This window comes from Apium graveolens, chromosome 10, assembly GCF_009905375.1.
Source record: "Apium graveolens cultivar Ventura chromosome 10, ASM990537v1, whole genome shotgun sequence".
Taxonomy (NCBI): Eukaryota; Viridiplantae; Streptophyta; class Magnoliopsida; order Apiales; family Apiaceae; genus Apium; species Apium graveolens.
In genome coordinates this window covers 151,406,056-151,478,144 of record NC_133656.1, presented here as the reverse complement: position 1 = coordinate 151,478,144, position 72,089 = coordinate 151,406,056, and the positions used below count along the sequence as shown (strand labels likewise).

The window sequence follows — 72,089 nt, the reverse complement described above, 5'->3', positions numbered from 1 at the left end:
CAGATGCAGAATCAATTACTTGTCTTTTCATCAAAGCAAGTCAAGATGAAAGTTGGCTATGGCACCAGAAGCTGTCCCATTTGAATTTCAAGACAATGAATGATCTAGTCAAAAAGGACTTAGTTAGAGGAATGCCTCTAGTGGAATTCTCAAGGGATGGACTGTGTGATGCTTGTCAGAAAGGAAAGCAAAAGAGAGCATCATTCAGTAAGAAGCTTGAATCAGCAATTGATGAACCATTACAACTGTTACACATGGATCTTTTTGGACCAGTCAATGTATTATCAATTTCAAGGAAAAGATATTGCCTAGTGATTGAAGATGATTTCTCAAAGTTTTCATGGACCTATATTCTTGGATCAAAGGATGAAGCTAGTGATATCATTATCAATCATATCAAGCAAGCAACAACCATCCAGATTTCAAAGTAAGGAATATCAGGAGTGACAATGGAACTAAGTTCAGGAATGCTACCATGAGGTTGTTCTGTGAAGAAAATGGGATCATGCATGAGTTCTCAGCTCCAAGGACTCCACACAAAATGGTGTGGTGGAAAGGAAGAACATATCACTAATTGAAGCTGCAAGAACAATGCTTGAAGAGTCAAAACTCCCAACATACTTTTGGGCTGAGGCTGTTAACTGTGCATGTTACACTCAGAATGTTTCTCTAATCAATCAGGCAAAAGGCATGACTCCCTATCAATTGTTCAAGAGAAGAAAACCAACCTTAAACTTCTTTCATGTCTTTGGTTGCAAATGCTACATTCTAAGGAACCAACCTGATCACAAAGGAAAGTTTGATGCAAAGGCTGATGAAGGGATTTTTGTTGGTTATTCTGCTAGAAAATCATATAGGGTCTACAATCTAAGAATCAACATTGTTATGGAATCTGTGCATGTTGTGTTTGATGATACAAAGATTGATGGACTAAGAGATGAGGGACATCATGAAGGACTCAAATTTGACAACATTGAGATATATTGTGATGATAGTGAAGATGAGAATGATGAAGAAGACACTTCAAAAAGGATTCAAAATCTGCCTTTGGATAATGCACAAAATGCTGCATCGGTTGAAAGTCATAATGCAACATCCGTTGAAAGACAAAGTGCATCATCCGTTAAAGTACATAATGGAGCATCCGTTGATCACAGCTCATCAACGGATAATCAATTTACATCATCAGTTGATAAAACTCCCAGTTCCTTTAAAGGACCAATAACTCAGGGGGAGTTTCAACCAACCAACACTTTATCTCACATCATGACAATACTGAGGCAATCTCATCTAGAGCTAATCTACCACCTCAAAGGAAATGGACCAAGAATCATCCTTTTGAATTGATCATTGGTGATGCAACATCTAAGGTGCAAACTAGAAGGGCTACTCAAGATGAATGTCTATAGAGTAGTTTTCTATCACAGGAGGAACCTAATAGAGTGGAAGAAGCTCTATTGGATCCAGATTGGATTTTAGCAATGCAAGAGGAGCTAAACCAATTTGAGAGGAACAAAGTATGGAAGCTGGTACCCAAGCCAAAGAACAATAGTTCTATTGACACAAAATGGGTATTCAGAAACAAGATGGATGAAAATGGCATTGTCATAAGGAATAAAGCTAGACTGGTTGCCAAAGGCTACTCTCAACAAGAGGGAATAGATTTTGATGAGACATTTGCTCCTGTTGCAAGACTTGAAGCCATCAGAATTTTTCTAGCCTATGCAGCCCATGCCAATTTCAAAGTCTATGGCAATCTCATCTAGAGCTAATCTACCACCTCAAAGGAAATGGACCAAGAATCATCCTTTTGAACTGATCATTGGTGATGCAACATCTAAGGTGCAAACTAGAAGGGCTACTCAAGATGAATGTCTATAGAGTAGTTTTCTATCACAGGAGGAACCTAATAGAGTGGAAGAAGCTCTATTGGATCCAGATTGGATTTTAGCAATGCAAGAGGAGCTAAACCAATTTGAGAGGAACAAAGTATGGAAGCTGGTACCCAAGCCAAAGAATAAGAGTTCTATTGACATAAAATGGGTATTCAGAAACAAGATGGATGAAAATGGCATTGTCATAAGGAATAAAGCTAGACTGGTTGCCAAGGGCTACTCTCAACAAGAGGGAATAGATTTTGATGAGACATTTGCTCCTGTTGCAAGACTTGAAGCCATCAGAATTTTTCTAGCCTATGCAGCCCATGCCAATTTCAAAGTCTATCAAATGGATGTCAAGAGTGCATTTCTGAATGGAGAATTGGAGGAAGAAGTTTATGTGAGTCAACCTCCAGGGTTTGAAGATCCAAATTTTCCAGACCATGTGTATTATTTGTTGAAAGCACTCTATGGACTAAAGCAAGCACCTAGAGCCTGGTATGAGACTTTGTCAAAATTTCTCCTAGATAATCACTTCACAAGAGGTACTGTTGACAAAACTCTTTTCTTTAGAAATGTTAATGGCTCTACAATACTTGTTCAAATTTATGTAGATGATATTATATTTGGTTCTACAGATGATAAACTTTGTAAAAAGTTTGCTAAGTTAATGCAAAGTAAATATGAAATGAGCATGATGGGAGAGCTAACTTATTTTCTTGGTTTACAAGTTAAACAAGTTAGTGGTGGAATTTTCATTAGTCAAACGAAATATATTTATGATCTTTTAAAGAAGTTTAACTTAATGGAATGTTCATCTACAAAAACTCCCATGGCCACTGCCACTAAGCTTGAATTAAACAAGGCTGAAAAGTCTATGGACATTACAAGCTATAGAGGCATGGTTGGTTCACTTCTATATTTAACTGCCAGTAGACCTGATATAATGTTTTCTACATGTTTTTGTGCTAGATTTCAAGCTGATCCTAAAGAATCTCACTTAGTTGCTATTAAAAGAATTTTTAGATATCTCAAAAGTACTCCAAATCTAGGAATTTGGTACCCTAGAGAGTCTGGTTTTGATCTAATTGGCTACTCAGATGTAGATTTTGCAGGTTGCAAAATAGACAGGAAAAGTACAACTGGTACCTGTCAATTTCTAGGGAATAAGCTTTCATTATGGTTCAGTAAGAAGCAAAATTCTGTTTCTACATCAACAGCTGAGGCTGAGTACATTGCTGCTGGTAGTTGCTGTGCACAGATATTATGGATGAGGAATCAACTATTTGACTATGGGCTAAATGTTAACAAAATTCCAATATTCTGTGAAAATACAAGTGCCATTGCCATTACTGAAAATCCAGTGCAGCATTCAAGGACCAAGCACATTGACATCAAGTACCACTTCGTAAGGGACCATGTGATGAATGGTATAGTGGAACTTCATATTGTTCCAAGTGAAAAACAAATTGCAGGCATATTTACCAAGCTACTTGATGAATCAACATTCACAAGATTAGTAAGTGAGCTAGGTATGCTTAATTATTCCTATATTCATGTTCTAATTGTAATTTATCTTGTAGCCTGAAATAAATTTGTTGCAAGAACAAAGTTGGCTTTAAGTAAAGTTTATTCTATAAATGGATATTCCTTATCCGTTGAAAGCCAAAGTTGTTCAATCAACGGATATCCATTATCCGTTGAAAGACAAATACATTTCTAGTAATTTTATCCTTCAACGGATAAAACTGTATTAATCTTCAACGGATAACTATTTACCTCATCCGTTGAAGTGTCACATCGGTCATTTTGAGTGAGTCACAGCCGTTGATTCTATTTACTTAACCGTTGATACATATATATAGACACAGTTGTATGTATTTGTATTAAAGGCAGTTTTTAGAATACATACAGTTTTTCTTTTATTCTCAAACGGCTGTAATCCACTTAAAAATATTGTTTAATCATTCTCTTTATGTTTTAATTTGAGAAAGTATAAAAGCCCCTTTGAATTCTTATTTTCACTTTACGCTTTCTTGCAATTTTCAAAAGCTTTTACTCTCTTTCTCTCCCAAAACTCTCAACCTTTCTCTACAACTTCTACTCACAATAATGGCACCAGTAGTAAAGATAATGTCCCAATCTGGGTTTGTCTATGAGAAAAACAATTTCGTAGCTTTGGTGGAAAAGAATGAAGCCCACTCAGATTATCACAAGATGATGGACTTCATCAAAAAATGCAAACTGAGCTATGCAATGCTGGAAGCCCCAATGATTTACTGTGAGGTAGTTGAGGAAATGTGGACAACTGCAGAGTTCAACCCCACTGATATGACCATCTCTTTCTCTCTCAAAGGTAAGGATTACTGTATTAACTGTGATGATATACAGTCCTGTTTTAAATTACCTAAAAACAATGCCATGACACTACACACTGATAATGATGTATCTAGCATGTTAAATTCCATAGGCTATTCCCTTGATTCTACTAGTTTAGGCAGTATTAAGAGAAAAGGCCTTAGGAAAGAATGGAATTTTCTTAGTGATGCCTTTATCAAGGTTTTCTCTGGGAAAATTAGTAATTTTGATGCAATAACTTCATCTCTTGTTAATATGCTCTATATGCTGGTTTCTGATAGGTACTTTAATTTTAGCAATTATGTTATGCTAGAATTGGGTACTAGGTTAGGTAACAAGGCTAATAGACCTCATAACATCTACTATGCTAGATTCTTTATGTTATTGGCTAACCATGTTGCTGAAGGTTTGGTCATAAATAATGAGAATAATAAACTCAAATGTTGGGCACAAGAGAAGAGAGTCATTGCAGACCTTTTAAGAATTAACCTCAACAGTCAGGTGCCATTGGTATACTTACCAATCATAGATGCACCTCAGGTAAGTGAGGTAAATACTTCTTCAACTCCTACTACTTTCAACCCCATCATTTCTTTGCCTTCAAGTGTGGCCATGAGATCTGTGTCAATGCCCCAACAGATTCCTACCAAGGCCACCAAACCTAAAGTTTCAAAATCCAAGTCAAAGAAAGCCACCTATGTTGTCTCTCAAAAGACAACAGTTGTAACACCTACCATAAACTTTGAGGGGAGTGAACAGGGTGTTAGTGGTGAGGGGAGGGGTGAACATCAAGAAAACCCCCAGAATAAGGTAGGAGAGGTGAGTGGTACCCAAGCTAGCCAAGCCACAGTTTCTCAAAAGACTGTGGTGGTTGAAAAGGATTCAAACTCATCCCTAGTTGCATCCTCCCAAAAGGGTGCAGCTATTGAAAATAGTCCCCAACCAGGGACACAGAACAAAAGAGGAAGGGACACTGAAGCCACACACTCACCTGTAAAAGCCTTCACAAGAAGAAAGAAGGTCAAAACCCTAGTTTCCACACAGGGTGCACACACTGCACAGATACAACCACCTGTATCTATGCCTTCTGAAATTCAGCTTGATGTGACTCCAATAAATGTGGAGTCACAGCCCCATTCTCTCAAAATTGACACACACCAATAACCAAATTCTCCATCAACATCTCTGGATGTGGACATGATATTCACATCAATTCCTGATTCTCACTCTTTACAACTCAGGGAGGAGCCCCACTCAAATACTAGTGATCATCATCTTTTAGATGATTTGTTGGATCATCAGCCAATTCTTTCAGACTTAGTTGAAGAATCTGTGTCACCTAAATTAAAATCAATCCACACAGATTCAACAATTATGTCACTTTCAATTTCTACTTCTTTTCCTTCTTCAACGGATATTCCTCATCCGTTGACAAGTGGTTGTTCTTCAATGGATAAGCTTAACAGCAATTATCCGTTGATACCTTCAGTTTCAACTTCAACGGATATTCCTTATCCGTTGATGGTCTCTACACAAACAACTGAATTAATTCCAAGTGTAGAAGACATGGTTACTGTACAATCACTTCTAGGATTGAGGGAAGGGAGTAAAAACTTGAGTGAGAGGCTAGGTTGCTCACAGGCAAAAGGAGAGCTTGAGAGTCTAAATATGCATGCTAATTCTTCCAGTATGGCAAAAGAAAGTGAGAGGAGTAGCACCTTAGTAGGTGAACGTGAGGGTGTGAGGAGTGTGAGCCAGGGGGACCCCCTGATCCAAGAAAAGAGAGAAATTGAGAGAAAAGCAGGTACATGAGGTATAAGGGTGGATCCAGCCATTGCTAGTGAGTCAATGATTGTGGATGATGCTGAAAAGGAAAGATAATTTCAGCAACATTACAAAGCTGTAATTGATAACATTTTCTTGGATGCTGACACTTTTACTCATCCTGTGTCAGCCTATCAACTGTTGGCTATTTAGGGCAATGAGGAGGCAAAAAAGACTTTAAAACTAGTACATACTTCAGAATCTCTACAAAGGGATAAAGCTGTTGTCAATATGATGCCTTCTACAGCTGGTGAGCCATTTGAAGAATTTGAAGTAAATTCTAATGATGATGACTCTGATTCTTTTGATGGAAGCATGAACTTAGGGGGAGATGAAGGCCCAAGTTCTATTCCATAATTACCTGAATGGGTATTGACAAAGGAGTCTACACCAGGGCATTTCAATGTATCCTTAGTCAAACAAGTCATGTCTATCCAAAAGGCCATTCAGGAAACTTCAAATGCTGGTACCAAGGCTATTCTTCAAGACCACCTAGATTCTCTACATCTCATGAAGCTACAACAATTAAGACAGAATCTAAGTGTGGATGAACTCAAAAAGGATATAACTGACTTGAAGTCCTAAAATTCTGAGAAGCTGGATTCAATCATGCCCTTTGGTACCATGCATGAACTATTACTGAGACTGAGAAGAGAATCAGATGCTGAAAAGAAGATGGAAAAATTGGAGGAAAGAGTTCAAGCTATTGAAAACTCGGTGGTCACCATTCTTCACAATCAACAGTCTCAGACTAGTCTTCTAATGCAACTGGCTAAAGCACAGGGCTTGACCCCTCTCCTTGATGATAACAAAAAGGGGGAGAATAAAAGGGAAGGGGAAGGGGAGCCATCTACACATATACAAATATCAAAAGTGCTAGTTCCAGCCATCACTACTTCTCCAACACTTCAAATCAAAGGAAAGCTTGATGGAATTGATCTAATCTAGCTAGCAGCAGCTGAGATGAAGGTGAAAGAGCAAAGGAGAAAAATTTATGAAAGGATGTACTGGAAACATCATAAAAAGCACAAAGAGACCAAGGATGTAGTGGAAAGAATGAATATGGCTATCATCTATAGAGAGGGAAAAAGCATCTGTGTGATGTAAGGACATCCCAAATTCTCAATAGCCAAGAGGGAAGAGACCAAGAGGCTAAAGGAAGAAGCTAAAAAGCTGAAGGCTGACAAAAGAGCACAAGGAAAGCTTGAAAAACAGCTAAAGTCAAGTCAAATTGAAGAAAATAAGGAGATTGAATACAAGACTGAAGGAGACAAGACTGAAAGCATAAATGTGGATATGAGGAATATGGTTGGTAAGATTGTGGAGGAAAGAAGTGAGGAAAGAAAGGAATGGCAGAAAGGGAACAAAAAGAAGACCAAGGCAAAAAGAAAGAGTGAAGATGACACTGAGGAAACCTAATCAAAATCTAAACCACTATCCTCTATTCCAGAACCTGTTGGGCTGATCCCAGTATAAATATTCATGGTGAAACAATCATCCCCAAAGAGGAACCTATTGATTGGGACACCATCAAACTACCTACCTTCCTAACTACTTCTCCACCACCAAAGAAACTGAACAGAAAATCCAAATCAACACCTCCTCTAACCTCAAGTAAATCCACTCAGCAACATAAACCTAAGCCTAAGACACAAGCTTCAAAGGATGGTTATGTTCACATTTGTGACATAAAAGAACATACAGATATTGAACTCTTCTTGGATGAGCTGGAGGAAGTAAGGGGAATAAATGCCTATAGACAGCTACCAGAAAGGCTAGTGTTCAAATATAAAGGAAATGTGGAAAGGACTTGGCCTCTTCAAAGAATTCTAAGTGAGGGCTATTCTATCTTGATTAGAGTCTACTCAGCTATCAAAAGGGATACTGGCTTAACCAGGACTGCCAAAACTGAGATTCTCAACAAGATTGTCAGCATAAGGAAGAATTGGTGGGAGTCAAATTCCTTACCTAGAACATTACTCATCCCTGAGCATGGAATCACAATTCATAAATCACCTCATTGGTTGATGCAGTTTAGAGACAATTAAGGAGTCAGAAGATTTTTCAGACTTGAAGACCAGCTTAAAATTGCCAGTAATGAAACTCTCAAGGACATTCAATCTAAGTTGGATATCAGTGAAGAAGATGAAGCTGAATTCTACAGACAACTCCAACTCCAAGTAGAGGAAAATGACAGGAGGCTAGGGAAGAAAACAAGGGAACAAAGGAAAAGAAAATGATTTGCTCAGACTAAAGGAGCACCCTTGGAAACACTGTAAATCTTCAATTCTATCTCAGTATATACACTTTTGCAGCACTTTTGAATTTCTACTTGATTTCAACTCATATATTTGTTAAGTGTTTTGTTATCATCAAGTTAACCCTGAATTAATGCCTACAATTCTAGTAGACATGGGGGAGATTGTTAGGAATATTTGTATTAGTTTGATGATAAGTTAAACAAAACACTTAAGTAAAAATCTAGTGTTTGTAGCCTCAACGGATAAGACCACTTTGGCTATCCGTTGATGGAGTAGCTTTACTTGGAAATAAGTTTAGTAATGTAGCACATTTCAGTCTCTGCATTTAAGTTATAATTTTTAGAAGTTGTGGGAAATTATAAGTCATGTTGACTACTAGTGGATATGCAAATAGGAGGGCTAATTGTAAATATTTCATGCCTTGTAATTTTGTATAAATCAAGTTGTATCAACTGATAGATTAAAGGCCTTCAACGGATGAGAAACAAAGCTTCAACAGATGTCTCTAAAGCTTCAACGGATAACATCCATCAACGGATGAGTGCATCAACGGATAAAGCTTCAACTGTTAAAGCACCAACAGATGTCACTAAAGCATCAACGGATAAAGCCATCAATGGAAGAAAGCTTCAACGGATGCTCAGTTCCATAGCAGTTGATTGTGATAATTCATAAGCTGATAGAGGCACATAGGTTGACAGAGACAATTGGAATGTGGTAGCCTCTTGGAGGAATCAAGAAAAAGAAGCATTTCCATTCTGGTGCAAACAAGGAAGTATTCAAAGATTCACAGATTATCTTAGATTGCATTGGATAGAGAAATGAAGAAGAAACATATGAAGAACTATTTTATAATTGTATTTTATCTTTGTCTTCACTTGTAAACTTGGTGATATATAAACCAAGTTGTAGCTAGTAATTAGGTGTGAATTTTCCAGAGTTGTTTAGAAAAACATAAAGAGAAAATCATCTAGTTTGTACTAGGAAGCAGCTGTGATCAATTCTTTGTATCACAGATTTTCTGAAATACACATCTCTGGTGGAACAAAAAATTCACCAGAAAAGTTTTTAAAGCCTTTGTGTTCTTTAAATTTGTGTCTTGAATATACATCTATCTGCACCTGCTCAAAGCAATTCACACACATCTGTTCATCATACACTTAGCTTTTGAAACTGCTCAAAACTTGAAAAAGTTTTGAAATTTACATTCAACCCCCTTCTGTAAATCTCATTGTTAGTTCCTTGGGAATAACAACCCTTCTGGGTTTGAACCCTCCTAAGTCCTCTACTTCGATGGCTACCGGACATAGATGGAATATTTCACCTTGAATCTTTATCCGTTGGGTGTAACCACACTCCATAGACGACGACAAGTCAAAGGCTATGGTGCCAATCTACGGCTTTGAGATGTTAATGGTCATGTCTCGATCCTGTTCATCGAATGTTTCGAGGAATAACCCTTTCCTCTAATTGCGACCACACAATTACATTCGCTTAGCTGGGCATCTCCAGAGATGTACTATTATCATCTCGTCAAATGACTTGACCTCATTCAGAGTTTAAATAACTCTTGTTAACTAGCAGTTCAAGTACCTCTTAAGGTTTATAGGGGATAGACTCAGATACATAAGTATCTAAATGTATATGGTAGAGGTACTACCAATTCATCCTTACAACTTGTTATCACCACAATGAATACACTTCGAGGGATCTCCTCTCAGGTGTATTGGGTTCCCGCTATTGATGAATTATGATGGGTTACCAGTCCCATCCCCAACCTCGACTTAAGGACTATAGCATGCTCAAGCCCTTTAGTCAGCGGATCAACTATATCATCCTGAGTTCCTATGAACTCTATAGCAATAATCCTATCAGAAACAAGACCCTTATAGACTTTAGTCTAACTTGGATGTGTCTCTTTGTTTTAGCATTATACTTTACACTTCTGACTTTGTCGATAATTGTACGGCTATCATAATGAACAGAAATGGCAGGAAGCGGCTTGCTTACTACATGTAACATACTTATGAGTCCATGTAACCATTCAGCCTCCGTCCCCGTGGCATCAAGTGCACACAACTCAGCCTCAAAAGTAGACCGAATAATCAAAGTCTGTCTAGAAGACTTCCAGGACACTGCTCCACCCGCAAGGGTAAACACATATCCAGTCACTCCATTGGAACCAGATTTCTTAGCTATCCAACTTGCATCACTGTACCCCTCGAGTACCCCCGAAAATCTCCGGTAATGCAAGCCAAGGGAAATAGTTCCCTTCAGATATCTAAGAACTCTATCCAGTGCCTCCAATGAGTCTTGTTTGGACAGCTTGTATATCTAGCCAACTTAGACACAGAATAAAAAATATCTGGCCTAGCCACATTAGCAAGATATTGCAAACTCCCAATAATCTGAGAAACCTTAACTAAGACACAGGAACTCCTGAACTATTCTTGATTAAGGCAACTTTTGAATCATATGGTGTACTAGTGATTCTATAATTTGAATAACCGTACTTCTCAAGTATAGATTTCTCTATATAATGAGACTGTGACAAAGTTATTCCATCAGTTGACTGAGTCAACTTGATCCCAAGAATCACACTAGCCTCACCCATATCCTTCATCTCAAAGTGCCTCCTCAAGAAACTCTTTGTCTCGTTAATAATCTCAATATTGGTTCCAAACAACAAGATATCATCAACATACAAGCACACGATCACACAATCATTACCTCTAACCTTATAGTAGACACACTTGTCACTTTCATTAACTAAAAACTCGAAGTCTAAAACAGTTTCATCAAACTTTTTATGCCAGTCTATAGGTGCTTGTTTAAGGCCATAGATGGACTTGACTAGTCTGCATATTTTCCTCTCATTACCAGCAACAACAAATCCCTCAGGTTGATCCATATAAATCTCTTCTTCAATCTCACCATGAAGAAAAGCCGTCTTTACATCCATTTGATGGATAATAAGACCATGTACAGAAGCCAATGCAATAAGCATTCTGATTGTTGTCATTCGGGCAACTGGAGAATATGTATAAAAAATAATCGATGCCTTCCCTTTGCCTAAAGCCCTTAGCAACTAGCCTAGCCTTGTACTTATCTATTGAGCCATCAGGGTTTAGCTTCCTCTTGAAGATCCATTTACATACAATAGTAGAACACCCACGAGGGAGATCAACTAACTCCCATATTCCGTTTGAAACAATTGAGTCAATTTCACTCTTTACAGCACCTTTCCAATGCCTTGACTCTGAAGAATCCATGGCTTGACGGAAAGTTAAAGGCTCATCCTCGACATTGTAAGTGATAAAGTCACTTCCAAAGTCCTTGACTACCTTTGCACGCTTACTCCTTCTAGGTTCCTCTACTTCGTTAGGAGTAGAGCTACTACCAGGATCCACCCCCACATTTGTCATCTTTTCCACATGATCAGGAATAGAAATCGATGTGTGAGTGAGATCATCCTCAGAACTACCCAAAGGTATACCAGTCTTCATTGGGAATACTTGCTCAAAGAAAGTTGCATCACGAAACTCAACTATCGTATTCGCCACAATACCATCTATGTCAGATTTTAATACTAAAAATCTCATAGCAGTTGTGGTTTTAAGATAGCCCAGAAAGACACAAGCAACAGTTTTCGGACCCAGTTTCTTTCTCTTGTGTTCAGGGACAAGCACCTTAGCAAGGCACCCCCACACACGAAGATAACTCAAACTTGTCCTACGCTTTCTTCATAATTCATATGGTGTCTTTTCCATATGTTTCAGAGGGACTCTATTCAGAATATGGCAAGCCGTAATCAGAGCCTCTCCCCGCATGTACATAGGCAACCCAGAATTAAATAGCATACTGTTAATCATGTCTTTAAAAGTTCTGTTCTTTCGTTCTGCCACCCCATCAGACTCAGGTGTGTATGGTGGAATAACCTCATGAACTATACCATTGCTTGCGCAAAATTCATTAAACAAGGTACTCGTATACTCACCACCTCTATCAGACCTCAAACATTTAAGTACTTTGCCAGTTTGTGTTTCAGCTTCATTTTTTATATATAATGAATTTATCTAGTGCTTCATCCTTATGTTTAAGCAAATGAACATAACAATATCTACTACAATCATCTATAAAGGTAATGAAATATCTACAGTGATCCTTAGTCAACACACCACCAAATTCACATATGTCTGAGTGCACTAAATCTAACAAGTCCGAATCCCTAACAACATTATGAAAAGGTTTCCTTGTTTGTTTAGCAGTTACACACACTTGACACTTAGATTTCTTATCAATGGCGTACTTTGGAATCAACTCTAAATTCATCATACTAGAAAAATATAGACAGATTAGAGAACAATCGGTTCTGTGCTTCTGTGCTTGTATTACAGAGAAGAATAATTCTCATATATTCATTGCATATTCTTTACAATGTATATATATAGTGTATATTACAGCGACATCCTATACAACCCTAAAATATATATATGGTAAGTATTACCAACAATATCATTATAATTATACAATATATTCTAGAGGATATTTAGGGAGGATTTTCAGGGATTCTGACACTCCCCCTCAAGGTGGCGCGTATATATCATATATGCCCAGCTTGACAAGAGAATCCGCAAAATCTGAATTGGACAAGGCTTTGGTTAACATGTCCGCAAGTTGCCCTTTCGTACTAACATATGGTACCTCAACTTCATTGTTCTCCAGCTTCTCATATATGAAGTTCCTATCAATTTTCACATGCTTTGTTCTATCATGTTGGACAGGGTTTTTAGCAATTTTAATCACTGACTGATTATCACAAAACAATTGCATAGGACTTTGTGATGAGAAACCTAGCTCCCCCATAAGTCTTTTCAACCACAGCAACTCACAAATACCTTTTACCATTGCTCGATACTCAGCCTCAGCACTGGATAACGAAACCACCTTCTGTTTCTTACTTTTCCAAGTTACAAGATTTCCTCCAACAAATGTAAGGTAGCCAGAAGTTAATTTTCTATCTTCTTTTTCAGCCCATGAAGAATCCGAGTAACCAAGAATATCTGTATTACCATGTTTTAAAAATAACAGGCCCTTTCCTGGTGCTGACTTCAAGTACCTCAGAATTCTCACAACTGCATCCATGTGTTGTTTACCCGGATTATGCATGAATCTATTAACCACGCTTACAGCATATGCAATATCTGGTCTAGTATGTGACAAATAAATCAGTCGACCTACTAGCCTTTGATACCTTCCCTTATTTGCTGGAATTTGGTCATTGCACTCTTCTAGCCCATGGTTCTGTTCTATTGGAGACTTAATTGGCTCACAATTAAGCATACATGTATCTCTTAGTAAGTCCAAAACATATTTACGTTGTGACAAAAAAATTCCTTGATCGGAATGATTAACCTCAATACCTAAAAAATATTATAGGTTCCCCAAATCCTTCATGTTGAATTCTTGGGAGAGATAGCCCTTTAATTTGTCCATCTCTGTAAGATCGTTCCCTGTCACTATCATGTCATCCACATATATAATAAGAGCTGTAATTTTATCACCTATCTTCTTCAAGAACAGAGTATGATCGGCATTACTATGTTTATACCCATATTTTCTCATAACAGAGCGAAATTTACCAAACTATTCCCTTGAAGATTTCTTTAAGCCATATATTGTTTTCTTCAATCTACAAACCAACAGAACAGAACTATTAGGTACACAATATCCTGGTGGTAGTGACATGTACACTTCCTCCTTTAAGTCTCCGTGAAGAAAAGCATTTTTGACATCATATTGTTGTATATGCCAATCACGATTTGCAGCTAGAGATAATAAAACTCGTATGGTATTAATTTTTGCAACAGGAGCGAAAGTCTCCTCGTAATCAACACCATAGGTCTGAGTAAATCCTCGAGCAATAAGTCTTGCCTTCCTCCTATTGATTGAACCATATGGATTCTGTTTGATGGTGAACATCCACTTGCAATCAACAGTTTTCTTTCCTTCTGGCAATGGAACTAGTTCCCATGTCTCGTTCTCCTGTAATGTTGTCATTTCTTCTTTCATAGCTTCTGCCCATTTCACGTCTGACAATGCTTCACCGACTTTACTTGGAACATGAATTACAGAAATATTATTAGCAAAGGCTTTTGATGATTCTGCTAATCTGTGAGTAGATACATAGTGTGCAATTGGATATTTGGCTCTGTTAACTGGTTCTGGTGAAAATCTCTCTGCTGGTACTCCGCGGTTACTCCTTGGTGGCAAACGATATCTATCGCAATTAGCATGCTCAGAAATATCGTTAGTTTTAATATTCAAATTTGTATTTACCTCTGGATAATCAGCTGGGGGAGAGTTAGGCGTGGGTACTATGGATGAGAGAGAGAGTTGTTCAACATTATCATGAGAGTCTTCATCACTGGTGTAAGAGATAGTCTGACCATGTTCTACTGGAACAGTGTCTGGAACAACTAGTTCACTTCCACAAACACTGTTTTCTGGAACTTCCTCCGAAACACTTTCTGAGACACTATCTGGAACAAAGCTGTCTGGTAATAACTCCATCCAATTCACCTCTTCAACATGGTGACTCCCTCCCGGAAGAGATGAATTTGATACTGATGAGTTGTAAAACATCTTTTGTTAAGAAAAAGTAATATCCATAAGAACATAAATTTTCCGTATCGGAGGATGATAACATCGATATCCCTTTTTGAACGGTTGATAACCCACAAAAACACATTTCAAAGCACATGGGTCAAGTTTGCTGCGTAAATATTTCTGTAAATTCACAAAAGCAACGCATCCAAACACACGGGGAGGAATAGTAAGAGAAGATGGAATGTCGACAAAAAAAAGCAAGTTTATCCAATGGTGTTTGAAACTGCAGAACACGTGTTGGAACACGAATGAGAAGGTGAACAGCAGTGGTAATGGCTTCTTCCCACCATTGTGGTTTCATGTTGGCACCAATTAAACTTGCACGTGTAATTTCAAGTAATTGCCTATTTTTTCTTTCAGCCACACCATTTTGCTGTGGGGTGTCAACACAAGTAGTTTTATGAAGAATTTCATGTTCTTTAAAATAACCTTTCAAAAACTTGTTTACAAACTCTCCACCTTTATCAGAATGTAGAACTTGTAAATTACCAGAAAATTGTGTCTTGATCATTTTATGAAAATTTTGAAAAAGCCCTGCTACTTCACTTTTTTGTTTCATCAAGTAAAGCCAAGTCATACGAGTACAATCATCAACAAATATGACAAACCAACGAAAACCTGAAGTAGTTGTAGTGGGAGATGGTCCCCAAACATCTGAATGAACCAATGAAAAAGGCGTACTCTTTTTATTAGGACTAAGTGGATAAGAAATATGATGGCTCTTTGCCAAAATACATGTTTGACAATGAAAGTCTGAAGGTGTACATTCAGAAAATAAAGATGGAAACAAATACGCTAGATAGCCAAATGAGACATGACCCAAACGTCGATGCCACAACCAAATTTGATCCTTTTTATTTGAAGAAATAGAACCTTTTGCAGACATGGCGAGGCTTGTACATACATCGTCAACATAGTATAAACCCTCTCTCTTAGTACCACACCCAATTATCTCCCCGTTGTTGATATCCTGGAGAAGACAAAAATTTGGATATATTAATACTAAACATTTTTATTGTGAAGTAACTTGTGCTACAGAAAGTAAGTTGTTAGAGAGATTAGGAATCAGCAAAGTGTGTTCTAAAGATAGAGATTGAGTTAAATCAACTCTTTCAGCTCCAGTTACAGGATATGAAACCCCGTTTGCATTGACAATAGTGGAATAATTAGGCAAACAATGATCACGTAAGAGAGACGAATCAAAAGTTATATGATTCGTAGCACCGGAGTCAAGAATCCAACCATTATCCCTTGCCAAATTAGTAGCAATTAATGCCTTACCTTGGTTACCTGACTCTTGAACAAGAGCTGAACCAAGTATAGAGTGAGGAGTGGAACCAACTACGGAATCAGGAGTTGGTACCGGATTTTCCACTGGCTGAGGAGATGATGCACACAAAGCCACTTTCCCCTTGCCTCTGGACCTCAACCTTTCTTTATGTTCATTCCACCAGTCTGGGTATCCATTCTTCTTGAAACACGACTCGATGAGATGTTTGTTACTGCCACAATAAGAACACTTTCCAAGCACTGCCATTGTAGAATTTTGTTGAGAAAGAGGAGACTGAGCATATCTTTTAGCTACCATAGCAACCTTAGATACATCTCCCTGACTCAGCATTGTATTACGACGCTGCTCTTTCCGTCGTAGTGTTGAGAACACAACTTCAGTGCTAGGAAGAGGATCAGTGCGTAGGATTTCTCCTCGAATAGAATCATATATGTCATCCAGACCTGTAAGAAATACATAAACACGCTCTTCCTCAATTTCATTCAATCGTACCTTAATAACCTTCGCTTGAGTAAACGTGATGGGTTTACGATGATCAAGTTCCTGCCAAAGAAACTTCAGATCTGAATAGTACGTTACAATTGGTCTCCCCCTTGCTTTGTGGACATTGCCTTTTGAGATAAATCATAGATGATTGATTTATCAGCACCTTCAAAAAATGTGTGACTTGTAGCATCCCAGACCGCCTTTGAAGTGGGTAGACGTATGAATAACATCATGATATCAGTTTCCATAGAATTGATAAGCCATCCTTTTACGATAGCATTGTCCATGACCCATTTATCATAGGTTATATCACCAACATCGAGTTGCTTATTAGCACCAGTAATAAATCATTTTTTACCTCTCCCAACAATAAACATAGTAACAAACTGAGACCAAACATCATAGTTAGAACCTCCTTTCGATTTGATTCCGCCAGGAATTGACATCGGTTCCGAAGGCATCATCACGTTCATTGTTGGAACATTCACCGAGGAGACAATAGGTCCACCTGTTGAGGATTCAAGATAGGAGTCTGTACTTGTATTCACCATGATGGTTTACAACGATATGTAAAGAGAACCTTGCTCTGATACCAACTAGAAAAATATAGACAGATTAGAGAATAATCGGTTCTGTGCTTCTGTCCTTGTATTACAGAGAAGAATAATTCTCATATATTCATTGCGTATTCTTTACAATATATATATATAGTGTATATTACAGCGACATCCTATACAACCCTAAAATATATATATGGTAAGTATTACCAACAATATCATTATAATTATACAATATATTCTAGAGGATATTTAGGGAGGATTTTCAGGGATTCTGACAATCATATTCTTTAGAGCACCAAAATTTAAATGACCAAGTCGTAAGTGTGACGACCTCAATCTCGGGGTTAGGAAATGAGGACTCACACACCTCTAATCTACTAATTAAATATGCATAAACCCCGATTAACTACTAACAGGATCAACATGATAAAGTATGAGACAAGATTACAACTACCAATCACCGAATATAACTTACAAACCCAAAATATTATTAAATAATCAGTATCGATTCCGGCTGGGAACCGACAGATAACCCATTGTATCTTTAAACACCTCTTACTAGGCGCGAGCTCACTCATAACCTGTACTACCTGCTCTGGCAACTGGAAGCCCTCAACACAGTAGGGACCACCAGGTACGCTCTTACGAGCAGTGCGCCTAAGCCTGACCATCTTCTTGCTTAACTGCCATGGTTAGATTAAGACAAAACAATGAGTATAAAACTCAGCAAGTAACTAAATAGCAGTTCTATAATAACGATTCTCAATATGCTTTGAACAAACTAGGGCATTCTATTTTAGCTAAACTAGGTGGCAGATTTCCGTATATTCATTTTTTTTTGTTTTCTTTGAGATAAGGAAAGGCATTTGAAGAATAACTGGCCTTTCAAGAAACAAGGCTCGAAACAGGATGAAAGCCGACATTCAACACAAATCATTATAGGATCAAAATAGATCTTTCGGTAGAGGAAAGCAACAGTATTTCAAGATATAGAATCATTCATATGATCAACAATTTCAGGAATCAGGGTTCTGAGCTCTAAGCTCCACAATAACATAATCAACTCTTTTCAAAACAGTATAAACCATTTTCATTTCCAAAAATCAATTTACTAAATAAAAGTTTCAGTTCCTTTTCTTAAATAATCATTTAGAACCCTTGATTGGATCACTTATCTTTCCATTTCATTATATACGGGTGATCAGCCCGTATCGACCTCCATTCCGGTCTTTAAGGTACCATTCGGCATAATTTCAGCCTTAAATTGGACTAGTCCCACTAGCCTCTTACCATGAGTGGACTAGTCCCACTAGCCTCTTACGTCTCAATCCAATCCATCAGGAATTCATTTGGAAAACCTTGAGTTGGAAAACAATAGGTTTTCTAAAATTCATTTTATCATTACCAAGCCTTTGAAATCATTCGGACTCTTTCAAGTCGAAACTCATTCTTAATTCAGATTTTTAAAGAAACAAAGTTCAGGGAGTGAATCAAAGATACGCAAGGAACAATTCTCAAGAATTCTGTATCAAGGTTAATAAGGTACTAAATTTGAAGGATCAGAAATAACTTAGGGATCATTAGGGCGATCAAGAGAAACAGGGTATCATTAAACAGAGTTAACCAAGATAATTAAAGGTTCAATATGATCATGGCATTATAGGAAACTTGAACAGAAAGGCAGATTATCAACGGGTGAGATCAATAGGATTATCAATAACAGGTTATCAAGGACAAAGGGTACTTCAAATCAATATCAGGGTTTCATAAAGTAAGGGTTTCATACTTTAACAGTTCAATACTCTACATGGTATGAACAACATTTCCTTTATAATCATTTACACAAGTAATCAGAGTTACTTGCCTGAAATTGCTTTCCTGAGGGTTGAACTACTGCCACCTAATATACTTTTCCCTTTCCTAGCCCGAATGCCCTCACGCTCCGAATCTACAATAAAACCAGAAATCTTAATTAGATTTCCAACTCTCGTTCCCGGAACGATCACTCTATACGATAACTCGATTATATTTTTGACTCGAACTATACGAGTATAGCTTATACAAATAAGCACACAGCACATAGCACATAGCACAATTCTTTCTCGTAGTTTTTATATCCTTATATACCTAGCAATCAAAGCGTACTCGCTTGACCTAGGCTATTTCTCAAATCACACTAACACTACTCTTTTACGAGTACTAGACACATTTTCAACCAAACATTTACGTGCATACTATCACTTTTATCAATCGACTTAATTCCCTTTTCTTTTATTCCTTAATTCGAATCAAAACATCAAGCAAAATCAAAGATTTTCACCTATAACACTCAATCATTCTTTCAATTACCAAAATCAAGTTTTGACCTTTATTTCTTATGGCCTATTCGGCCTTATTTCAAATACCCACCATAAAATCAATCAAATACTCACTTTAATTCACATAAACACGTATCTCAATTAACAACCTTTAAAGAACCACTCTCCTTTCTTTTAATCATAGAAATCCGAACCATAATTATACATATACAATCAAATTTCTCAAAATTACACCATACAACTTTAGTTCTAACATGATTCCACATTTAAACTAGCACCATTTTCTTGATCAACAACCATTCGAACCAAAACATACATACATGCTCACATGCAATTCAATGTTAACTTAGCACAATATCAAACACTTTATCTTTATCACGTAAGCCAACTAAGTTCCTTATCACAATTGATTTTTATCTAAATTACAACATACATCCATTTATTCATCAAATTAATCTATTTTAACTCAATTTCATTCGGCAATAACTCAAATTCACATCCCAAGGACAAATCATTGACATGCACATCTTGATCCTTTTTAAAACTAACATGCAATCACTTTTAGTCCATTTATACTTAGTGTTTACCAAGATTATCCAACAAAATCAATTTCCTTTCTTATTAACACAAAAATTCGAACCTAAACTTAGCATGCAACAATATTTTCAGTCCATTTTAATCTAATAACAATCCCTCATCATTTTAAACAAGTTAATTCAAATCAAACAACCTTAAAGATTAAAACCATTCGGCCTTTTTCAAAAACAATCATGCAACTTGATATTCTTAATTCTTGAATCACAAATCCACCTATATTTCAACATCAAATCAATGACTCATGCATTTCAATATAATCAACTTGATTTCCTTAAAATAGTAAGGGCCATTCGGTAATCAAAACACCACATGCAAACATAAATAAGTGATCTTAAGGTTCTAGAGCTCAGTTTTTAACATCCTAGCTCACCACCGGTTCACCGGAGTTCATCACCGGTGGCGGTGGCTTCACGGTGGTGCCCTCATTCGAGGGTGTCCAACCACGAAACCCCCGATTTCTCAAAAGAAATGCATCAACACCACATGCAAACTGATTTCAGCACAATAATCATAGGATACGAACTAATCAAGCAAGCCCTCGGTTCTTGGCTCAAAACCGAACCCAAAAACACACACACACTTCGGCATGCAAGCACCAATACACACATGCACACACTTCTACCTACACATAAGTGTTTATCAAGAAGAATTAGGGATGATTGATAAGTTTGATCAAGGAAAAAGGAGGTATACCGAGAGAAATTGAAGAGAGAGCCGAGAGAGAGTTGTTCGAGTGAGAGAGAGAGAGTGAAAGAAAAAGAGGAGAGAAAAGAGTGAGTGCACGGAAAAGAAAGAAGAAAATGGGGAGGAAGGAGTAATTTATACTCCACCAACATAAGGGCAAAATGGTAATCTAATAACTCCCTTTTTAATTTGCATTTTGTTTCTCTTTTTACTCAAATGTAACAAAATTCAAAATAAAAATATTTCTCTCTCGGAAAGTCGAGAATTATTGAAAATGACAATTTTAACACGTAGGTCTCGAAATTAGCTTTTCATCCATTACTCATAATAAGAATTTGAGCGGGCGGTTGATTTTATATGAATTTCGCAATCTCGCTTTAATAAATACCTTTTCCACATAAAATCAATTTAAAAATGCAAAGACCCACAATTAAATTCACTTATCATTTTTAAAAAGTCTCTAAGACCTCTACGAAGATAACAGAACGAATCCCATGTTTTTATCCATCTCAGATGATTTTATAAAAATGCACGAAGGTTAAATAAACCCTTATGTAAATCACATAATTCCTTTAAAATTCACAGAAATTAACACAGAACATATAATCATGCACACAGTCAAGCAATCACACACATATAGTCACATAACGACTCAGGTCTGATCATAGAATCTATCCCTCTTTAATCTTTATTCCCTTTTTACGCGTACCGGGTCATGTTCAGCCTGACGGCCCGACGCTCAGCGTTTCGATTACGCTTCTCATTACCTTTTCCAATCAACACGTCTCTTAAGACGAAATACTTCATTCATTCACTTCACCTATAATTCATATTTTATATTATTTAATTTCCATATTAGGACGGGTTCCGTTCTACCTGACGGCCCGAAACCACAGCTTGACTCCTAAGCTGACTCTTTAAATTGGAACATTTTTATCCACGCTCCTTAACTCTAGTATACAGATAAGACAAATAATCACCACTTAATCACATAATCTCATCACATAACACATACTTTACTTTCTTAATTACGACGCAAAATTCTCGGTCGTTACAATCTACCCTCCTTAAAAGGATTCTGTCCCCAGAATCTAATCTAAGCAAATAGATGGGGATACTTTTCTTTCATTTCGCTTTCTAATTTCCAGGTCGATTCCTCGACTAGTGGATTTCTCCACAACACTCTAACTAGAGGTACAACTTTATTTCTAAGCGTCCTTTCTTTTCGATCCAAAATTCGCACTGGTTGTTCCACATAGGACAAATCTGGTTGGATTTCTACTGGTTCCAACTCGATCACATGGCTCGCATCAGCATTATACTTCTTCAGGAGAGATACATGAAATACATTGTGCAGATGTTGCATTTGCGGCGGTAGCGCTAATTCATACGCCACTTTCCCAACTTGTCGCAATACTTCAAATGGTCCAATGTACCTTGGACTTAGCTTTCCTTTCTTTCCAAATCGAGTTAAACCTTTCCAAGGAGATATCTTCAACAAGACCTTGTCTCCAGTTTTGAATTGCACATCTTTCCGCTCTTGATTCGCGTACTTTGCTTGTCGGTCTTGAGCTGCAATTAGTCTCTTTCGTATTATTTCAACTTTTTCCTTCATTTGCTGCACTAGCTCGGGGCCAATTAACTTGCGCTCACCAACTTCGTCCCAATAAGTTGGGGATCTACACTTTCTTCCATACAACGCTTCATAAGGCGGCATGCCAATACTTGCATGATAACTGTTGTTGTAGGAAAACTCAACTAAGGGCAAATGATCGTCCCAATTTCCTTTGAAATCTATTGCGCAGGTTCGCAACATATCCTCAATTGTTTGAATTGTCCTTTTACTTTGTCCGTCTGTCTGCGGATGATATGCCGTACTCATTTTCGATTTCGTTCCCAAATGATCGTGGAATTGTCGCCAAAATCTCGAATTAAACCTTGGATCTCTATCAGACACGATAGATACAGGAACTTCGTGACGCGTCACGATTTCATCCAGATACATTTTGACCAGCTTCTCTAATGAAAACCTTTCGTTTATCGGCAAGAAATGTGCTGACTTTGTCAGTCGATCAATTACCACCCAAATCGCATCATGATTAGACTTGGTTTTAGGTAATCCTACCACGAAATCCATTGCGATATGTTCCCATTTCCATTCAGGTATGTCCAATGGCTGAAGCAATCCACTTGGCCTTTGATGTTCCGCTTTAACTCTTTGGCACGTGTAATATTTGCTTATCCATTCTGCAATTTCCTTTTTCATGTTTGGCCACCAAAAATTTCCTTTCAAATCCTGGTACATCTTCGTACTTCCAGGGTGAATTGAAAATCTCGAGTTATGCGCTTCTTGCAAAATCTTGTGCTTTAGTTCCACAACATCAGGTATCCAAATACGTGAGTTAACATGGTATATCCCTTTTCCATCCTTTTGAGCTTTAATTTCTTCTCCCGTTAACTTATTCCTTTCGCGATTCATCACTTGCTCTTGACAGCATCTAATCTTTTCCAAAATTTCAGGTTGAAACAGCATTGCATAAATGGCTTCACCTCCACATTCTGGAGTCTGCACCACTATTTCCATCTTTTCAAAGTCCTTGATTAATTCTTCTGATGACGTTAACATATTCAACTTTTCCTTTCGACTTAAAGCATCGGCTACCACATTTGCCTTTCCAGGATGATAGTTTATCGCGCAATCATAATCTTTGATCAATTCCAACCACCTTCTTTGTCGTATATTCAGTTCTTTCTGAGTAAAGATATACTTTAAGCTCTTATGGTCCGTATAAATCTCGCACTTTTCCCCGTACAAATAATGCCTCCAAATCTTAAGGGCAAACACTATTGCTGCCAATTCCAAATCGTGCGTTGGATACTTTTGCTCGTGCGGTTTGAGTTGCCTTGACGCGTATGCTATCACCTTCCCGTGTTGCATTAACACGCATCCAAGTCCTTTATAGGAAGCATCACTGAATATCACAAATTCACCTTTATCATCTGGTAATACCAACACAGGGGCGGTTACCAATATCTTATTTAACTCTTGGAAACTTTCGTCACACTTTTCTGTCCAAACAAACTTCTCATTCTTCCTCGTCAATTTTGTCAATGGAACTGCGATCTTTGAGAAATCTTGCACAAATCTTCTATAGTATCCGGCTAATCACAGAAAACTTCTGACTTCCGTCAGAGTCTTGGGTCTTTCCCAATTTATTACAGCTTCTATCTTAGCTGGGTCCACTTTAATTCCTTCTTTATTAACTACATGACCAAGAAATTGCACTTCTTTTAGCCAAAATTCACACTTTGAAAACTTTGCATACAGCTTCTCTTTTCGCTGAATTTCCAAGGAAATCCTCAATTGCTCCTTATGATCTTCCTCCGTTTTGGAATAAATAAGTATATCGTCAATAAACACAATCACGAACTTGTCCAAATACTGCTTGAACACTCTGTTCATAAGATCCATAAATGCAGCTGGCCCATTCGTCAAGCCAAATGCCATCACCAAAAACTCATAATGTCCGTATCTTGTTCGGAACGCTGTCTTGGGTATATCTTCCGCTTTGATCTTTAGTTGATGATACCCAGATCTTAAATCAATCTTTGAGAAACACGAAGCTCCTTTCAATTGGTCAAACAAGTCATCGATCCGCGGTAGAGGGTACTTATTCTTGATCGTCAACTTATTCAGTTCACGGTAATCGATACATAATCGCATACTTCCATCCTTCTTCTTTACAAACAACACCGGTACGCCCCACGGGGATACACTCGGTCGGATTACTCCTTTGTCCAACAATTCTTGCAACTGGGCTGCCAATTCCTTCATTTCAACCGGCGCCATGCGATAAGGAGCTTTCGACACTGGTTCCGTACCAGGAGCCAATTCAATCGTAAACTCGATCTCTCTGTCTGGAGGTAGTCCAGGCAATTCATCAGGAAACACGTCCGGAAAATCTCTTACTACCGGAATATCGTCGATCCTTACAGATTCTTTCTCCACATCCACGACATGAGCCAAATAAACTTCGCATCCTTGACGCATTAATCTTCTCGCCTCAATAACCGTTAGAAATTTCTTCTCTTGCCTCTTTCCTTTAAATATCACTTCCTCACCATCCTTGGTTTTTAACTTCACTTTCTTACTTTTACACTCTATTTGCGCCTCATGATTTGACAACCAATCCATTCCTAGAATAACCTCAAATTCTCCTAACTTAAAAGGAATTAAGTCAGCAGAAAAGTGCCGACCTTCTATAGACACATCACAATCGGGACAAATCTTATTAACAACAACTTTCTCTTGATTTGCTACCTCTATAATCAAATTAGGCTCTAGAGGGTACGCAACACAATTTAACTTATCAAGAATGCTTTCAGAAATAAAAGGTCTGGTTGCTCCAGAATCCATCAAAACTTTTACTTCTACTGAGTTTATAACAAGCATACCTGCTACCACGTCCACATCTTGCACCGCATCTTTCATTGACATGTTAAAGGTCCTAGCTCTGGGTTGAGCTGATGGTGCTGGGAGAGACGGCGGTCCAGCAATTCTGAGAACATTAGCCTTCTGCACAGGCTCCTTGCAATTTCTAGCCATATGGCCTACCTTGCCACACTTGAAACAAGCCAAATCAGGCTTCCTTATTTCATTTGAACATTCTGAAGAATAATGCCCCTTCTGGTTGCACTTAAAACATGTTATATCCAGCTTATTACACCTCCTCGGGTGTCTCTTTCCACAGTTCCTGCATTCTTGCATCTGGGGCCTGCTATCCTTTCCCGGTTGTCCAGCTTTCTGGAAACGGTTCTTCTGAGCTCCATTCCCGGGTCTAAACTTCTGAAACTTTTTGTTCTGACCTCCACCATTCTTTCCAAACTTTCCTCTGAACTTGAAACTTCCTTGCTCTTGCTCAGAGCTTTCAAACTTCCTCTTTCTTCCTTCATTTTCTCTTCGAGCGGTTTCCCGCTCACCTTCCACTATCATTGCCTTTTGAACCAAGGCAACATAGTTCTTGATCTCCAACATTGCTTTTTGTCTCCTAATCCACGGCTTAAGTCCCTGCTGGAACCTCTTAGCCTTCTTTGCTTCAGTATTCACGTACTCTGGCACGAACCTCGCCAACTCCGAAAACTTCACCTCATATTCTGCTACCGACATTTCCTCCTGTCTAAGATCCAAAAATTTCATCTCCAACTGATCTTGCATATAACTTGGCAAATATTTTTCCAGAAACATCTCAGTAAACTTCTCCCAAGATAAGTCTTTGCCTTCCAATAACGCCTTAGAAGACTCCCACCAGAAACTTGCTTCATCCCTCAAATAATAACTTGCGTACTGAGCCTTCTTATCGTCCTTAACTTCGGCTAGCTCAAAGGCTTTTTCCATCTCTCTCAACCACGACTGTGCTTTAATCGGATCTGGCAAACCTAAGAACTCTGGAGGGTGAACAGATTGAAAGTGCTTGAAATTTCCAACTTTTGGGGCCACAGGTTGTTGCAAAATCTGAGCAAGTCTGCTCATCAAAGTGGTTTCTGGGTTTATTTCTGGGTCTTGGGTGGGAATTTCTTCTTCTTGGTGATCTGGTGAGTTGGCCATTTCTTACAAACCTGATTGAGCAATTACTTAGCAATACGATAGCATGGCATATATAACAACAATTTTTATGAAATCTCTTTTGTGGGTTTTAATTTTACCCAATTTGCACATGCAATCCTATTACTACATAATTCTCATATCAGTGTTGTTTTATCATGGCACGGAATAGGGTTTTACGATCTTTAGACATGGTTGTACGAAAACATGGTTGTATTTAAAACATGGCATTGAGAACAGTTTATAAGATAAACAAGGTGCACAAAGGAAAGCAAGATAATAGATTTATTTAAATCAAGGGTTACATAGGAAATATTCTGGATTTTAAGGTTCTGAAATAAGGTACAATAAATAGCAGGGTTAAACAGAGGAAAAACTGGAAAACATCCCCCTATCTACCCCTAACTTCCAACTACTACTACTACTACACTGGTCTGAGATACAACAAGGTAAATGAAAAAGGGATCCCGACATCTGACCAAGTATCCCAAAGCCTACTGGCGCTGAAAACAACAACAACAATCTACGGGCTCAACCAACAGTCCCGTCTAATCATCTAGGATCTCTCTCAACACAACCAACATCCAGCGAATGATCTTATGCAGCCTCCGGGCCTCAGCATCAGCATCACTAGTGGATGGCCCCTCATCCAATCTCCTCCTGGCAACCTGCTCCACCAACTGAATCCTAGCTCTCCATTCCTCCACCACCCCTGAGGTCCTCTGCCTAGAGTCTCGAATCAACCTATCTACCAAAGCTCCCAACTCAGGACTGCGGGAGTACACAAAGTCTCGGTCCTGGGCTAACTTGCCACCAATACTGACAGGAACAGTCTTAGGCATCTCCGACTCTGGCTCAGGGGCAGGGGTCTCTGAATCAAGCCTCAAGGGTGAAATCTTCATGGGGATCTCACTACTCTCAGAAGGGTCCTCCTCTGGGTCTGAACTAACATATACAGGCTCCTCTGGAGAGGGTGGAATAGGGTCCACAGGGGTACCAGTCAAGCTAATCTCTGAGTCTGAGTCACTACCACTACTAGGATCCTGAGAGAAAACATAAAACAACAACCAAGAAACAATGTTAGGGTCAAATAAAGCTTCCAGCTAACTTACACCCTAACTCTAATTTCTGCTTTACCAATCAGACACTTTCCTTAGACTATACCTAATAGTCTAACTCAACTCTACATGAGTCGAACTCTCTCGCGATATAGATATATTCCCAAAATACCCCTTTTTAAAACCTAACTTGTCTCAGGGACTAGATCCTGTAGCTCTGATACCAACTTGTGACGACCTCAATCTCGGGGTTAGGAAATGAGGACTCACACACCTCTAATCTACTAATTAAATATGCATAAACCCCGATTAACTACTAACAGGATCAACAGGATAAAGTATGAGACAAGATTACAACTACCAATCACCGAATATAACTTACAAACCCAAAATATTATTAAATAATCAGGATCGATTCCGGCTGGGAACCGACATATAACCCATTGTATCTTTAAACACCTCTTACTAGGCGCGAGCTCACTCATAACCTGTACTACCTGCTCTGGCAACTGGAAGCCCTCAACACGGTAGGGACCACCAGGTATGCTCTTATGAGCAGTGCGCCTAAGCCTGGCCATCTTCTTGCTTAACTGCCATGGTTAGATTAAGACAAAACAATGAGTATAAAACTCAGCAAGTAACTAAATAGCAGTTCTACAATAACAATTCTCAATATGCTTTGAACAAACTAGGGCATTCTATTTTAGCTAAACTAGGTGGCAGATTTCCGTATATTCATTTTTTTTTGTTTTCTTTGAGATAAGGAAAGGTATCTGAAGAATAACTGGGCTTTCAAGAAACAAGGCTCGAAATAGGATGAAAGCCGACATTCAACACAAATCATTATAGGATCAAAATAGATCTTTCGGTAGAGGAAAGCAACAGTATTTCAAGATATAGAATCATTCATATGATCAACAATTTCAGGAATCAGGGTTCTGAGCTCTAAGCTCCACAATAACATAATCAACTCTTTTCAAAACAGTATAAACCATTTTCATTTCCAAAAATCAATTTACTAAATAAAAGTTTCAGTTCCTTTTCTTAAATAATCATTTAGAACCCTTGATTGGATCACTTATCTTTCCATTTCATTATATACGGGTGATCAGCCCGTATCGACCTCCATTCCGGTCTTTAAGGTACCATTCGGCATAATTTCAGCCTTAAATTGGACTAGTCCCACTAGCCTCTTACCATGAGTGGACTAGTCCCACTAGCCTCTTACGTCTCAATCCAATCCATCAGGAATTCATTTGGAAAACCTTGAGTTGGAAAACAATAGGTTTTCTAAAATTCATTTTATCATTACCAAGCCTTTGAAATCATTCGGACTCTTTCAAGTCGAAACTCATTCTTAATTCAGATTTTTAAAGAAACAAAGTTCAGGGAGTGAATCAAAGATACGCAAGGAACAATTCTCAAGAATTCTGTATCAAGGTTAATAAGGTACTAAATTTGAAGGATCAGAAATAACTTAGGGATCATTAGGGCGATCAAGAGAAACAGGGTATCATTAAACAGAGTTAACCAAGATAATTAAAGGTTCAATATGATCATGGCATTATAGGAAACTTGAACAGAAAGGCAGATTATCAACGGGTGAGATCAATAGGATTATCAATAACAGGTTATCAAGGACAAAGGGTACTTCAAATCAATATCAGGGTTTCATAAAGTAAGGGTTTCATACTTTAACAGTTCAATACTCTACATGGTATGAACAACATTTCCTTTATAATCATTTACACAAGTAATCAGAGTTACTTGCCTGAAATTGCTTTCCTGAGGGTTGAACTACTGCCACCTAATATACTTTTCCCTTTCCTAGCCCGAATGCCCTCACGCTCCGAATCTACAATAAAACCAGAAATCTTAATTAGATTTCCAACTCTCGTTCCCGGAACGATCACTCTATACGATAACTCGATTATATTTTTGACTCGAACTATACGAGTATAGCTTATACAAATAAGCACACAGCACATAGCACATAGCACAATTCTTTCTCGTAGTTTTTATATCCTTATATACCTAGCAATCAAAGCGTACTCGCTTGACCTAGGCTATTTCTCAAATCACACTAACACTACTCTTTTACGAGTACTAGACACATTTTCAACCAAACATTTACGTGCATACTATCACTTTTATCAATCGACTTAATTCCCTTTTCTTTTATTCCTTAATTCGAATCAAAACATCAAGCAAAATCAAAGATTTTCACCTATAACACTCAATCATTCTTTCAATTACCAAAATCAAGTTTTGACCTTTATTTCTTATGGCCTATTCGGCCTTATTGCAAATACCCACCATAAAATTAATCAAATACTCACTTTAATTCACATAAACACGTATCTCAATTAACAACCTTTAAAGAACCACTCTCCTTTCTTTTAATCATAGAAATCTGAACCATAATTATACATATACAATCAAATTTCTCAAAATTACACCATACAACTTTAGTTCTAACATGATTCCACATTTAAACTAGCACCATTTTCTTGATCAACAACCATTCGAACCAAAACATACATACATGCTCACATGCAATTCAATGTTAACTTAGCACAATATCAAACACTTTATCTTTATCACGTAAGCCAACTAAGTTCCTTAACACAATTGATTTTTATCTAAATTACAACATACATCCATTCATTCATCAAATTAATCTATTTTAACTCAATTTCATTCGGCAATAACTCAAATTCACATCCCAAGGACAAATCATTGACATGCACATCTTGATCCTTTTTAAAACTAACATGCAATCACTTTTAGTCCATTTATACTTAGTGTTTACCAAGATTATCCAACAAAATCAATTTCCTTTCTTATTAACTCAAAAATTCGAACCTAAACTTAGCATGCAACAATATTTTCATTCCTTTTTAATCTAATAACAATCCCTCATCATTTTAAACAAGTTAATTCAAATCAAACAACCTTAAAGATTAAAACCATTCGGCCTTTTTCAAAAACAATCATGCAACTTGATATTCTTAATTCTTGAATCACAAATCCACCTATATTTCAACATCAAATCAATGACTCATGCATTTCAATATAATCAACTTGATTTCCTTAAAATAGTAAGGGCCATTCGGCCTTTTAATCAAAACACCACATGCAAACATAAATAAGTGATCTTAAGGTTCTAGAGCTCAGTTTTTAACATCATAGCTCACCACCGGTTCACCGGAGTTCATCACCGGTGGCGGTGGCTTCACGGTGGTGCCCTCATTCGAGGGTGTCCAACCACGAAACCCCCGATTTCTCAAAATAAATGCATCAACACCACATGCAAACTGATTTCAGCACAATAATCATAGGATACGAACTAATCAAGCAAGCCCTCGGTTCTTGGCTCAAAACCGAACCCAAAAACACACACACACTTCGGCATGCAAGCACCAATACACACATGCACACACTTCTACCTACACATAAGTGTTTATCAAGAAGAATTAGGGATGATTGATAAGTTTGATCAAGGAAAAAGGAGGTATACCGAGAGAAATTGAAGAGAGAGCCGAGAGAGAGTTGTTCGAGTGAGAGAGAGAGAGTGAAAGAAAAAGAGGAGAGAAAAGAGTGAGTGCACGGAAAAGAAAGAAGAAAATGGGGAGGAAGGAGTAATTTATACTCCACCAACACAAGGGCAAAATGGTAATCTAATAACTCCCTTTTTAATTTGCATTTTGTTTCTCTTTTTACTCAAATGTAACAAAATTCAAAATAAAAATATTTCTCTCTCGGAAAGTCGAGAATTATTGAAAATGACAATTTTAACACGTAGGTCTCGAAATTAGCTTTTCATCCATTACTCATAATAAGAATTTGAGTGAGCGGTTGATTTTATATGAATTTCGCAAACTCGCTTTAATAAATACCTTTTCCACATAAAATCAATTTAAAAATGCAAAGACCCACAATTAAATTCACTTATCATTTTTAAAAAGTCTCTAAGACCTCTACGAAGATAACAGAATGAATCCCATGTTTTTATCCATCTCAGATGATTTTATAAAAATGCACGAAGGTTAAATAAACCCTTATGTAAATCACATAATTCCTTTAAAATTCACAGAAATTAACACAGAACATATAATCATGCACACAGTCAAGCAATCGCACACATATAGTCACATAACGACTCAGGTATGATCATAGAATCTATCCCTCTTTAATCTTTATTCCCTTTTTACGCGTGCCGGGTCACATTCAGCCTGACGGCCCGACGCTCAGCGTTTCGATTACGCTTCTCATTACCTTTGCCAATCAACATGTCTCTTAAGACGAAATACTTCATTCATTCACTTCACCTATAATTCACATTTTATATTATTTAATTTCCATATTAGGACGGGTTCCGTTCTACCTGACGGCCCGAAACCACAGCTTGACTCCTAAACTGACTCTTTAAATTGGAACGTTTTTATCCACGCTCCTTAACTCTAGTATACAGATAAGACAAATAATCACCACTTAATCACATAATCTCATCACATAACACATACTTTACTTTCTTAATTACGACGCAAAATTCTCGGTCGTTACAGTAAGTGCCACAAATCAGATGATTCTACACAATTAATAGAAGGTGCAACACTATCATTAATAAAACCACCCAAAACGAGTTCAACATTTATTAAAAACAAACCATTAGACAAGTAACCCTTGCCAAAGAATGTACCAGTATGAGTAATAACTACTTTATTACACTTCAAAGAAAGTTCAAAGCCATTTTTAACTAAACAACTTCCACTTATAATATTTCTACGAATAGAGGGAACATGATGCACTCTGGTGAGAGATAGAATCCGCCCAGAAGCAAACTTCAGGTCCACGTTTCCTATTCCAAGCACTTGTGCAGCACTAGCATTCACCATCGTCACTGTCACTCCATGACTCTGTTGATAAGATACAAACGAGCTAATATCAGCACAAATATGTACATCAGCTCCAGTATCAATTAACCACTCATGTGACAGATAAGTGGAAAGTAGTACTGGGTTGTAAGTAACATACCCTTCATCGGTTCCAGAGGCAACAACTTCACCAATGACCATGTTAGCTACTGGCCCACTCGTGGTTCCAAGTCCAAGCACAGTATTTGCTTGAGCTACCACTCCAGCTTTCTTAGCTTTCTTACTTAGATAGTCCTTACTCCAATGACCAACCTGTCCACAAGACCAACATGGTTTGTTCGCCTTTGGTTTCTTAGCCTTGTTCTTGTCAGGTTTAGTGTTAGCCTTCTTAGTGACTACCTTTCTTTTATGTCCTACAGTCACTACATTCACCTTCGAGCTCCCATATTCCACAGGCAACACATGTCCCTGTTTGGACTTGTGTTGCTCCTGTATAGAGATGTCCAACATCAAGTTAGTCCATGTGACCTCTCCTTTCTGTCTTTTTAGGGAGAGAGCAAACTCCTTGAGAATCAGTATAATGGGTTTGGTCCAGCTTATCCCATAAGACTTTAGCAGTATAGGCATCTGATGAATAAACATCGAACAAGGTGTTCTCCAAGGCTGCCAAAATGGCTGCCCCAGCACCCCATCCTTCTCAGCCCGTAAAGCATAAACCTTAACAGATTCAGCTTTCTCTTGATCCAACCCAGGAGGATCATACTGTACTACTAACCATAGACCCTTAACCGTTAACCAGAGCTTCATTTTTTTTCTTCCAACGAGAAAAAAAGCTCCACCACTGAATTTATTAGGCATACCTGATAAATCAATTAGCTGGGGAAACGATACGTGGTTCAGTCAATGGTAGTAGTACCACCAGAATCAGAACCAGTCTCAACAGTTTTGGGAACATCACCAGTTTCGTTAACCATCTTGCTAATTAACTATATATAACTATAATCTCTTCAAGATTGTTGGGTATAATTCTAACTACACAGCAACAATGGACAGTTATATATATATAATAACAAGAACAAGGCAAATAACCAAATAACCAACTAACGAAACAAAACACGAAGGCAATAACAAACTATAAAAACTATAATTGACAAAGAAAGTAAAGAAAACTTATCTCTTATCGCTTTCCAAATTCTGATAAGAAGAAGAACACAACAATTGAGTAGCCAAACCCTTCAAGAGGACTTGACTGTTCTTGAAGAGATTATTGCCCCCCACTTAAGTTGTGATGGAATGCAGCAATATCGCTTCCAGGATAAAATAACAACAGATCAATATGGCCACAAAACCAACAATAATCAACGGCGACTCGCACCTAAGTTTGCCCATAAAACTTATACAACTCATATATGTTTGCGAGGTAGGCACAGAGACTTGTGTCATTTTTATCTCAAGTGTACATCTCAATATATAGGCATCTCAAGTTACTCTTCTTCTATTTTACTCGATGTGGTACACCAAGTAACAAAATAAAAAAAGTAAACAAAATGGGTTTTCCTTATTATTTATATGATATCCTTATTAATTAATATTAATATTATAAAATATATTCAGAGTATGATTAAAATAATCCTTACTCAATATATTTTATATTAATAATTAAATAATCAATATAAATAATTAAACTTGTGATAGAAAAGAAAAATATAAGAGTTCCCACTAGCACTAGGTCACACAAGCATTCCACTTATGCTAGTAGTTGTAAACAACACTAACACAAGATGCTATATAAACTCAATATATTTCTTTTACAATATCAATGTGGGACAAAATCCCCATAACCCATTTCAAACAAGCAACTTTGTCGCGATATATTTATGGATTCCACTAAGAAAATGTCTTAGATCCAAATATGAAAGTTTAAGTCCTCATGTCAAGGAACAACCTCCAAGTGTTAGCTTTCGGAAATCATATCAAGAACTTATATAAAATATGCCTCAAACTTTCCATTTTCTAACATAATCTTTTTGGCCACTTAACACCAATTAATCAAAAAAAACTAATATACATATCATACACAATCAAACAGACTACTAGGCGTGCCAATATGTAATTAAGACCTATGACTTAGCATTCTTAAATATATCGATTTCATTTATTAACACAAATTTCATATCATCATCATTATCCTTTGAACGTTTTCGTCAAACGTTCGAGACATAAGAATTTCTGTGTTTTTAGTTAAAAAAATACAATTACTAACATAATTCTATCTAAGTTAACAAGTCCTAAATATATACAAGTTCAAATATAAAATCAAAGAGGTACTTAACTAAAACCAACAGTTACAGAAATAAAGCACAAAACTAGATAAATCAATTAGAATTTAAATAGAAAATGTGTAATATACTAATTTTTGAGCTAATTTCTCTTTCAAACTGCAAAACAAAAGTCAATAAAATCAGTTATTTTGAAATATCAAACATATAGATCAGACCAATGTCTTACTTGTGTGACAAGATTGAATTTATTAGGTATTTGTATACACATATTGAATCAATTAGTTATTATATGTATATACCCAAACACGCATAACATACCTCATGTTGATTAATGAAGTAAGCAAAAATATAGGAGTGAGGGAGAGAGACCAGAGAGAGGAGAGGGAGGGAGAATCGATCGAGAGAATCGATCGAGAGAGAGCCGATTGGGAGAGACTCGAGAGAGATGTCGAGAGTCTGTTTGAGTAATTGGGTTGAGCATCATTTCAAATGACATATTTAAAATTGGTATTCTAAATCATGGGCTTTAGCTTTAAATAGATAGAATTTGGGTCAAATCCAAATTCAAATCTCTTAACTATTCTACCAGTAAATTTGAGTCAAATTCAGACTTTAAAATGACATGGGGATATTCAAACAGGACATAAAACAATTCCAAATTACAAGCCAATTTTAAATACAGGCATCGTTTGTAAATCAGAAGCATAACTTGATCTAAATGAACTAAATGTACACATATTAAATGTACATGCATCATATATGCCTACTAAAGTATATTATACAAATGACAAATCAGAAAACACTTGAGATATCTCAACGAGGGCTACTTGGCCCATTCAACAAACTAACAGCACTTGATGAGTTATATGTTAGAAAATGGAGTTATTAAGTTCATAATTTTATTATGTTCTTGTTGTTAATTCCATAATCTAATGATTGGAAGTTGGTTCTAGATATCGGGACTTAAACTTTCATGTATGGGTTTAAGAATTTTCTTAATGAAATCCATAAGAGAAATGAAGTTGAAGTTAGTAGCTTGGAAAAGCTTGTTTTGAGAATGTGTTTGTCCCACATAGAAAGAAATAAAAGGGGTGTTGGCTTTATATAGTATAACACACATGGGTAGTGCATAACTACTAAGGTGTGTTATGGTGCGTGGTGTTCTCACGAGCCCACGCGCGCACCGCCGCCACGCCTCGTCACGTCACGTCACGTCACGGGTCGGGTCGAAGGGCGATTTGGGCGAATGTCTCGGCGTCTCGCGTACGCGAGGCGACCTGGGCGGGGAATTTTATTTCGTATCGATTTAATATAATATTTTAATTAGAATTTATTTATCAGTTGGGCTGGGTTGTGTCTGTTGGGCTCAATTGGACTGGGTCGGATTGCATAATTGGGCTAAGTCAGATACAATGAACCTAGACTTGTAACTGATGATATATATTCAGAAATTAAAGTATATATATATAAAACGGATGGTTTAATGTGTGGATTAATATATATCAGCTGTTACATTATAATAAATCAGCTGTTACGATTTATTTTAAATGTGCAGTTTAAATTCATATATTAAATTTGGGTGGTCAGTTACACTTAGCCTCTAGTATAAATAAAGGACTAAGCTGCTGAGTTTCACACACCACACCCTACATTCTCTTCTCCTCTTCCTCTCTGCTCTCTCTCCCAAACACAAGTCAGTCAGCAGTTGGTTTTCCGGCGAGTGAGGAGCTAGTCGTGGTTGAGCTTCGAAGGTGCTGTAATTCAAAGCTCTGAGCTGTTTTATCCTGGAGGAGGTGTTGCAAGCATTCCCAGTGCAGCAGGTGGGGGCAATAATCTCTTCAAGAGCAGTCAGGTCTTCGTATAAGGCCTGACGACTCAGCTGTTCTTGTAATTTTCTTGTTGTACATGTTTTTGCCTCAAGCTATGGCTACTGGTACAACTTCTTTCCTTCCTCTAGTTTTACAGTCACTGACATGCATGTATTTTACCTTCACGTTTTGTTTCAACTTGCTTGGCCTTGGCTTGTTTAATATGATATATAACTGCCTCTATGTTGCTATAATAATCAGTATTTCCAACATTCTTGAAGAGATTACGTGTTATATAATATTTAGCATAATGTCGAGCGAAACTGAGGTTCCCGTTGTTGGTGGTGGTAGTGGTTCTGGTGCATCTGTTGTGGCCATTGATTGGACCACTTACAGTTTTCCACAAGCCGTTGAATTAACTGGCTTGCCAGAGAAGTTCAATGGTGGTGTAGGCTTTTCTCGCTGGCAGAAAAGAATGAAATTGTGGTTGACTGTAAAGGGTCTATGGCCTGTTGTGGAGTATGAGAAACCAGTGGTGGATCAAGAGAAGGCTGAAACTGTTAAGGGTTTTGCGAAGTGGGCTGAGAAAGATGGTGTGGCCAGGGCGGCCATTCTGGCTGCTCTCACTAACACATTGTTTGATGTGTATTCTTCTGATGCCTACTCTGCAAAACTCTTATGGGAGAAGCTGGACCAGACACATAATACTGACTCTCAGGGTCTTGAGAAGTATTCTGTGGCTAAGTTCCTTGAATTCAAGCTGGTGGACAACAAGTCCATGACTGAGCAAGTGCATGAATTCGAGATGATAGTGCATGCTTTGAAGGAGTCCGGAATGGACCTCCCTGAAAAGTTCAAGGTTATGAGTGTGATTGAAAAGCTTCCGAAGTCTTGGGAGGAGTTCTCTCTATCCCTGAAAAGACAGAAAGGAGAGATCACCTGGACCAACCTTATGCTGGACATCTCGGTTCAAGAACAACACAAGTCCAAACAAGGACATGTGATGCCAACTGAGGCCGGGAGCTCGAAGGTAAATGTAGCAACTGTAGGACAGAAAAGGAAGGGTGTGGCTAAGAAAGTTAGCGCTAATAAACCTAAGAGTGACAAGGACAAGGCCAAGAAACCCAAGGCAAACAAACCGTGTTGGTCTTGTGGGCAGGTTGGGCACTGGAGTAAGGACTGCCCTACAAAGAAGGCGAAGAAGGCTGAGGTGGTAGCACAAGCGAATGCTGTGCTTGCAACTACAAGTGGGCCCGTAGTGAACATGGTTGTTGGTGAGGCCACGGCTTCTGAAACCAACGCAGACCGGTATGTTTCCTACAACCCTGTATTATTTTCTACCTATCTGTCAAATGAATGGTTGATAGATACTGGAGCTAATGTGCATATTTGTGCTGATATTAGTCTATTTGTGTCTTATCAACAGAGTCATAGCTTGACAGTGACGATGGGGAATGCTAGTGCTGCTCAAGTACATGGAATAGGAAACGTAGACTTGAAGTTCCCTTCTGGACGTATTCTATCCCTAACTAGAGTGCATTATGTTCCCGACATGCGTAGAAATATAATAAGTGGAAGCTGTTTAGTTTCCAATGGCTTTGAAATTTCCTTCAAATGTAATAAAGTAGTTCTTATTCACACTGGTACATTTTTTGGCAAGGGTTACTTGTCAAATGGTTTATTTGTAATTAATGCTGAACCCGTTTTGGGTACATTAAATAATGTTATTCTTCCTTCTGTGAATTGTGTTGAATCCTCAAGTTTATGGCACGCTAGACTAGGTCACTTAAACTTTGGTGCTCTTAAGAATATGATGAACTTAGAGTTGATTCCAAAACATACCATAGAAAAGAATTCTAAATGTCAAGTATGTGTGTCTGCTAAACAGATAAGGAAACCTTTTCATAACGTTGTTAGGGATTCAGACTTGTTAGATTTAGTACACACTGATATTTGTGAATTTGGTGGTGTGTTGACCAAGGACCAGTTTAGATACTTCATTACTTTTATAGATGATAGTAGTAGATACTGTTATGTTTATTTACTTAGACATAAGGATGAAGCACTTAGTAAATTCATTATATATAAAACTGAAGTAGAAAAACAAACTAGTAAGCTACTTAAAAGATTGAGATCTGATAGAGGTGGTGAGTATACGAGTAATGCTTTTAATGAATTTTGTGCAAACAATGGTATAGTTCATGAAGTTACTCCACCATACACACCTGAGTCTAATGGGGTTGCTGAGCGAAAGAACAGAACATTTAAAGATATGATTAATAGTATGCTTATTAACTCTGGGTTGCCTAAATACATGTGGGGAGAGGCTCTAAATACGGCTTGCCATATTTTGAATAGAGTCCCTCTGAAACACATGGATAAAACACCCTTGGAGTTATGGAAAGGCAGGATGACTAGTCTTAAGTATCTTCGTGTGTGGGGGTGCCTTGCTAAGGTGCTTGTTCCTGAACACAAGAGAAAGAAACTAGGTCCAAAGACTGTTGACTGTATCTTTCTGGGCTATCTTGAAACCACTACAGCTATGAGATTTTTAGTGTTAAAATCTGACATAGATGGTATAGTGGCAAACACGATAGTTGAATTTCGAGATGCGACGTTCTTTGAGGATGTCTACCCTATGAAGACTGGAATACCTGAAACGACTTCTGAGGAAGATCCTACTCACACATCAAGTTCTATTCCTGATCATGTGGAAAAGATAACAAATGTGGGGGCGGAACCTAGTAGTAGCTCTAGTCCTAAGGAACTAGAGGAACCAAGGAGAAGTAAGCGTGCAAAGATAGTCAAGGATTTTGGAGGTGATTTCATCACTTACAATATCGAGGACGAACCTTTAACTTTCCGGCAAGCTATGGATTCTTCTGAGTCAAGGCACTGGAAGGGCGCTGTCAAGAGTGAAATTGACTCTATTGTTTCCAATGGAACATGGGAGTTGGTTGATCTCCCTCCTGGGTGTTCTACTATTGGGTGCAAATGGGTCTTTAAAAGGAAGTTGAACCCTGACGGCTCAATAGATAAGTACAAAGCTAGACTGGTAGCTAAGGGTTTTAAGCAAAAGGAAGGAATTGATTATTTTGATACATACTCTCCGGTTGCAAGAATGGTAACAATCCGAATGCTTATAGCATTGGCTTCAGTCCATGGTCTTATCATCCATCAGATGGATGTAAAGACGGCTTTTCTTCATGGTGAACTTGAGGAAGAGATATATGGATCAGCCTGATGGATTTGTTGCATCAGGCAATGAAAGGAAAGTATGTAAGTTGATCAAGTCCATCTATGGCTTGAAACAAGCTCCCAGAGATTGGCATAAAAAGTTTGATGAAACTATATTGCCTTTCAGTTATAAGATTAATGAAAGTGATAAGTGTGTCTACACTAAAGTTAAAGGTAATGAGTGTGTTATCTTGTGCCTATATGTGGATGATATTTTATTGTTTGGAACCAATATTGAGATTATTAACGAGACTAAAGAATTCTTGAAAAGGCATTTTGAAATGAAGGATATGGGTGAGGCAAGTGTGATTCTTGGAATCAAATTGATTCAGTCCACTGAAGGAATAACCTTGACTCAATCTCATTATATAGAGAAATCTATACTTGAGAAATATGGTTATTCACAGTGTAGAATCGCTAGTACACCTTATGATTCGAAAGTTTCCCTTGTCAAGAATACTTCAGGAGTGCCTGTGTCTCAGTTAAGGTATTCTCAGATTATTGGGAGCTTGCAATATCTTGCTAACTGTACTAGACCAGATATTTCATATTCTGTGTCTAAATTGGCTAGATATACAAGCTGTCCAAACAGAACTCATTGGGATGCTCTTGATAGAGTACTTAGATATCTGAAAGGCACAATGTACCTTAGTTTACACTACAGGAGGTTTCCTGGTGTACTTGAAGGGTACAGTGATGCAAGTTGGATAGCTAAGAAGTCTGGTTCCAATGGAGTGACTGGATATGTGTTTACCCTTGCGGGTGGAGCAGTATCCTGGAAGTCGACTAGACAGACTATTGTGACTCGGTCGACATTTGAGGCTGAGCTGTGTGCACTTGATGCCACTGGGACGGAGGCTGAATGGCTACACGGGCTTATGTCCACGTTACCTGTAGTAAGCAGACCGCTTCCTGCGATTGCTATTCATTGTGATAGTCGAACAACTATTGACAAGATTAGCAGTAAAAAGCATAATGCTAAAACAAAGAGACACATCCAAGTTAGACTTAAGTCTATAAGGGGGTTAGTGTCTGACAGGATTATAGCTATAGAGTTCATAGGAACTCAGAATAATATAGCTGATCCTTTGACTAAAGGACTGGAACCTGCAGTAGTCCTTAAGTCAAGGTTGGGGATGGGACTGTCAACCCATCATAATTCATCAACAGTGGGAACCCAATACACATGAGAGGAGATCCCTCGAAGTGTATTCAATGTGGTAATAACAAGCTGTAAGGGTGAATTGGTAGTACCTTTGCTACATAGATGATACTCATGTATCTGAGTCTATCCCCTGTAAACCTAGAAGGTACTGTGACTGCTAAGAAAGTAAGAGTGTTAAACTCTGAATGGGATCAAGTCGTTAGACGAGATATTAGCAGTATATCTCTGGAGATGCCCAGCTAAGCGAATGTAATTGTGTGGTCGCAATTAGAGGAAAGGGTTATTCCTTGAAGCATTCGACGAACAGGATCGAGACATGACCATTAATGTCTCAAAGCCGTAGATTGGCTCCATAGCCGTTGATTTGTTGTTGTCTATGGAAAGTGGTAACACCCAACGGATTAAGATTCAAGGTGCAATATTCCATCTGAATCCGGTAGCCATTGAAGTAGAGAACTTAGGAGGGTTCAAACCCGGAAGGGTACCGACTCTGAAAAACAAGTCATGATGAGAAACCTGAAACGCATTTCTGTATGGATTTGTGGGGGATTGTTAGAAAATGGAGTTATTAAGTTCATAATTTTATTATGTTCTTGTTGTTAATTCCATAATCTAATGATTGGAAGTTGGTTCTAGATATCGGGACTTAAACTTTCATGTATGGGTTTAAGAATTTTCTTAATGAAATCCATAAGAGAAATGAAGTTGAAGTTAGTAGCTTGGAAAAGCTTGTTTTGAGAATGTGTTTGTCCCACATAGAAAGAAATAAAAGGGGTGTTGGCTTTATATAGTATAACACACATGGGTAGTGCATAACTACTAAGGTGTGTTATGGTGCGTGGTGTTCTCACGAGCCCACGCGCGCGCCGCCGCCGCCGCCCCGCCCCGCCACGCCTCGTCACGTCACGTCACGGGACGGGACGGGTCGGGTCGAAGGGCGATTTGGGCGAATGTCTCGGCGTCTCGCGTACGCGAGGCGACCTGGGCGGGGAATTTTATTTCGTATCGATTTAATATAATATTTTAATTAGAATTTATTTATCAGTTGGGCTGGGTTGTGTCTGTTGGGCTCAATTGGACTGGGTCGGATTGCATAATTGGGCTAAGTCAGATACAATGAACCTAGACTTGTAACTGATGATATATATTCAGAAATTAAAGTATATATATATAAAACGGATGGTTTAATGTGTGGATTAATATATATCAGCTGTTACATTATAATAAATCAGCTGTTACGATTTATTTTAAATGTGCAGTTTAAATTCATATATTAAATTTGGGTGGTCAGTTACACTTAGCCTCTAGTATAAATAAAGGACTAAGCTGCTGAGTTTCACACACCACACCCTACATTCTCTTCTCCTCTTCCTCTCTGCTCTCTCTCCCAAACACAAGTCAGTCAGCAGTTGGTTTTCCGGCGAGTGAGGAGCTAGTCGTGGTTGAGCTTCGAAGGTGCTGTAATTCAAAGCTCTGAGCTGTTTTATCCTGGAGGAGGTGTTGCAAGCATTCCCAGTGCAGCAGGTGGGGGCAATAATCTCTTCAAGAGCAGTCAGGTCTTCGTATAAGGCCTGACGACTCAGCTGTTCTTGTAATTTTCTTGTTGTACATGTTTTTGCCTCAAGCTATGGCTACTGGTACAACTTCTTTCCTTCCTCTAGTTTTACAGTCACTGACATGCATGTATTTTACCTTCACGTTTTGTTTCAACTTGCTTGGCCTTGGCTTGTTTAATATGATATATAACTGCCTCTATGTTGCTATAATAATCAGTATTTCCAACATTATATTGTTGGGAGTCATTCAAGACAGTAGGGTAAGAACTTAGTTGAATTTCATAAAGGTCTGAATGTTGTATCTGCGGATGACCTTTTAAGCTCAAAGTGTCTTCATTGGCATGTTGATTAGCCCATGGATGTTTAGAAAATCTTCTTAAACTTTCAATTTCCATGGTCACTTCCTTCATTGTTGGTCTTTCCTCACCGTTAAGGTTAAGACACCTCTTCACAAGTTGAGCAGCTTTTTCTAGTTGATCCATCGCCCCTTCCTTCACTACTCGTCGATCAAGAACTTGGAACAGCCTATTTTCCTTTAGGGATGTAATGAAATATGTGGCTAGATTTTTTTCTTCCAAAGAATTTACCATGCAAATTGGTTTTCGTCCTGTCAAAAGCTCTGCTAGAACCACTCCAAAACTATAAACATCACTTTTTTCGGTGAGTTCACCGGTATGGAAGTATTCAGGGTCCAAGTACCCTAAAGTTCCTTGGACTAATGTAATAACTTTAGTTTGATCCATGGGTACCAACCTCGACGCTCCGAAATCTGATATTTTGGCAACACAATTGTCATCCAATAATATGTTGGCTAATTTGACATCTCTATGCATAATGGGCATAGAAGCTGCTGAGTGAAGATATGCAAGAGCGCCAGAAGATTCAGCAGCAACTCTCAACCGATTGTCCAAAGATAACCATGACAAGCCTCCATCGATGCTGTGGACATGATGATGTAAAGTACCATTGGATACGAACTCATATACCAACAATGGTACCTCACACTCTAAACAACATCCTAGAAGTTTAACCACATTTCTATGGTTAACTTGTGTAAGAATCACAACCTCGTTGATAAATTGGTCTATTTGACTCGGATCCAATACCTTAGATCTTTTAACTGCAACTATACGTTGATCAGATAAAATTCCTTTGTAAACTATACCATAACCACCTTGACCAACAATTCTGTCAGCAGCATAATTGTTGGTTGCTTTCTTCAATTCTTCATAGGTGTAATGTTTTGTAGACTCAACAGACGTACTACCCTCAGAGATACTTCGCTGTCTTAAGAGGAGACCCCCATTCTGCTCAAAGAATTTCTCTCTTATTTGGGAATGTTTTCTTTGCTTCATGATGCAATACACCCAATTCATTCCAATTATTACCAAAAGGCAACAAAATCCTATACCTGCATTGTCAACCCATAGATCTATCAATAAATATTACATGTGGATATATAGCAAATAAGTATTATTTATACATTAAATTTAATTCGGTAACCCTCGGTGGGAACTAACCTACCTAATGCAAACTGGATCACTTGGGACTTGGGTCTTTCAGCAATACATCTTCTAAAATCACTGTGGTCAGTATAGTACCCAGGTTTGCAAGAGCAATTATATTTCCCATCCGTATTGTTGCAAACTTGTTGGCAATCATGTGTCTGTTCACATTCATTGATATCTGATACATAATAAAAATAATCAAAATTACTTTAGATTGAGTCATTAGTTGGTCAACAGGTTTAAAATTAAAAAGAACAGTCAGTTAATTATTACCATGGCACCCTGAACTGAGATATGGATTGCCCTCGTAACCTTCTTTGCAACCACAAAGATATCCGCCAGACTGAATTTGATCGCTGCAGTCGCTATTTGCGTCTCTGCAAGCATAAGAATCTGGATCTTTGATTGCTTCGCTGCAATTTTTATTTCCAATAGCCCAGTCCAGTACAATAGGAACATTTGCCGCAGTTCTGTTGGCAAAGTCCGTATCATTGAGATCTGACGTACCACGAAACTTGAAGCTACTTTTCTCACCCAAAAATGCATAACCGCACCGGTTAAATGATGAGACGCCATATGTATGGTTATAATCGCTACTAAGATAGATTTCAAAATACTTCTCAACATTGACGGATACTTGACAACAACCGCTTCCATAGCACTCGTTTCCCGTGACTTCCTCAATGTTGCTGCATGTTGTCATGCATCCTTTACGGTACTTGGAGTTTTTATCATTGTAAATGCTGGCAAAGTCATCACAACCAACGATTGTGAACACATTTTCGTCAGAATACCGATATGAAGTTCCCGCTAAACTAACAGACCAAGTCTGGCCTCCATCTACAATCTTGCCGGACTGATCATAGCACCGATAAGACACAAAAGTAGATATTTTTAACTCAGCGTTCGATATGTCATACACCTCAATGTTACTAGTTCGTAAGAAGGCCTTGGGAGGATAGAAAGAATTGTTGCAAGTAATATCAAAGGAAGGATCTATCGAACAATTGAGAGCTTCTGATATAATGCCAAACGGATATGGTACGGTCAGATCGCCGCATTTACTCTGACATTCTGGCTTAATTGTAATGACTTGAGCCTTGAGAATACTGTGAAAATCGTCGGTGGTATTGAATCTCAGAGAGCTCGACTCTAGCTGTTCTGACCCCCAAGAAATATACAGTAAACCAAGAAGCAGAGAAAGAAACAAGTGCATTTTTGTGTTTAGATTCTCTTCAATTAATCTATGACTTTTCAACAACTAAACACACTCTTCGTTTGGTTATAACTCAGATTGAGCACATCGTGTAATTTGATGACTTTTCCTCGGTCCGTCCTCTAAGACTACATGATCACGTGCCTCATTAAAAGACCTCACCTAATTTCCCGTATACCCTTTATGAGAACCAATTTATATAAAAAGCTGCTATTCAAACACGTTAGAATAAGTGGACAAGATTTCCCATCACCAACACGACCCTAATCAAGATAAGCCTTTGATCGAGTAATAACTGGAAAGAAATTCTAGCCAACATGTCACAACCGGTGACATAAACAACAGTAAAATGATCAACAAATAACCTTGATTCCGCATATATCTCTACATAAACCAAAACATCTGTCAGTTTAGCAGATCAAGAAACTTGTTTCAGTCCAAACATTTTACCACATGAAAAGAAGATGAATAATTAAACTAGGAGACACCTAGCCGCCAGGTCAACTTCTTCTGAGTACTGTAAGGATTAGCATTTTTTACATTTTACTGACGTACATCCAAGTTCTTGTGCCAAACTCCATGAGTTCTGGTGCTCCACTACTTACATTACGGAAATAGTGAATTTCGAAAAACAATTATAACATATCTTTACAATCTAATGACTGTTAGCCACAAACTTGGCCAAGAGCATGTACATTTCTCCAATCATATTTGCTATAAAATAATTGGTCAAAATTATATAAAACAGTGATTAAGTAAAATTCGATGAATCTGACTATAATGATTTGATATATTTTAAAAATAACATATTATTATTATTATTCATTAGACACCAATATTTCCTGGAATTATGCATTCTAGAAGTTTTCTAAAATGGAACCACACTTCGTGAAGATGTCAGTTCTAGAATCTCATTTAGAATTAAAATGTCATTAGTATTTTTCTTTGTTGGAATTAATGCACTTTCACATTCATGTATCTCTAATATTTACTAGTAAGATCTGTTTTAATTATATGTTCATGAACATAGTAATCTGATCATCAAGAATTTATTAAATCTGATATCTACAAAATGTATTCTATAAACATCTGTAAGGACGTATATATTACATTGTACTTCTTCAGTATGAATATATACAAAAATCATAAGTTTCACATTGATATCAAGAGCTCTGGAGTAGCAACTCAATAAAATTCCTACAAATTGGCATCTGAGCAGTGTTTCGATTCCAATCTGGGATTGAAATAAGAAGTTAAATATGGCATCTACTTCAGTTCCCAGTGGTGAGTCCCAGTCATCAATAACTCCTTTCTTCGATGGTGAAGATTATAACTACTGGAAGATAAAAATGAAGACTGTTCTACGGGCTGAAGGCTTGTGCAATATCGTGGAGAAAGGCTTTGCAGAACCTGCTGACGAGGCTAGCTTGACAGAAGCAGAATTAAAGAAAATTGAAGCATTTCGTCGCCAAGATGCCAGAGCACTAAGCAAGCTTCAGATAGGTATCACAAAACTAATTTTTTTAAGGATTTCAAGGGCAACTAGGGCAAAAGAAGCATGGGAAATCCTCGAGGCTGAATTTCATGAAGATGAGAAGGTGAGAAGTATCAATCTTCAAGCTCTTAAAAAAGATTTCCAGAATCTAAAAATGAAGGATTCTAAAAATATTCAAAGTTATCATGCTCGAGTAATGGAAATTGTGAACCAAATGAGAACTTATGATGATGATATATCTGATCAACATGTTGCGGAGAAAATCTTGATCAGTTTGACGGACAAGTATGAAAATATCATTGCTGTTATTGAAGAAACTAAAGATCTCACCAAGTTGTCAGTGAAAGAATTGATGGGTTCTCTTCAAGCACATGAAAAGAGAAGATTTAAACAAACGGAGCAAACAGAGAATGCATTTCAGTCAAAGACAAAGGTGAAGGCGCAACCATTTACAAGGAAGGGCGGTTACAATAAGGAGCATAAAAAGGCTGATTATAGAAAAAAGAATGAATATTTTAACAGCAACAAGAAGGTAGATAACAATGACAGAGGTACAAGCTTTAACTCTAAACTATTCTGCAAAATTTGCAAAAAGACTAGTCATATGACATCTAAATGCTGGTTTAAGGGGAAACCACAATGTCATTATTGTAATAGATTTGGTCATCTCGAGAAAGATTGCAGATTTAAATTTCAGGAAAGAGCAAATTTTACTGAAAAAGGTGGATAACAAAGAGGAAGATTATTTATTTTATACGCGTCATTCTAGTCACCATGAAGATAATAATATTTGGTTCTTCGATAGTGGCTGCAACAATCATATGTCTGAAAATGAAAATATTTTTGTGCACCTGGATACTACAGTAAATCCAAAGGTGAGAATGGGAAATGGGATAGTAGCTCAAGATAAAGGCAAAGGCACGATTGTTGTCAAAACAGAATCTGGTGTAAAATATATCCGTAATGTTCTTCTTGTTCCAGATTTGAAAGAAATTTGTTAAGTGTTGGACAGCTTCTGGAGCATGGTTATTGTCTTGTTTTTAAAGATTAACTTTTGCAAGATTTTTGACAAGAACAACAACAATCAGGCTGTTGCTGAAGTAAAAATGGAGAGCAATAAAAACTTTTCTATAACATTTGAGTACAAAGCTTTAAAGGTTGGTGTTGTTGAAGAGTCATGGCTTTGACATCAAAGATTTTGTCACCTGAACTTTCAGGGATTAAAGCTTCTCAAGCAAAGAAATATGGTGGACGGACTACCAGAATTACAAAGTAAGATGGATCCTTGTGAAGGTTGTATCATGGGAAAATATCACAAAATTCCATTTCCTAAAGGGAAGTCATGGAGAGCTAGGGAATGTCTAGAGCTTATACATACCGATATTTGTGGCCCAATGAAGACTCTTTCTCTGGGACAACAAAGGTACTTTATCATTTTTATTGACGATTTTACAAGAATATTTGAAGGAGAAGTCAGAAGCTTTCACTGTCTTCAAGAGATTTAAAGCTCTTGTAGAAAAGCAATCTGGTTCTAGTATAAAGTGCATCCAAGCGATAGAGGAGTAGAATATACTATTAGGAATATGTTGTGTACTTGATGATTAGATTAACAAAATACCTTAGTAGATTCAACTTAGTGTAATTTTGTAGCACTCGACGGATGATTAAATATAGTCTTGACGGATGAACCTTATAGTCCCGACGGATGACCAATTAACATCCATCGAGTGAGTAGCTTATGTAATAAATAAGTATTGTAGCACATTTCTGCAAATAACTTTCTGTAAATTATGTAGGAGTTGATGAGTCATGTTGACTACTAGTGGATATGCATAATAGGTTGATTAATTAAAAATATGTGATGTCTTGTAATTCTATATAAGTGAAATGGAGTCAAGTGACAAAATAGCTACCCGACGGATGATCAACAAAGATACCCGGCGGATGATCAACAAAGCTCCCGACGGATGATCCACAAGACTCCCGACGGATGATCAAATTCAAATATCTGTTGACAATGACAATACAGTCACATGTGTCGGGTGTTTGTAAAAGGAATGTGGCATCCTGTTAAGCAGGAATTTGAGAACAAAGAAGCATTATCATTTTCATGCAATTGTGAAGATATTCAAAGATGCTGGAACAGAGTAGTGAAGCAGCATGGAGTTAGACTAGATATGTTTTGCTTTATTATCTTATCTTATTATCATGTAAACTTGGTGATATATAAACCAAGTGTAGCTAGTAGAACACCTAACTAATCAAACACATTTTAAACAGAGATAGAAAAAGATGTACTTGTCAAGAATCTCTCTGTAGTTTGATTGTTCAACTTGTAAAGCAGTTGTGAGCCATTTAAGCTTCACAGGAGTTCTCATTGATATATATATATGGTGGATACTTTCAAATCCACCAGAAAGTTTTAAAAGCCTTTATTTTTATTACTACCATATTTTATCAAGTTATAACTTGTTTGATTTTGAAAAAGGGGTCAGAATTACGTTCAACCCCCCCCCCCCTTCTGTAATTCTTGTTGTATTGTTAGGGACTAACAATTGGTATCAGAGCAAGCTCTTGAAGTACAAAGAGTGTAAAGATCACAACAAACAACAAGATGAACAAGAAGGATGTTGGAGTCAAAATTCCATTCCTGGACAAAGATAATTACCACCACTGGAAGGTAAAAATGCACCTACATATTCTTTCCCAAGATGAGGCCTATGTGGATTGCATAGAGAGAGGTCCTCATGTACCAAATAGAGCTGCAACTGGCAATAAACCATATGTTCCCAAACCAAGGCATAAAAGGTCAGACCCTGATATGGAGCAGGTCAGGAAAGACAAGAAGGCCATGAACATATTATTCAATGGAGTTGATGGTGATATGTTTGATAACATTATTAACTACAAAACAGCCAAGGAGGTTTGGGACACAATTCAGATAATCTGTGATGGTACTGAACAAGTGAGGGAAAACAAGATGCAGCTACTGATTCAACAATATGAGCATTTCCAATGTGAAGAAAGTGAGTCTCTCACTGACATTTTTAGTAGATTCAAAAGCTACTAAATGCTCTGAAGTTGCATGGAAGATTCTATCAAACAAAAGACTCTAACCTCAAGTTCCTTAGATCTCTTCCAAATGAGTGGAAGCCAATGATAGTCTCATTGAGAAATTCACAAGAATACAAGGAGTTTACCTTAGAGAGACTGTATGGCATCCTGAAAACTTATGAGCTTAAAATAGAGTAAGATGAAAGGATGGAGAAATGAAGGAAGAAAGGAGGGTCCATAGCACTGGTTGCTGAGTTAGAGAAAGAGAAAGAGATGAAGGTAGAAGCTGTTGAGTCTAAATCAAAGGTCAATAAGGGACTGGTAGCTGAAAATGAAGAATATTTGAGTCAAGATGACAAGAATGATATTGATGAGCATTTAACATTCTTATCGAGAAGATTTTCCAAGCTCAAGTTCAAGAAGAACTTTGGAGCTGCTAAGCCAAATAGAAACATGGTGGATAAATCTAAATTCAAGTGTTTCAAATGTGGCTTAGCTGGTCATTTTGCTAATGAGTGCAAAAAGTCAGATTCCAGCAAGAAAAAGTTTGAGCATGTTGATTATAAACAGAAATATTTTGAGTTGTTCAAGCAAAAGGAATGGGCTTTCATTACACAAGAAAATGACTGGGAAGCTAATGGATTGGATGAAGATGAAGAAACAAGTTATGTCAACCTAGCCCTGATGGCCAAGTCTGATGAAACAGAAACAAGTTCTTCAAGTAATCAGGTAATCACCACTAACCTAGCATATTTGACTAAGGATGAATGTCAATGATGCAGACATAGAGGAACTATCTCAGCATAGTCAAGTTGTTATAGATTCCACCTTTTTGGATGCTGAGACATTTACTCATCATGTTCCAGCATATCAACTTTTGGCTGGACAGGGCAATGAAAATGCAGAAAGGGTGCTAAATTTGGTGCACACCACTCAATCAATGCAAAGAGCAAAGAATGTCATCACAACCATGCCTTCTACAGCTGGTGACATTGATTATGAGGCTGGTGGGTCAGAAGATTTCTTTGGTGATGAGGGTGATGATAGTGAAGAGGAGCCAATGGACATAGGGGGAGAAGCAGGCCCTAGTTCCAGATCTGGTATGACAACTTGGGCATTTTCAAAGAAATGTGATGAACATCACTTCAAGACCACTCTCATACAACTCATCAGTCAGACACAATCTGCCCTTCAATCAACAACCAATGCAAGCACCAAGATGCTCCTAAAAGCACACCTTGCTTCTCTTCAGTTACATCAAATCCAAGGCTTTCAACACAACCAGAATGTCACTTATATCAAAAATGAGATTGATCAAATGAAAAAGGATATTTCTGAAAGATTGGATGCTAAACTTCCAGAAGCAACAATGATTGACATTAAGAGACAGCTAAGGAAGAACTCTGATCTTGCCACTAAAGTGGATTCCTTGGATAAAAGGATGATTTCTATGGAAGCTTCTCTAACAGCTATTCATCTATATCAAGCACAGCAAACAGACTTGTTTCAAAATCTAGTGGCAGCACAAAGCTCTTCCTCTACTCTACTTGCGGATAACAAAAAGGGGGAGAAAGAAGACTCCATTGTCCCATTTAGTCAAGAGGGATCAAGGAGTGGGGGGAGCAAAAAATGCTAAACATACAAGTCAGTAATGCAATTGTGCCAGCAATTTCCTTCACAAAGCCACCTGTTATAGAAAGCATTGATCTTATCAATCAAGCATCAGTCAAACTGAAAGCAGCAGCTGAGAAGAAGCCAGTGAGCCCAATAGATTGGAAGAAAATTGATGATGATATCCAAAAGAAATTTGGTCAAATTCAGAAGTCAGACAAAACCTTCATTCATCACTCTTAAGTCAAGGATATTTATGTGAATGAAATGAGTATGAATTATCTGGAAAAAGGCCAAACATCTTGCATCAAATCTCCAAAGACAAATCTGATCATGAAGCCTAAAAGGAACTACTCAAAGTTCTCAGATAAAAACCTTGTGGATCTTTTGTTTGTGACACCTAGGCCAGATGAAAAGAAGCTGTTGGCTAGGTCAATTGCATTATACAAAGATCCAGCTGATTCAGCACTTAAAAGAAGAATTGCCAAAATTTACAGAAATGGTAAAGAAATCTGTGTAGTGGCTGGACACCCTCAGTTTGTAGAAGCTAAAAAGGAAGAGAAGGAAAGAATCAGGAAAGAAAAGAAGCAAGATGTTTTAGATGCTAAGAAGCTCAAACAAAAAAAGGAGCAATCTGCTATCGTGGCCAAGCTTCAAGCCGTGAAGACTACAAAAGAGATTTCTGCACAACCATCTGTAATTGCTGAACCTCAAGATGCACCTCAACAGATAAAGAAACCAAGGTACAAGCAAAGAATCAAGAAGAAATTGCACTTCAGTGATGATGAAATGGAAGACTACATTCTCAAACAATCTACCACAACAACTCAGACATCCAAGCCCTCTGTGGTACATGAGGAATTCAACGTGGATCCACTCAAGAACTTTCATAGTGAACCTATCATTCCAAAGGATGAGCCAATAGACTGGGATAGTCTACCAATTCCTGAATTAAATCTACCTATATTCAAGAAGCCAAGGAAAACAAAGATTAGAGCAATCAAGAAAGTGAAGCCTGTGACTCTCGGAACTAAGACACTAGCTAAATCTCAACCCACAGTCAACAAGGGAGATATTCTGTATATCTGTGATATCAAGGAGTTTTCTGATATAAACCTCTACTTGGATGAACTGAAAGAAGTAAGAGGGATTGATGCTTACATACATCTTCCTGAAAGACTAGTATTCAAATATAAGGGAGGAAAAGAGATCACATGGCTACTTCACGGGATTCTTCAAGAAATCCAATCTAAACTGATAAAGTTCTATTCATCCTTCAAGAAGAACTTTGGATTCGATGTGACTGCAAGAAGACTAGTTCTAAAGAAGATTGAAGAGCTAAGGAGTAATAAAGCTAAAGATGCACTCCCAAAGACTCTAACTATTCCTTACACAGGAAGTAGAGTGCATCTGAGGCCTTATTGGCTGATGGAATTCATGGATGATAAGGGAGTCAGAAGATTCTTCAGACTGGATGACCAACTGAGCATCTCTAGCAATGAGACTCTTTTGGAAATACAAGAAATGTTGAATATATCTAAAGCTGATGAGCTTGAATTTCACAAACAACTCCAGAATCAAATAGAAGAGAACAACAGGAGGCTTGGGAAGAAATCCAGACAATCAAGGAAATAGATTTATCTGCTCAGACTAGGAGCACCTTGATAATGATTGTGAGCAACTCTTTGTACACTTTGCCTTGTTCAATTTTCAGTAAATAATGCAGCATTTATCAGTATTATCTACTACTTTTTAATCTGTATTTTTAGGGTGTTTTGTTATTATCAAGTTTCTCTTAATTTATGGCTACAATTCTAGTAGACATAAATTGGGGGAGATTGTTAGGAATATGTTGTGTACTTGATGATTAGATTAACAAACACCTTAGTAGATTCAACTTAGTGTAATTTTGTAGCACTCGACGGATGATTAAATATAGTCCCGACGGATGACCAATTAACATCCATCGAGTGAGTAACTTATGTAATAAATAAGTATTGTAGCACATTTCTGCAAACAACTTTGTGTAAATTCTATAGGAGTTTATGAGTCATGTTGACTACTAGTGGATATGCAGAATAGGTTGATTAATTATAAATATGTGATGTCTTGTAATTCTGTATAAGTGAAATGGAGTCAAGTGACAAATAGTTATCCGGCGGATGATCAAAGCTACCAGACGGATGATCAACAAAGCTCCCGACGGATGATCTACAAGACTCCCGACGGATGATCAAATTCAAATATCTGTTGACAGTGACAACACAGTCACATGCGTCGGGTGTTTGCAAAAGGAATGTGGAAGCCTGTTAAGCAGAAATTTGAGAACAAAGAAGTATTACCATTTTCATGCAATTGTGAAGATATTCAAAGATGCTGGAACAGAGTAGTAAAGCAGTAAGGAGTTAGATTAGATATGTTTTGCTTTATTATCTTATCTTATTGTCATGTAAACTTGGTGATATATAAACCAAGTGTAGCTGGTAGAACATCTAACTAAGCAAACACATTTTAAAGAGAGATAGAAAAAGTTGTACTTGTCAAGAATCTCTCTGTAGTTTGATTGTACAACTTGTAAAGCAGTTGTGAGCCATTTAAGCTACACAGAGTTCTCATTGATATATTTATATATGTATATCTGGTGGATACTTTCAAATCCACCAGAAAGTTTTAAAAGCCTTTGTTTTTATTACTACCATATTTTATCAAGTTAGAACTTGTTTGATTTTGAAAAAGGGGTAAGAATTACATTCAACCCCCCCTCTATAATTTTTGTTGTATTGTTGGGGACTAACATATACATATAAAGAATTTGAAGAATACTGCAAAGACGAAGGAATTTGGAAGCAACTAACAGCTGGATATAGTCCACAGCAAAACGGAGTTGCGGAGAGGAAAAATAGAACGATTGTTGAAATGGGTAGATCCATGATGAATGAAGGGCTGCCAAAAAGGTTCTGGACAGAAGCTACAAACACGGCTGTATATATCCTTAATAGGTGTCCCATGAAAGCTGTACAAAACATGACACCTTTAGAAGTATATAGTGGTGAAAAACCTTGTGTAAGTCATTTTAAAATTTATGGTTGTGTTTGTTGTGCCTATATTCCTGCAGAGAAGCGTACTAAATTAGATGATAAAAGTATAAAATACATTTTTATCGAATATACTCTTGAGACTAAAGGATACATGCTTTATAATGTCAAAACTAACAAACTGATTGTTAGTAGAGATGTTTTATTTGATGAAAAGCAACCTGGGATTGGAGAGAAAAACAAGAAGATCATATTAGTCATCCTAATTCCTCAATAATAAGTGAAGAAGGTGATGAAAGAGAAGTACAAGCTCATACATCAGAATCTGGATCCGAGGTTGATAATGAATCTCCACCAAGAAAATGGAGGTGATTAAGCGACATCTTTCAGACCTGTAATTTTGTAGTTGGTGAACCAGAAACTTTTGAAGAAGCAGTGAACCATGATGTATAGCAGCAAGCTATGGAAGAAGAGATGCATATGATTGAGAAAAATAAAACATGGGAACTGGTAGACAAGCCTGAAGGAAGAGAAATTATCATGCTAAAATGGATTTACAAGACTAAGTTAAATCAAAATGGAGAAATACAGAAATATAAGGCGAGACTAGTCGCTAAAGGTTTCACTCAAAAGGCTTGTATTGATTTTTCAGAGACATTCTCACTTGTGGCAAGGCTATAAACTATAAGAACCTTGATTGCTCTTGCAGCACAAAAGAGATGGAAAATTTTTCAACTTGATGTTAAGTCAGCCTTCTTTAATGGAAAACTGGATGAGAAAATTTATGTTGAGCAGCCGCAAGGTTTCTTGATAGAAAGGGGAGAAAATAAAGTATTAAAACTCAAAAAGGCCCTTTATGGTCTAAAACAATTGCCTCAAAGTTGGTACAAAGAAATTGATACTTACTTCTTAAAAAATGGATTTCAAAGAAGTAAGAATGAGGCAACCTTATATGTAAAGAAAAATGGAAGCAATATTCTGATTGTTTGTCTCTATGTAGATGATCTCATCTTTACAGAAAATGATAAGAAAATGATGCAAGGCTTTAAAGAACACATGATGAAGGCATATGAGATGAGTGATTTAGGGTTGTTTCACTACTTTTTAGGTGTCAAAGTAACTCAAAAACCAGAAGGGATTTTTGTCTCATAAAAGAGGTATGCAAAAAGTATTCTTGAAAAATTTAATATGTCAAATTGCAAGCCTGTTTCTACACCATTAGTTGTTAGTGAAAAGTTATCAAAAGATGATGGTACATCAAGGGTTGACAGCTCTCTCTATAGAAGTTTAGTTGGTAGTTTGTTGTATCTTACCGCCACAAGGCCTGACATCATGTTTGCTGCTACTTTACTATCACGATTTATGCAAAATCCTAGTCAAAATCACTTTGGAGTAGCAAAAAGAATTTTAAGATACTTGCGAGGAACTCTGGACTATGGCATCTGTTACAAGGCTGGAGAAAATTTAAATCTGATTGCTTACTCGGTTAGTGATTGGGCTGGAAGTATTGATGACATGAAAAGTACCTCAGGGTATGCATTTTTACTAGGTACAAATATTTATTCTTGGCTGTCAAAAAAGCAAAAGGTTGTTGTGCAATCATCAGCAGAAGCTGATTATGTAGCAGCAGGAAAGACAACCTCCTAAACTATTTGGCTAAGAAGAATTCTTGAAAATATTGGCCAGAAGCAAAAGGAAGCAACTATTTTATTTTGTGATAATAAATTCGTCATCTCTATTGCAAAGAATCCGGTATATCATGAAAGAACAAAATATATAGCAATCAAGTATCACTTAATCCGGGATGCAAGGCGAAATTAGACTACAGTATTGCAAGTCTGAAGAACAACTCGCTGATATTTTTACAAAAACCCTCCCCAAAGAGAAGTTCTGCGAGATCACATTGGAGTTGTCAAACAAGTGCATCAAGGGGGAGTGTTGGAAATAATGCACTTTCACATGTATCTCTAATATTTTCTAGTAAGATCTGTTTTAATTATATATTCATGAACATAGTAATCTGATTATCAGGAATTCATTGAATCTGATATTTACAAATATTCTAGAAACATCTGTAATCAAATATATATTACATTGTACTTCTTCAATATGAATATATACAAAAATCATAAGTTTCACATTGATATCAAAAACTCTGCAGTAGCAACTCAATAAAATTCCTACATTCTTGTCATTCAGAAGTTTTACATAATTGTCTTATTTCGTAGGATTTCGTTATAATAGATTTTATAATAAGAGTTAGTATAGAGAAGAGGAGGGTAAAATATAAGACATCGGCGAAACCGTATTGTCCCCTGGCGATTGTTGTTGTCTTCTTCCTTCGCTCCAATTTCACTTCCTTATTACATGATTTGCAGCACGCATTTATTTCTGATAACTTGCATCCTGTAAGTCATATACTGGTACTTTTTTCCCTGTAATATTACACAAATGGTTCACAACAGGAAAACTTGAATCATATTAAACATCCCATAAAAGTCTTGGTGTTATCTAGTTTCTCACACAATACTCACGCTACAGCAATTCCTACCAATTTTTCGTTTAATAAAAACATTTGCATCAGCCAGAGAAACTAATATAAGACGAAACCAATATTTAAGATGGTCGGGCTCAACTATTAGTACTATAACTTATTTTTATTTGTACATGATACCATAAGACATTATAAGATACTTATAATGTCTATTACACAAATCACAAAACTTGTGGCATCTCAGCGAGGGCTGGTTGGTGGGTACAACAAACTAGTAGTACTTGAGCTATGTTGTTCGGAGTCTGTAGCAACACTATGGTAGGAACTTAGTTGAATTTCATAAAGATTCGAATGCTGAATCTCAGTATGTGCTATCAAGCTTGTGGTGTCTTCGTTGTCATTCTCAGAAGCCCAAGGATGTTTCGTAAATTTCCTCAAGCTTTCTATTTCCATTGTCTCTTCCTTCATTGTTGGTCTTTCATCTCCATTAAGGTTAAGACACCTCTTCACTAGTTGAGCAGCCTTTTCAAGTTGATCAAACGTTCCTTCCTTTACTAACTGAGGCTCTATAATTTGTAGTAACCGGTTCTCTTTTAAGGAGGTAACAAAATAAGTGGCTAGATTTCTTTCTTCCTGGGGATTGGCCATGCAAATTGGTTGTCTTCCGGTTAAAAGCTCTGCAAGGACCACCCCAAAACTATAAACATCACTTTTCTCGGTCAATTGCCCCGTATGGAAGTATTCCGGGTCTAAATACCCTAGTGTTCCTTGAACTAATGTAGTCACTTGTGTTTGATCCATTGGTATCAACCTGGACGCTCCGAAATCCGAAATTTTAGCCACATGATTATTGTCTAGTAAAATATTAGCCAATTTGACATCTCTATGAATAATGGGTACAGAAACGGCTGAGTGAAGATAAGCAAGGGCACCAGAAGATTCAGCAGCAATCCTCAAGCGACTCTCCAGTGATAACCATGAAACAACTCTATCTTTATTGTGCACATGATGGAATAATGTACCATTGGGCACCAACAACGGTACCTCACATTCTAAACAGCAACCCAAAAGTTTAACAACATTTCTATGGATAACTTGTGTAAGAATCCTTACCTCGTTAATAAATTGCTCTACCTGACTCTGATCCATTACTTTGGACTTTTTTATTGCAACTACACGTTGATCGGGTAAAATTCCTTTGTAAACTATACCATAACCACCTTGTCCCAGAATCCTATCAGCAGCATAGTTGTTGGTCGCGTTCTTCAGTTCTTCATATGTGAAATGTTTTGTTGACTCGGTAGTACCACCCTCTGAAGTACTGTGTTGTCTTAATAGGAGACCCCCATTTTGGTGAAAGAATCTCTTTCTTAATTGGGTATTCTTTTTTCTCCTGATGATGCAATACAACCAATTCGTTCCAACGATTATCCAGAGGCAACCAAATCCCATACCTTCACCACCAACATAGACACATGGTTATGAAGTAGTATACTGTTAAAAGTCAAAGCGAAAATCATTTATATAAGTATGACTCTGGCTACAGAGGGTAATCCGTACCTATTACGTACTTAATCAGTTGGGGCTTGGAGGTTTTAGCAATGCATTTTTTAGAATCTTGACTATCAGTATAGTACCCGGATCGGCAAGAGCAAGTATAACTCCCTTGAGTATTTTCGCAGTATTGTGTTTGTTGTTCGCAACCATGTGTTTGTTGTTCGCATTCATTGATATCTACCAAAAGATAAACTTCAAATTAATTCATTGCTACATAGTTACTCAACAAGTTTTCAATTTAAAAGGAATATTTAACTTGGTCAATTACCTTGGCATCCTGCACTGAGATATGGATTGCCCTTGTAACCATCTTTGCAACTGCAACGATATCCGACAGACTGAGTTCCATTAATGCAGTAGCTATAAGGGTCTTTGCAAGCATAAGAGTTTGAGTCCTGGTTTACTTGAGTGCAAATCTTATCCCCAATAACCCACTCTAGTACGAGAGGAACACTGGCCTCAGTTTTGTTACGAAAGGCTGGATCTGTAAGATCTGATATACCTTGAAAATTGAAACGGTTCTTCTCACCAAAAAATGCATACCCGCAACTGCTGAAGGATGATACATTTGTATGGTTAAAATAGCTTAGAAGGGAGAGCTCAAAGTACTTGTGAATGTTGATGGATACTTGACAACAGCCATTACCGGAACACTCATTTTCAGTGATTTCACCGGTGTTTTGGCATGTGGTAGTGCATCCTTTAGGCAAGTATCCCTCTGGAGCATTGTATAAGTTGGCGTAGTCATCACAGCCAACAACTGTTAACACATTTGCTTTGGAATACATATATGGAGTTCCCCCCAAACGATTAAATAAAGATTGTTCTTCAGCTGCTACCCCAGAAGTGTAGCACGCATAAGCCAAAAGATTTGAAATACGCAACTCGGAGTTGGATATATCATGCACTTCAACTTCGCCGATTTGTAGGATGGCCTTGGGGGGACTGGTTGAATAGTTGCAGATAATATCATATGATGAGTCTTTGGAACAGGTGAGACCTTGTGATACAATACCAAACGGATATGGTACCGTCAGATTTCCACATTTCTTTGGACATCCGGGCTTTGTTATGTTTTCAGCGTTCAAAATAGTGTGATTGGCATCCTTGATATCGTATTTAGAATCTAGCGCTTTTAATCCCAGAATGAAGTGCTGAAGAGTAATTAGGAGAAGGAGAAAGAACTGCATTGTGCTTTTTAGCTCTTAACAAGTTTTGTAGTTTGAATTGTGTTGTGCATGACTCTCTCTTTTATACCTGTATTACTTTTCCACAGAAAAATATGAAAATGCTCAGCAAAACAGTTTGGACATATGATGAAGCTGTCTACAAGATTATGATGTCCACTTGTGCATTATTGGAGAACTAATTGAAGAAACTTCTTAAATTAATTGGAGAATTAATTTCGATTTTCAACAGCCAATGATGTACACATCAAGGTGGTTTAGATAACAGTTTTATTTTACCCTTAGTTTTACTTCTCGCTGTCGGAGATGTTCTATCCTGACCAGCGAATTGTCGTCTCTGCAGCTGGTGAACCGTCAGTTTTTGCCACTGAATTTTCTTTTACCAACATGTGGTAGTCATGAAATCAAAACCTATCTTAATTTTTGCAGAAGCATCTAGTCAAACTCCTCAATGGTAGTTTCTCCGAAAACAGAGATGTATCCTCAGCTCATCTAGTAATCTTGACTTCCAAACAACATTTCAGCAATTCTAAATTCTCCGTGCAGGATGAAGATTAAGAGCATCCATAGCCTTCGGGATCAACTCTCCCCCAGGGACACTTACGCATTCCCCTCCACGTCATCCGAAATGACCCCATAAAAAAAGTGACCCCAATCTATCCAATGTTAAGCCCACTTCCCACATTTGTGTAGCACTCTTGTATAATTATTATATTATATATTTAATAATTATTTTTATTATTTGATTTTAATTTTAATTTATTAGTATACAAATTTTAATAATAAAATTAAAGTGATTAATTTTTTTTAAATGTCAGTAAAATAAAAAATATGACCCGTAATTAAAATGCATTATATTATTAAAAAACATGAAATTGAAAACAACACACAAGAAAACATAAAATTTAAACGTTACAATTTAACGATTCTCGTTGAACTGCGAGATATGCTCAACCAAGTCATTTTGTAGCTGACGATGTGCCCGTCTATCACGCATCTGCATACTGTTTTGAATATATGTTTCGTACGGGATAGAGGGTTCTTCACCTAAATTTGGTTGCGATAAACCATTTGTTGCATCGTCATAGGTTGGGAATGAACCAAATTGAGTGGCATATGTGTCCCTTTCATCTTCAACAATCATATTATGTATTATGATGCATGCTCTCATGATTCTCTCAAGATCTTCTTTGTCTCAAAAGCGTGTTGGACCACGTACAATTGCAAAACGAGACTATAACACACCAAACGCTCGTTCAACGTCTTTTCGTTGGCTTTCTTGATATTTTGAAAATAATTTTCTTTTCTCACCTTGTGGACGTGGTATCGTTTTAACGAATGTTGCCCATTCAGAATATATTTCATCAGTTAAGTAATACCCCATATTATAATTATTTCCGTTGGTAGTATAATTTACCTCTGGAGCACGACCTTGTAGGATATCATCAAATACCGGTGACCGATCTAAAACATTTATCTCATTATTTGATCCGGAAACTCCAAAAAATGCATGTCATATCCATAGATCAGATGAAGCAACCGCTTCCAGGATAATTGTTGCAACTCCTTTATGACCGCTCATGAACATTCTCTTCCATGCTTTTGGACAATTTTTCCATTGTCAGTGCATGCAATCAATACTACCCATCATACCGGGAAAGCCACGAGCCTCACCTATCGGCAATAGACGTTGCATGTCATTCGAGTTTGGCTTTTGTAGGTATTCACCCTCAAATATCGTAATTACATTTGAGACAAACTTTTTCAAGCCTTCAACCGCGGTGCTCTCTCCAATACGAACGTAATCATCAACAACATCACCAGATACACCGTATGCCAACATACGCATTGCCGCAGTGCATTTTTGTAAAGGTGATAAATATTTTCTTCCCACTGCATCAATCCTCTGTTGCAAGTATGGATCAAAATTTGAAACAGCATCCACGATACGAAGAAAGACATGTCTTCCCATACGGAATCTTCGTCGAAATATATTTTCTGGATATACAGGATTTGGTCAAAAATAATCATTCACTAGATGACGATGACCTCCTTCACGATCTCTGTAAATATTTCTTCGGGGTGTGGATGTTGAGCTATGTCCATGTATTTTATGAAAGAGCTCGAGTTGACGATTTCTTTTAGTGTCATCGAAAAATTCTTCTTCAAATTCTTCAATGAATTCTTCAGTGAAGTTTTCTAGTGTGGGTGTTTGATTCATGTTAATGTGAATTGAAAGAGATGATACGTCTAGTTTATATAGAAGGTAAAAACGAATATATTCTAGCTTCCAACGGCTAGTTTACAAATACATAAAAACAAGTACTAGCTTCCAACGGCTAGTTTACAAATAAATAAAAACAAGCACTAGCTTCCAACAGCTAGTTTACAAATAAATAAAAACAAGCACTAGCTTCCAACAACTAGTTTCTTGCCATAATTTTCTCAAGTAATTTTGCATGAGCCATCCACTGAGCATCATTCATTTTTTCAGTATCCGCCAAAATGACTTGTAAATCCATTTCAGCTTGCTTCGCCTCAAGCTCCCTTCGTCGAGTCTCAATGTCTTTTTGACGAATTTCATTCACGGTTTCCATTATAGTCATTTTCCTCAAATCATTAGCTTTGAAAGCTTCATATTCTTCAACTTCTGCTGCTGTTGCCTTCCCCTTTCCCTTCCTTTTAGCTGCTTCTGTACCTTTAGGATGAATCAGTTCAAATTCATCAGATGTTGGCGTATCATTATTTCCCTCCGATGAGTAAGTTCCAGAACTACTTAATTTAGTTCTTTTAGAACTTTCACTAGTTCTAGGAGTTCTCCACTTGGGTTGTCTACGAAACTCACGCCAATGATTGTTAAAGTTAGGCTTCTTCTTGTAATATTTTAAATGAAGTGCATTAGCTTCCTCAATTATGTTGTCCAACTTTGAACCGCTCCCGACTCTTCGTAGAGCCTTATCATGACACGATCCAAATTTTTGAGCACCTTCATTTATTCGTTGCCACCTTTTTTTCATTGCCATAACTCCTCTCTTAATAACACCAGGATTATATTCTTCACAATATTGACGAATTCGGTCCCAAAATGCATCGGCTTTTTGATCTGTACCGACTAATGGATCGATTGACACATTCAACCATGCACTTATTAAGAGTTTATCTTCAACCCACTTCCACTGACCAATAGTTTCTCGTACCTCTTCGGTTTCCTCGCAATCATCATTTAGATCAATAATGTTTTCATGACCAAAGGCCGGGACTTGCGTTTCCGGAGAATTTTGAATATTGATAGGTGTTTGTTGGGTTTCAAATTGTGGATTCGAAAAAGGAGGAAATGGAAACGGATATAGAGAATTTTGAGGATATGAAAATGGAAATTGAGAATTTTGAGAATGTGGAAATTGGTAATGAGAATTTGAATTTTGAGAATTAAAGGCTAAATTTTGTGGGTTTGGAAAATAAGAATTTTGATGTGGATATGGAAATTGAGGGTTTGGATTTTGGTTTGAAGATGGGGGATTATTTGGATTTATCTTTTGCTAATAATTTTTTTTTTAGAATTTGAGGGTGTAAATAATAGGGGTTTTTGGGGATTGGTATTTATAGGAGAGAAATATATTACCGTTTATATATACGTTATTGTGACAACGTTAATATTTATCAACGGTAACATAACGTTTATATTTGCTTTTGGAGTGCAGTATTCAAGTTGGCAGCAGCTTTTTACAGATTTTATTAATAAAAAATTGAAAAGGCACTTAACTGGCCAAGCCCGGCGTAGCGGGACTTGACCACTTCCGTCTCAAGCACGCATCGCTGTACAGTGCCACTTTTGTGTGGACAGGTCAGTTCACGTGTCCCATGACGTAAAGCAGCCCCGCGTTGCTGCTGCTCTAAGGGCAACTTTTTTTAACAAGACCGAGATTCCACCTCGTACCTGACTTAATTTTATAACACAAACTCAAAACTAAAACATCACCTCATTTATCCCCAATATAAGGTTCCAATTTTATCCAAGAGAGGGCAGGTGTGTGAGTGCGTGTAACTAACAAAAAATAAAATTTATTTTAAAAAAGTTAATCCTCCTATGTAAATATATTCAGTGTTGCGAAATTCTGTTAAGTTCTAAGAAAACATAAAATTGACATTAATAACCTTTATTAATAAGCGAAATCCCTTTTTAAATGTTACCATTAATTTTGGTTTCATCAATTTTTGGTATCACCCACTTTTGGTTTCATTTATTCGTATCTTATAATTCTAATTTTGTATGTCTTTTATTTTTACTAAACTTTTGATTATATCATTTATTCGTGTTATACTTCTACATGTGTTATACTTCTATTAGGTTTGGTTTTATTTTTGTTATCTTATAATTCTACATGCCGTATGATTCTATTAATTTTAGTTTTATTTTTGTTTCATTATTTTTTGGGAAAATGAATTTTTTTATCACCCAACTTATTGTGTGTTTAGAAACTTACCACTCAACTAAATATTAATGTTAGGTTCGGATTTTGTTTTAATCACTAACGTTAGGTTCGGATTTGATTATTAGTTTGTTGTCAATTTTATATAGCATTATTAAAATATAGTGATTACTAGTACAAAAAGTGTCATACGTGTCTTATAAGAAATCTTATATGCGTTTGAGTTTGTTATATGTATATGGAGGAGTTGTATAATGTCTGAATTATATACGTATATTATAGGAAGAACGCATATTGTTTTAAACATCTGATCAGAACAAATGTATATACATTGTAAACAGACGCATAAAATCAGTTCATATACGTCTAGTTCATATACGTCTGTTACTTTTTAGGTGGGGTACTAAGCTCAAAACCAAAATTATTAGGATGAGGCATCGCAATCCATACTAAAATTATTGGGAAATAAAAAAATAAAAAATTCAATATAATCAAATTAGGAAATTGAACATACAGTACTTATAAAAAATTATAAAATTACATATCAATATTTTACCAAACGACACAAAAGTCCAATGACATCATCAATCACAACTCCTTCATGCAACTCTTACCGATCCAAAATCAAAATTATAAACTCATTCATTCTAATAGAATTGTGAAACAAGTATATATATAAATACAAAAATATAATAATGTTGTAATAATGTGAATTTGGTATTAAATCAAACAACTCTCACAAAATATATATCTTACAAATATAGTTTTATAACTTATTTTTAAGATTTTTTTTGTATATAAAAATCTAAATATTAAATTATTATTTAGAAGATAAAAAATTAATAATAATTCATGAAAATACATCTTTTAGGAGCCTTAAAATGCTTGTCAAACTCTCATCACCTTAGGGGACATATGGAGTAATATATATAAAGATATATAGATATATCAAATCATTAAAATATTACAGACTACCACTATATTTTAATAATACTATCAAAAATTGACATAATGTTAATAATCAAATCTGAACCTAACGTTAGTGACTAAAAACAAATATGAACCTAATATTAGTGAGTAAAAGAAAAAAAATAGTAGTTGAATGGTAAGTTCCTAAAAACACGATAAGTTAGGTGACGAAAAAATCTATTTTCCCTTATTCTTTTACCTATTAAGTTTGGATTTATTTTTATTTCACCCTTTTCGCTTTAATTCTTTATTCCCTTATGTATTTCTAATTCAATATATTATACGTGTTTGGTTTCATCAACTTTTGATATACCGTATAATTGTTATTCCTTTTTTATTTTTATATGACTTATAATATTATATGTATTATTTAACCTATTTTTTATTTACACTTTTTATTATATTGATTTCAATTCAGTAATCCTATCGGAATTTTACTCTAATAACATAAGATTTTAAATGAGTTTAAATATGTCCGGTGAGCAGATAAGACAGAAGATATACCTTGTCTTGGTATTAATTTTAGTTTCGCTTCGTGGTTTGATCTTTTTAACAATATAATAAAACTAGAGTACGATGAGATAGGTGAAGACCTGATGGCTTATTTCTTGTCTTGTCTATGTTCGATTCTCCAAGATTTATTTGAACAAATATTATTCATTTGTAAAACATATTATAAGCCTAACTATTCAAATTAAAAAAATGGTTCCCTCCGGTTTCGCTCCAATTTCGAGCTCAATTCTCTAAAATTACATAATTAAAAATCGACTAGTTGGTAACCCGTGCCAAGTACGGGTCGAGAGTAAAAATAATATCAAGTTATTATTTGTATCAAATTAAATCTCATAATAATTCGTGCGAATCACAGTTTAAAATAAATAAATAAATATTGTTAAATTATGTAGTTAAAAAATCGAAACAAGTGTAATTATAAATTTCACCGTATAATTCTTTTTTTTACTAATATGACTTATAAATCTAGTTATAGTTCCAGTTATGTACTTAATTATTTTACTTGTTATATTAATTTAACAGGTTAACTTTTACTAATATGATTATTTAAATGTAAATCGACGCTTGGATGAACATTAACAACTAAAAATTAATTTTTTAAAAAAAGTATAGTAGAAATCAAGCCGTGTTATTTGAGTTTTAATTATATAAAATTTTAAAAATAATTATATAATTTTCTAATAAGTACCAAGATTTTGTAATTTTGTATTCTAATAGAACATGGTTTCGTTTATTATTATAAAATAGTTGATAGTTGATAACACGTGCGAATCAGATTGAAATATCGAATTAGTATTTGTAGTGCGAAACATGTATCGAAATTAATATATTAATATGAAATATTAAATTGATAATTGCAAAGAATAATTATGTTAACAGGAATCAAATTAGATATGAAATTTTTCATAATAATTATAAAATCTAGCATAATAGTTTTATTTTTGTGAACCACATTGAATAATTATCTTATGAAGGAAATATTTGTTATTTTAGATAATTTAATATTAATTAATATTAATTGATAATTATCATGTAATTAGCTTTTTCAATTTAGTTTATTTAGTATATGTTACTTAATTACTGATAAAAAAAAATTTAAAATAAAAGTAAATAGAAGATTGGATGAACACTAACTAATTATAAATAAAATTTAGAGAGAATAGAAGTCAATTTGTGTTATGTGGATACCATTTGGTACTTGTGTATTTTTGTACTGTAATAAAATATGATTTCACTTATTAATAGAGTATAGATTTTATTTATATTACGAACTAAATATTTATTATTTTAGATAATTTAATATTAATTATTTATTGATAAAAAATATTTTTTAAATTAAAAGTAAATAGACTCTTGGATAAACACTAGCTAATAAAAATAAGTTAATAGAAATTAATTTGCGTTAAGTAAAATTTGGTAATTTAGTACTTTTATTTACTAATAAAACATGGTTTCGCTTGTTAATAAAGATTATTGATAGATTTTAATTATTTTATGAAATAAATATTTGTTATTTTAGATAATTTAATCTTAATTAGTTATTGATAGAAAATATTTTTAAAATTAAAAGTATATAGACGTTTGAATAATTACTAACTAATAAAAATAAAGTTGAGATATAATAGAAGTTAATTTGCTTTAAATGTAACGACCGAGAAATTACGTTTATATTATATTATAATAATGATAAATTATGTGTATTATTATGTGATTAAATATGTTAAGTCATTAAACCCTAACTGCTGTGTGTTATGTGTTGGCTGTTTTGATCCAAACGTGTTTTGGATATTTATTGAGCATTTTATTGTCAGTCATATATTTTATATCAAAACCCGTACAGCTCAAAACTATGTTTTAAAAGCCCGTATTTCAAACAAAATCATTGGCCCTATTTTATTAAAAATGCCCTATACCATATCGTTATTCTGAACCCCTAGACGTTTTACAAATTGACCTTTTTCGCGAAAAATGACTTTTCCGGACCCCTTCGGGTACCAAAAACCCCACAAAAATTACATTTTTATTTTTATATGATCATGAAATTATCATATATCATTTTTATTTGTATTTTTGTAATATTCACAATTTTTGGGAATTTTTAGCATTTATTTTGTATTTATTGGATATTTAAAAATTCAATATTAATACCCAAAAATTATAAAAATTGGGGCCAAATATTTTTATTAGGAGTGTAATTAGACCCTTAATTTTACTTGGGGGTATTATTTTCATAAATATAAATACCTGAATTACTATTAATTAAATCAGTTAATTATAATTAAAAATCAGAAAATAAAAAGAAAAAGAAAAAGGTAATTAGGGTTAGGGTTTGTGAAGAACAGAGTAGCAGAATCAAAGCCAAGTTTGAAGGTGATTCTGGCATCCAAATCGTTCATGTAAGTAGTCAAATTGAAGCCCAAGAATCATAGTTTCTGATTATGCAATTATTTTTAGTCTTTGATTAATTGATTTTAATTTCGTTTTTCGGATTTTAATCGCGAATTCGGGTTTGATTTTCTGGTTGTTGTTTTATGTTTTGATGATTACGAACGTTTAGATCGTTGTGTTGTGAGTCGATTGGCACCGGTTTTGTGCCGGTTGGGTTCTGTTTTCGAGGTGGCCGGAAAGCGGCGCCGCCGCCGCGTTTTTCAGTTTTCCGGCTGCTGTGTCGATGAACGAGGAAGGAGGATCAGAAGGGAACGTCGTGTGGTTGCTGTGGAACAAAAACGGTGAAGAAACGGGATTGAAATCGCAGCTGTGGTCGTGTTTTTGTCTCGCCGGACTTTCGCCGGGAAGCGCCGCCGGCGTCGGAGTTTTCTGGTTGCCGACCCTGTTCCAGAGCGACCCGGGTTCGACCCGGTTTGCAACCCGGAAACGACCCGGGTTTGATCCTTCAGAACCCAAATCCAGTTCCCTGATTGTGTTTTTGGGAAATTAATTATTTATTTATATTTTAGTATATTAAAATTAGTTTTTAGTAATTCTAAAAATTAAATAAAAATTAGTTTTGAATTCTGAAAATTTATATTATTAATTTCTAAATTATTTTATTAAATTATAAATTCGAATTTATTTATTTAATTAATTATTTAATTACTTATCTAATTATTTATTAATTATCTAATTAATTAATAATTGGGTAATTAATTAATAATTAGGTAATTAATTAATAAATAAGGATTAGAAATAATTAAGTGATATGATTAATAACCTAATAATTAGTTAATAATGCGAATAGTGATTCGATAATTAGAATTAGTATTCGAGCGTTAGTTATTCGAATAATATTGCGGTAATTATTTATATCGTATAATTAAATATCGATAACTAATTGATTAGCGAATCGTATGAGTTTCAATAATAATATAATAGTTCGATAATTATGCGAGAATTGCGAGTAGCTCGTAGTTATACGAGTGATTAATCGTTAAGTTGGTCTATAATTCGAGTAATTCGTAGTTATTCGATAAATAGCGTATCAGTTAATTAAATCGATTGATTATTTGTAAATAAACGATCTAATCGAATAAGTAATAATAATTTGTAATAAATAGTAATAATTCCTAATAATTAGGGATTAATTATTTTTAAATACAATAATTATTAATTAATTATTTAAAAATATAATTAAGGATTGTTTAATTATAATTAATTATTTATAATTAATTATTAATTAATTAAATCTTGTTTAATTCATAATAATTCAACCGTTAGTCCGATTTGAGCGAAACGAAGACCCCTAGACTCAGAAAAATGAGACGAATCCAATAAAAATAGTTGTAAGTTATAATTTCTTCCGAAAGAGAGTGGTTTGGTGATAATTAATAGTTTATAGGTCCTAATAGGGGTATAATTGAGTCGAATAAATCCCGAAAAATTATAATAAAATCAGATAAGACTAGTAATGCAGGTATGAGTCTAGAATTGATTCTAAAAATAATTATAAGTCTAAAATTGATTATGTGCTTTATGTGCTACGTGCTTTACGTGATTATGTGAATAGATGTGTTGTATATATGTATGTGTATATATGCGAGTCAGATAGAAACGCATGGGTAGACTGATAAGGTTGCGTGATATCAATTCGAGATACACGTATTTAATAAGTTATCTAAAACGACTATCTTTCCATGATTGGTTCAGTGTTAGCAAGGCAGAGCAAGCTAGGATCAGAAGACGGTGAGTTGAACCAGGTTAAGTACGCGCAAGGCAAGTTTTTCCCCTATTCTAAATTCAGAATAGTGATTTATATTTCCTTTTTATCGTATCAGTTCCCTTTGATAATCATTGTTCATATACACTGTTACCCATTTATTATTGCTTGTTTCAATTTCATTTCGATTCTTGATTTCACCCAATTTATTGAATTCCCTGTTCATATTTCAATCCTTTTTACCCTTGTTACATATACTCTGGTATATCCTGGTGTTGAGATATATCAAAAGCATTCTGATTGTTCCGGATGCTAAGCCTTGGACTGGATGGTTACTATACGGGTTGGGTTTTACCCAGACCATTATTTAATAGGCCATAGTTGCCTGAGTACTCTTTATGTTGGTTGGGTCTATGCAGTTGGGTATAGATCCGCACTATATTCTGACTGATCAGCAGGTTATAGTGCATATGTTGGTTCTTGTTTCCAGTCTTGTTCATTTGATACTCGCCAGCATTGGCAAATTACTATCCTATACAGATTCAGATGGTTGTTTCAACCAGTAGCTTATTGGTTCACCTGTTTTTCTCTTTATACTATATATATTGTTGCAGGCTTGTTGAGCAATTTTGGCTCATCCCCTTTTATTGTTATTCCTATTGTTTTATAGTTAAGGTAGAGAATGAAACCTATCAGGACCCGCATAGTCAAGAAGCGAGTCAAGTAGCGGGACCCTCTTATACCAAGAGTGTTCCTTCCCATTCCCGAAGAGAGCTTTGAATTGCCAGATCAGGTGTAGCAGGATAAGTAGTAATGTTGGGTTGAATAAAAGTCTTGTGTAGTTTGAATAAAAGTTGTGTGGTGAGATTGTAGATAGAATAAAGTTTTATAACAAAGAGAGTTCTTGAGACATGTTTTATTTATTTGGGTTTGTAATAAAGTGTAGTATGTGGTTCTTGTTTTCAACTCAGACCTTAAAAGATCCTGAGTAGTGATAGTTCGGGGTAATTATTATATTTATATTCCGCTTGTGCAGGTTTAGTTGGTAATTGTTGTTAATAATGCCCCAAATCTATACCCCGGATTTGGAGGGTGTTATATTAAGTGAGTACCAGAATTTGATATTTTGGTAGTTCGATATATTTGTGTATTAATAAAACACTAGTAGATAACCCGTGCGAAGCACGAGACGAGATCAAAATATCAATATTAAATAATGGTTATAAAAATTTATTTTAATTTTTTATTAAAATATGTAATAAATAAAATTGTACGATTATTGCAATTTTTCTTTTTTAAATTATATGTAGTTTTCATTAACCCATATCTTATTTGAACAACAAACTCAACGTTATTATGTATCTGTTGTTCAAAAAGACATGAGTATTATTTTACATCGCAACTTTAGTCGCAACTCGATTGATGGATAATTTAACAAAAAAATTAAATCAACATTACTAAGTAATTGCATATTAAATTTCTTGTTGTTAGCTGAATTTGTGTTTTTATATAATTTGTGATTGCATAATTTTTTCTAATAAAATATTCATTATGTATGTATAAATTTGCATTTCGTGCTAAAATAAAATTATGTAGGTATGAATCTATAAATTACAATGTATATACGATTCCGTTTATATAAAAATAATATAAATATGTGGTATATAAGAATCAAAAAATGGGTAAAATATTACATATAGAATTATAAGTCATATATGAATAAAAAAGGAATAAAAATGGTATAAAAGGGGTAAAACCAAAAGTTCGTAAAACCGAAAAGGGGTGAAACCAAAATATCCCTTAAAAGGTGGTTTACTTATTAAGACTTAATTGCAGTAAGATGGCCTGAGTTATATTATTTTTGCACAAAAATGACTAATATATAATAATAGTCACTCACATGACTCATTTATAATTTTTTTACCGCATAATTGCATTCTGTTAGTTATCATTAACTACCGTTACTTTTTAAGGGGTAAAATTGGGAAAAATATATTAATAATTTTTTATAGCCTGCAAAGTTATATATATATATACAAGGGTGCCCTTCCCCAACCATGGTTGGTTGGGGTCTATTTCGTAGCCAACCAATCTTTCCGCAATGAATAAATGCGGAAGGACTCATGGCTTCTGCAATGAATCAATGCGGAAGTCCAGAGGATTCATTGCGGAAAGATTGAAATTACCCTTATGCCCTTAATACTTCCGCAATGATTCATTGCGGAAGTCGTTAACTGATAAACACAAACTAGCGGCTGTTAACAGTTTTTATTCGATTAAAACACTAAAAACACACACAGCCACACCGATTTCAGGCGATTTCAAGGTTATTTTCAGGCGATTCATTATTCTTGTCC

The 72,089-nt window shown here is 36.3% G+C and overlaps 5 protein-coding genes across 6 annotated transcripts; all 5 read right to left on the bottom strand.

Moving 5' to 3' along the window:
- Positions 1-12,904: 12,904 nt before the first annotated feature.
- LOC141691144 (secreted RxLR effector protein 161-like) lies at positions 12,905-13,663 on the bottom strand. Its single transcript, XM_074495886.1, has one exon. The coding sequence runs from the start codon at positions 13,661-13,663 to the stop codon at positions 12,905-12,907; it is 759 nt and encodes a 252-aa protein (XP_074351987.1).
- A 21,801-nt stretch (positions 13,664-35,464) lies between these two features.
- Positions 35,465-45,407, bottom strand: LOC141690262 (wall-associated receptor kinase 1-like). 2 transcript variants are annotated; one of them, XM_074494964.1, is made up of 4 exons: positions 44,292-45,406; positions 44,035-44,196; positions 42,745-43,921; positions 35,465-35,612 (listed from the first exon to the last, which is right to left on the bottom strand). In XM_074494964.1, the coding sequence occupies exons 1-4, from the start codon at positions 45,232-45,234 to the stop codon at positions 35,558-35,560; spliced, it is 2,337 nt and encodes a 778-aa protein (XP_074351065.1). In that variant the 5' UTR covers positions 45,235-45,406; the 3' UTR covers positions 35,465-35,557. The 2 variants fall into 2 exon arrangements, with proteins under 2 accessions (XP_074351065.1, XP_074351064.1); XM_074494963.1 differs by lacking the exon at positions 35,465-35,612 and having other exon boundaries at positions 42,100-43,921; positions 44,292-45,407.
- An 11,341-nt stretch (positions 45,408-56,748) lies between these two features.
- On the bottom strand, positions 56,749-59,750 carry LOC141693361 (wall-associated receptor kinase 2-like). Its single transcript, XM_074498443.1, has 3 exons — positions 58,749-59,750; positions 58,484-58,657; positions 56,749-58,377 (listed from the first exon to the last, which is right to left on the bottom strand). Exons 1-3 carry the CDS (start codon positions 59,668-59,670, stop codon positions 57,164-57,166), a joined length of 2,310 nt encoding a protein of 769 aa, XP_074354544.1. The 5' UTR covers positions 59,671-59,750; the 3' UTR covers positions 56,749-57,163.
- An 836-nt stretch (positions 59,751-60,586) lies between these two features.
- On the bottom strand, positions 60,587-61,639 carry LOC141691143 (uncharacterized). Its single transcript, XM_074495884.1, has 3 exons — positions 61,321-61,639; positions 60,979-61,131; positions 60,587-60,798 (listed from the first exon to the last, which is right to left on the bottom strand). The coding sequence occupies exons 1-3, from the start codon at positions 61,637-61,639 to the stop codon at positions 60,587-60,589; spliced, it is 684 nt and encodes a 227-aa protein (XP_074351985.1).
- A 451-nt stretch (positions 61,640-62,090) lies between these two features.
- On the bottom strand, positions 62,091-62,690 carry LOC141691141 (glutathione S-transferase T2-like). The gene has a single exon (XM_074495883.1). The coding sequence runs from the start codon at positions 62,688-62,690 to the stop codon at positions 62,091-62,093; it is 600 nt and encodes a 199-aa protein (XP_074351984.1).
- Between the last annotated feature and the right edge of the window lie 9,399 nt (positions 62,691-72,089).

What these genes read in the sequence shown, in the direction of transcription:
- LOC141693361 (XM_074498443.1), bottom strand. Translation starts at nt 59,670, where the DNA reads ATGCAGTTCTTTCTCCTTCTCCTAATTACTCTTCAGCACTTCATTCTG. An exon ending in TCTCAGTGCAGGATGCCAAG is followed by an intron (nt 58,658 to 58,748) that starts GTAATTGACCAA and finishes ATCTTTTGGTAG; the next exon opens with ATATCAATGAATGCGAACAA. An exon ending in ACTGATTAAGTACGTAATAG is followed by an intron (nt 58,378 to 58,483) that starts GTACGGATTACC and finishes TTGGTGGTGAAG; the next exon opens with GTATGGGATTTGGTTGCCTC.
- LOC141691141 (XM_074495883.1), bottom strand. Translation starts at nt 62,690, where the DNA reads ATGGCAATGAAAAAAAGGTGGCAACGAATAAATGAAGGTGCTCAAAAA.
- LOC141691144 (XM_074495886.1), bottom strand. Translation starts at nt 13,663, where the DNA reads ATGCTTAATTGTGAGCCAATTAAGTCTCCAATAGAACAGAACCATGGG.
- LOC141690262 (XM_074494963.1), bottom strand. Translation starts at nt 45,234, where the DNA reads ATGCACTTGTTTCTTTCTCTGCTTCTTGGTTTACTGTATATTTCTTGG. An exon ending in TCTCAGTTCAGGGTGCCATG is followed by an intron (nt 44,197 to 44,291) that starts GTAATAATTAAC and finishes ATTATGTATCAG; the next exon opens with ATATCAATGAATGTGAACAG. An exon ending in AGTGATCCAGTTTGCATTAG is followed by an intron (nt 43,922 to 44,034) that starts GTAGGTTAGTTC and finishes TTGACAATGCAG; the next exon opens with GTATAGGATTTTGTTGCCTT.
- LOC141691143 (XM_074495884.1), bottom strand. Translation starts at nt 61,639, where the DNA reads ATGGGAAGACATGTCTTTCTTCGTATCGTGGATGCTGTTTCAAATTTT. An exon ending in TGAGGCTCGTGGCTTTCCCG is followed by an intron (nt 61,132 to 61,320) that starts GTATGATGGGTA and finishes TAAATGTTTTAG; the next exon opens with ATCGGTCACCGGTATTTGAT. An exon ending in AACGATACCACGTCCACAAG is followed by an intron (nt 60,799 to 60,978) that starts GTGAGAAAAGAA and finishes TGATTGTTGAAG; the next exon opens with ATGAAAGGGACACATATGCC.